Source organism: Phaenicophaeus curvirostris, chromosome 2 (assembly GCF_032191515.1).
Source record: "Phaenicophaeus curvirostris isolate KB17595 chromosome 2, BPBGC_Pcur_1.0, whole genome shotgun sequence".
NCBI classification, from domain to species: Eukaryota; Metazoa; Chordata; class Aves; order Cuculiformes; family Cuculidae; genus Phaenicophaeus; species Phaenicophaeus curvirostris.
Genome location: NC_091393.1, coordinates 47,331,056 through 47,402,601, shown reverse-complemented (window position 1 = coordinate 47,402,601; position 71,546 = coordinate 47,331,056). Strand labels below are relative to the sequence as shown.

Here is a 71,546-nt window from a genome sequence, read left to right as displayed (position 1 = left end):
AAACATGCTGTCATTAGTGAGTGGGGCCTTCCTTCTCAACTCCTTGTTCCCAAGAGGCTGTACCTTGCACTTCTGTCTGCTTAGGAGGAGAGAGCCACCCCTAGCCAGTCACCCCAGGCAACACTGAACTGAACGGGGGCCCAAGAAGTGGCCCATCCTGAAGGTGCGTGAAAGTTGAGCTCCAGCCCCAGCCTGTGACATAGAGTTTCTACCTGATGCTAAGGGAGTCACTTAAACCAGACTTTCCATGATAGTTTGTTCATTTGCAGATACGTGGGAGGCCAAAACTAGCAACCAGCTGGGTGGGGAGCTGCGGGCACACCGAAGGGTGGAAAACTAACAAAATAGCATAGTGAGTTGAAAAAAAAATGTGGGAAATAATTCAATAGGGTATGTAGACCACAAAGCTCTACATTTAAATATAAGCAATTACAAAACGGGACCTGGTGGAGTGCATAGTAGTTCTGCAGAAAAGGAACTGGGGTTGTAGCATATCTCAGGTTATTCATGATCAATAACATTGATACTGCTGTGAAGAAATGTGAGGATCACATCTGGAACATCTAAGCAGAGAAGTAACATATAAAAGGCACTTTCTATCTTACTCAGCACCACTGAGGCCTCTGCTGGTGTTTCGTGTCCCATTCTGAGCAGCATTCCCCAAAGAAAGGTATGAAACTGTGAGAGCTCTGGGAACCAGCAGCAGATATTCAAAGAACAAACAAATACAGTCCTTGATGTCTCCTTGTGGACAAAGCAAGGAAAGATGGACTAGCTGTAGTACAAAGGGTTTAATCTAAATGCTGGCCTAATAATGACCATCATTAGACACTGCAAGAGAGCTGCCTCAGAAGACAGTGAAATCTCTGTTTCTAGGGAGAACACAGTAGACAGGAAGAACTTAGCAGTAAAGACAGCCAAGGAAGGCTGTGATAGCCGACCTTCCCTTAGTACTGGAAGATGGACTAGACGGTCCACAGAGAATGCTGTCAGACTTATTTTTTCTCTTTGTAAGATCTGTTTTATTTTCAGCTGTGCTCAAGACTCTCAAGAGTGAACAAAGTCAATGGTAACTGCCTATATATACTAAGAATTATTTAAAACTAAATGACAGGGACAGTCCTTAAGTTTCTCAGGCTGGGTATCCAAATTTAAGGGGTGTTTTTGAATTTAAAATTATACATCCCAGTTCCTCAACCACAATGCAGAGATAATACTATCCACCCATCTTATTGGCATGTTGTGAAGACGGATTAATTCAGGCTTATAAAATTTTAATATATTACAATACATTCTATCATTTCATGGGGAAACGGTTAACTGTATCTCCATGATGGATTATCTCCATTTCCAAGGTTAAGACCATAGACTGGAACAAATCAAACAAAATCAAAATACTGACTAGCACTGCAGGTTATAAGAGCAGCAGCAATAGCTGTGGTTTTTCAGCCGGAACTCTGATGCAACACAGACCTCTAAATGACTATTGACTAAATATTATCTGCTCTGTGTACTGAGCAAGGTGAGGGTGTGTGAAAGAAACTGTATGTGGCAAATATATTAAACAATATAATGTGCATATGGACATAGAAGCTGAGTTACAGAGGCATGAGTACTCTATTTCTGGCATTTCTCAATTTCCGCCTAGCTGCCTTTTGTAATAGTGTTTCTAGGTGCCCTTGTCTAGGAAATAGACCTATGTGGTACTCAAACACGAAGAGCACACATATAAAATTAATGTAGACAAACTTGTCTTATCATGAGGTCATTCAGTCTGAACAGTAGAAGCTGTTTGCTTCATTTCCCTGCTCAATTAAGGGGGCTGAAGGGAGCTAGGCGTAACACAAGCTGTTGCTGAGACGGCTATGAGTTGCGCCCCACCTTCCTCTTTCCAAGTGTGGTGCAGCCCATGCAGGAACCATGTCTGCAGGGACTCAGGGTGGCCCCTGGCCTTGTGGGCTGCCCAGAGGTTTCTCCTTATCACAGCGACCTACCGCAATCAAACCTCAATTTGATCCACCAATCACTTGCAAACAAAGCCTGAGGGATGGAATGATACAAGAGGTCTCTGAAAGCAGCCGTGTCAAATCTGAGAGCAAATCACTACCGTACTGCTGCGATTGCAGCATATGCATCTCTCACAGGCTGCTGAGCCTGTGCTGGGTGCAAGACCATGAGTTGTACCTGGCCAGCTGCAGTTACCATGCAGAGCAACATAGCATAGTGTAGCTCCTCTACATTTTCTCCAAGAACTTCCTTCTAAAACTCACTTGCTTCATGCCACCCATTGGCTGGGAGGAAGGAGGATCTGGCAAAGAAAAAGGGAACGCTGTGTTGCACATCTGTTACTACTCTTGCTTCCCATTGGTACGGGTGTTACTTGCCAGGGAGGATTTCAGGTCAATGAAGTGGTTTAAGGTTGTGTTCAGGCCCTCCCTTCTCCCTGGCAAACTGAAAACCTGACTTTCAGGGGTATGTTGCAAGGCTGCTGCACATCTGAGCAGTGTCCTTGAGGTATGTGCCCACCGCTGCCCCATCCATGTCAATGGTGCAAGGGCTGGACTGTTCCAACTATGCTGCGGTCATAATCTTGAAGGAGTGAATCACTTCTATACATAAAATAGCTTCTCCTCCTCAATTTTAATGTCATATATTTCCAAGCTGATGATAAAATGATAAACACTTCATATAACTTCCAGAAAATTAAATTCAAAAGACTGTCTTAGAAAACATGTTTTAATATAAAGAAATACTCTTACCTATATTCATTTTCTCACTTGAGTTTCTGTGGATAAAGCTCAGCAAACTCAGGCTTTCAAGTTTTTACAACCGAGAGGGTGGCTTGTATAGGTGTGATAATCATATGACTCCAGGAATTAGGAGCTTTAACATATTGCCTCTGATTTCAGTGGTTCATGTCCAAGAGTTTGACAGCTAGCTCACATGTATTCGCTTTTAGAATTTGCAGGGGAGCCAAACCCTGTAACAATAAATATGGATATTCACGTCTAAATATGTGTTAGTCACAAAACCCCCTAAACCACAAGTCAGATGTCTTGCAGTGAACTGGGAGTTTTCTTCAGAAGGGAGCAGAATATCTGAGTTTCTCTCCTTGCTTCTGTAGCTGCTCTGCTTCCTTGGGTGGGCTGAGGGAGGGGAGAAGCCAGTCGGAGCTAAGAAAGAGTGTGTGCGTGTGTGTGTGTCTGGCCTCGTGGTCTTTCACCTTTCCAGGGATGCCAGGAGGAGACTAACACGTTCCTTCATGCCCATAAAAGTAGTTGCAACTAAGCAGCCACCCTAGTGCTGCTCTGGAGTTTTTGATTACTTTTTCTGGTATGAAAATAACTTTCAGCCAAGATAGCGACTCCTGCCTATTGACTACACATGCATGAAAAGATTTCTTATTTGCTATGTCTACAGTAGGAAAGTTCATACCAAAAGTTAATCTTTCTGAGAGCTAACTACAAAACCATGCTTTGCTCACACTTCTTTGGACAGATGTGCTGGAGTTACAAGTTGTATTGGAAGGCTAAGGTATTGTGTGCACCCTATCTACTGCGAACCCAATCTCAGATATCCTTTCCTTGGGGAAATTCCTGCTCAGAGGCAGCAAAGTGTCACTGACAGCCCCTCAGTCTTTGCCAATACCTCCTTTTACAATGCGAATTAAAAAAACTTAATGCTATGGTGACTGGTCTGAAACAGAGAGGTTTAAGAGAAACTGAGCAAAATGGAACCTGAAGGAGCAGTGAGGGAGAAGCGTGTCTACTGTGAATAGAGTTGCTCATAGCCTGGCAGTCCTTGCCATGGAGAAGACACGCACCAGGACTTCTGTGATCTTCAGAGAGGTCCACGTCCTGATGCTAATGTCTCTTGTTTCACAGAAGTACCTCAGCCAAGCAGCTGTGATGGGATGGCAGGGGTCTTGGTGACAGGCAACAGCTGCCGTCTCGCAAGGCTGTGTCCATCTGTGCCAGCAGTGAGGAGGGGGGTGTCATGAATCCTCTCTGAAGCCACAGTCCCATTGAGGGTTTCCTCCCTGAGGAGGTCCTCAGATTCCCATGGGTGAATACCCAACAGTTCTCTGTCAGATAACAAAGTGGTTACTTACCCACACAGGCATAGCCAGCCTTTGGGAGCTATATCAGGCAGTGTGAGGGGCCAGAGACTTGGCAGCCAAATGGCCTGCCCCCTCATAATGACAGAACGAAAACATATATATATATATATTTTCTTTTTTTTTAAGTGGGAAGCAAACAGTTTCCTCCCTGGCCTCTATACCAGCAAAGCGCCTACCTGACTCATGGGACTGGCATAGTGAGAAAAAGAAACTGACACCTCCTGAAACTGAAAAACCTCACTGACACCTCCCTGCTGAAGCACTGTAAGTGTAGTATTTCCCCTACTCGTATTTCAGAAGATAGGATTCTGGAGGGAAGTAGGGAAGGATTCTGGGGCAGAAATCCATTGCTTCCTTTTAACAGCCTCTCCTATGTTTTCCTGGGCAGTATCGGACCCATCATTTACCTGCTGAGCTTTCAGTGTCACCTGCTGAGCTTTCAGTGTCTCCTGCTGTGAAGAGGAATGATGTTCCCAAATCAAATTTCCCCTGTACTTGTGCATTGGAGAGTGGTTTCATTTCCTGCTTGCCTGGAAGATTTGAAAATTTTACTAGACTTTGGAAAGCTTTACCCAGACATTTGGTATTAATGAATGCATGTAAAACTCCTCTAAGGCTGCCAGCTGTGGTCAAAAACCAGCAAGAAGTCGAAGCACAGCATTAATGACATTTAGTTGTTTATTTTTGCAACAACAAGATTTTCAGGAGAAAATAAAACACTTTCTTAGTGGAAATGATCAAAACCATGAAAATGACTGCATTTCCTGTGTGGCTGACATATTCCATGTGGGAGAAAATGTTTCCCAGCAACAACAAAAAATACATTTAGGCAGCTCACATTTTTCTTAGGAATGTACATCCCTTTCCTTAATTAGAACAGGCAAAGGGAACTTCAGCTTACAGATTTTTAACAATTCATCATATGAGGAAAGAGTGAACCCTTCTTCCACTGTGCAGTGATCTAAAGGGCTGTTCCCTCCCCCTCCGTCTTTCTGAGATGTTTCATCTGAGTTCAGGCTCAAGTTAAGCCTCTGCCAGTGCAGTGGCTGGTTGAAGGGACTCGGAGCAAACAAAGCAGTGTCCTGGATACTAATAAAGACATTTGAAATGTAGCTCTGATACACTTCCTACTGGTTCATACTGGGTTTTCTCCTCTGATTCCAGAAAGTTACATCAAAAGCAGGTCAAAATGAGATTAGGCTCATAAAAATTTTTGAGTAGAGAAACTGGTTTGCCATTTCCCCCAAGATAATTAACTGGATAAATTTTGTACAGGCATTCTTACTAAAATTTCTGGCTTTCATTTATCCCTGCTTCACAATTTTATTTCAGATGGACACCTTTCTTTCAAATGCATAGGCCTGCTGTTTCTATGTTTAAAAAGGTATGTGTGAAATATGTGAAGCAAACAGGAAAGAACTGTGTGTGATGACAAACCATAGACATGCTATTCACTGTTACAAGTGGCCCTTCAGGTTACCAAGAAGGCAGAAGACCTTTCCTCTTATTTGGTGGACAGACTACTTCGCCATGTAAGAAGAATCTGGAAGTAGAATTGGGTATTAATCTTATTTAATCAGCTCAATTTTTTTTGTATTGTACTTTCCACCCTCCAGTTCTTACCATCAGTTTGATTTTAAGTTTTTGTGAAACCAAAACTCTTAAAGTTGCTGACCCTGGCCAGACTGCATTTTTAAAGATGATAGTAACAGAAGAACAGCAGGAATAAATAGTTGTGCAGTGAGTCAGCAGGTGTTTTTCAGACCCAGGAAGGAGTTGTGAAGTGTGATGAGCTCTGGACTCTATCTTTTATTTATTCTATCAAAAGAGGTCAAGAACTTTTATAAAGACTTTTTAAAAGCTAGATAAAAATACAGTAGTATAAATCAGTGCCTTTCAAAGAGTAAGAACAAAACACAAAGAAAATGACTTAGCAAGAAACCACAGAACTCAGAATGAAGAAACTTGTGTTCTCAGTTCTGTCATGAATTTGCTATATGACAGACTATATAATTTACTTACTTAGTATTATCCATTTACTGATGCATTTAGAGTTTATTCCTTTGCAAAATGACACAAATGGCATAGCTTAAATACTGTGTTTATGAAATTTGTCTTACATCTATAAAAAACATCTTTGCAAAGCTGACTACCAAATTACAATTCGTTTGCTGCACAACAGAAATAGCAATTCTGTTCTCTATGTTCACACTTCCTCAAGGATGGACAATTTCACTTTCTTGAGATAGCTTTCTGTCTTTTTCATCTACTTTTCATTGCTCTGTGACTGGAATTTTGGCACATTTTCTTCCTTGTGCATGTGTGTCAATGCAACAACAATAATGGTAAAGGCAACTTGCGCTTTTCTAGATTGGTAGGTTTTTTCTCATATAAATAGTGCATTTTCCTTGGAGTTTTTGCTCCATTTCTTTCTTTGCTCTCCATGTCTCTTTCCTTCTCTTGTTCTCCAAGCCTCCCTCCTGTTGTCCTATGCTGGCTATCTTACAATCCCCTTCTGCAAACAGTGAAGTCTTAATTCTGAAAGCAAAGCTCAATGATCACAGATGCAAGCAACATAACTTCAGCTGATATGTCAAGAAAATCCTCTCCATAGTTTTACTGAAAAGCTTTATTTCTGTATCTTAGAATAAATTAATTGGAAGAGTTTTACTGTCTTCTTTCTAAGGGTCATAAAATCTACAGGGAACAGAGTTTATTCAAACTCTGATAAAAATGGCATAAAAAAAACTGATTCAGAAAGCCCTTCAGCTTTTGATTCATTCCTATTGGTCTAATGCCAACTTTCCTGTCTCTCCACAGTCCCAAAGTTGAGTTAGTAAATCACTGAAAATGCAGACAAATACAAATCATGACCAGAGATTTTAGAAGAAACACCCACCTCAAACTCACAGATTTTCCAGGAAGATTATTCAGCAAATTAATGTTAATATTGTACCGTCTTTTTCCAGCCTAATCAAGCCTCTAATTATAAACTGTTCAGTCAGTTTGGAAAGCAAGAAATTGAGAAAATAACAGAAAAGATGATTTCTAGCCAACTGCACGTAGAGAAAACTGACCAGAAAATCTCATGATAATGTTACACTCATACGCCTGGCTTGTCTCCTGTCCCTTTCCTGTTTTTGGTTTGTTTTTTTTTTATCTTTTCCATTATTCTTTCTCCTGAAGTGCATGATCTTCTGCCCAGCCTCAAACAGCACAGTTGTGGACCTTGTATAGGGCTTGTACTCATCAGAGTGTCCTTAAGTTTGCCTGTCCTGACACTTGGGATTTTTAGCCTTCTGGAACACTTCTCCCCACCGACCCAGGCACCAGGACTCCCAACCCAGGCAGCAGTGAGTGGGGCAAAGCAGGTGCAACCCTTTCCCACCTTGCAAACCCTCCGGCAGCACCCCTGCTCTGACTGACACCTCTTGCTCTTGGGCACACAATGTGAGCCAAGTGGTTGTTTTAACAGCAGACATAGGCAAGGCAGTTAACAGGAAAAGAAGAGAGAACTGAAAAGTAGTAAAGCACACTTCTTTTTCTTCCTCCTTATCCCGTTCATGTCTGCTGTACTGGAGTTTTGCTTGCTGGCTTGCCTGTTTATTTCTGCTGGGAAACAGAGTGGGTACAGGGCCGTGGGACCAAGACCCTGTGGCCACCAGTAACGGTTTCACAGTCACTGTGTTTCGTGAGTTCCCTTTGTGGTCACCTTGGCCACACAACCAACAAAGGCTCTTTGCTTTCCTCCCCTCTGTTTGCTTTCATTGTCTGGAACAGGCTTTTTTCCAGTTTCTTCCTTTTCTGGGATGCCAGTTAACACTCGTAACATTGATGCCTCAACTTTTCGGCCAGAACTGTGAAAATAGATTCTTGCACCTGCTGAGCTGTGGCTTTTCACTGTCTATCAGCCAGCTACCGATGATGCTGCAAAACCTCCCTCATACCCATGCCATGCTGTGCCAAGCAGCATATTTCAGGATAAAATATTTAAGGTCTAAGAATTTTTGTCACAAGGTGTAACTTCGGGACAAGGGAATAGGTCAAAGCCCAGGAAACTCAGCTCAGCACAACAAGGCTGCATTGCCCTCTGGGAAGCCCAAATGCAAGCCCTCAGAATAACAATGCCTTTCTTAATTTTTTCTCTGGCCATTATTATTTGTGCTGTGTACTGGCTGCTTTACCATCTGTGAAAGCCAGTTACCTCCACAGGTTACAACAGGGGGCAAAGTTAAGCCATCGCTGTGTTGCAGATGGCATAGATACCATGAAATAAAGGCAGAGCTGGGGAGGAAAGTGGGTTATTTGCCCTTTATTTTCAAGAGAAAAATTAGTCAGATGGATTTCTGAGTAAACAAGTCAGTAAACATTTAAAAATCAGTCTAGGCTCTGGCTTCTGCAGTTAATGTAGGTAGCCTGAACTCCATGTTTAAACACAATTAAAAGGAATCCCACTGTTTGTCTAAAATAGCTTAGTGTTTGGTTGTTAAAAAGAAAAAGAATGGAGTTCACAGGTATACTTTCTTAACATTCATCACCTAACTCCTAGGGGTAATATGCTGCATGTTCAGGGAAGGGTGCAGATCCTGACATGCTTTTGTGTTATCCTAAAGCACATATACATAATCAGTATATTCAGTTGAAGGACTACAGTTAGTTGGAGAAGTAGCATTGAACAGAAAGAGCTATATTTGTATTATACCACTCACTTCTGTCAAAATTAGTGATACCCTGTAGTTGATGAGTCTGGTTCTTCTCATAGCTGAAGAAGGACATTCTACAGGTGTAACAAATATGGAGATGCCCATCCAGGCTGCCTTTATAGAGATTTGCAGAATCAGGTTTGAGTGGAACTGGGGGAATGAGGGGACAAAGACAGAAGTTCTTCACAAATGGCAAAAGGAGCGACAGATGCTTCAAGTCCCACCAGTGCTGTGCTGCAAGTTTGTCTTGATAATTTCGCACAGCAGTCCCTATTTCAGCAAAGCAGCCTCCTGCCAGCTGGATGGCAAAAGCTAATAGTGAACTTAAGTAGTCAATTCTTGTGTACCTGATTACCTAAGGATAGGGCAGATTTTCTGTGTGAAACATTCTGTAACTTCACATGTACAAACTTAAAAACTGAAGATATCTGAACAACCCTGGTGCAAAAAGAGCATGGTATGGGGGAAGCTCACCATCTGTTCAGGGTCTTCGGGATGCCTCATTTCCCACTGGGCATTCTCCCTTAGAAACATCCCCTGTCTCTGCCAGACCTTGCCTGGAGCCCCAGGGAGCTTCTCATCAATTCTCTGTGAAGCTGAACCTGCCATTCAACTGAAGATTGGACTGAACTCACTTTTTCTCTCAGCTCCTCAGCAGGCAGTGCAATCACTGCCTCTGGGTCAGCCCTCCTCAGGCAGCAGCTGTGAGCAGGAGGAGTGAACCCCAGCTCATCCTCCAGCACCACACCTCTGGGAGCACAGCTTTGCTCCCCAGCAATCTGCTGCAGGCATCTCAGCAGTTCTCTGATTTCTTGAGGACCAGTACATACAAAGGCATTTGGGAGAAAGGAACAAGTGTGTAGCTATGGAGTTGACTGAGTTCCCAGGAAGTAGGAGCTTGAGCAGAGCTGTGGGTTATATGAGGTGTGGGCTGTTAAGAAGGTCAGTTACACACCACAGTACAACAGGGGGAACTTGTCACAGATTAGTTTAATCTCTGAAAAGACTTCCTTTCCTTCCCCAGCCTAAACAGGTTCCCATTTTCTTCAAAAATCATCAGAATAACTTCTTTAAAAGTTGGCATTACTTTTTGCATATACTTTTTGCATATTGTGGCAAGAAATTGTTAACAGCCTTGATAGGTACCACCTGATAGGTGGACATTTTACATGGAAAATATGTTACACATGAGTGCAGAGCTAGACTGACTCATTTAAATCCACAAAAAAGGCACAGCCAAAAGCAAAGTACCCACTGGAACCAGAGCCCCTGTGGCATCCCTGGCACTCCACCTCAAGCTGACAGTGAGGCAGCTGCCAGACAGGGCAGCTACAGTGTCTTTTGTCAAATTTTCCTGTTAGACAAACACTGATAAAGGATGACTCATGCCTGCCTTACTTAAGGAAAAAATGTTTAGGAATTCTCCTTCCTGGAAATATTGCAAAAGCTACCAACTTGCTATCCCTGCCTTCCCTCCCACACTATCTGCAGGCAGTAGAGTATTAAAAAAAAACCAACCAAACAACACAGAACAGCAAGTAATGAAAAAGAGCACAAACCAGAACCCTGCAGCATTGCCAAATTATACAACAGCGATTCCCACTGGGGATAGCTTGGACAACTTGCCTCATGGGTATGATAAGAGGACTTGGAAGCTTCCGCATCAGGACCAAGACCAGGACCAGAACCAGAATGGGTCAAGCAGCCACTGTAAGCAGCTTTCCTGTGCTATCTGTACTTTTCCCTACAGCTGCTGTCTGGCCTCTGGACACTGCTTCCTCTGAAGCCAGTAGGAGAGGGGCAGCTCCTAGCAGCTCTCAAAATCAAAACTTTGACTTAATATAACTGAGACAGTCTCACAAATATTTGTCATGGGAGAGAGGGTAGCTTGCCTTGCTTGTAAAATAACACAGGCATCTGTGCCATGGAAAATCCTGAGTCCTACCATTGCAGACTGCAAAGGGGTGCCATGGCTTTTTTTCCTCTCCACTATTTCTCACCACAATTTGCTCCATTTCCAAGAATGAAGCGACGCCTCATGTGTGTGCTTGGTGCCCTAACTTCAGCTGATACAGTAAACGCTTCAAATCTTCCCTTTTAGTGTGCCTTCTCTTAAAAACCCGCGTGTATGAACACCAGAGAGAGGAGGAAAAGAGAGAGAGGGAGAGAGAGAGACCCTTTAAGCTCATGGGTAAGGAATGTGCATCGAGCTGTGCGTGGATGTCTGATGTCTCCAACTATTTGTTAAAAGGCAAAAGCAATACTTCCGACAGACGGCCCTCCCCTCGCCTGCAATAGGCTCCCAAGAATAGCAACTGCCTGTGTCACTGCAAAGGGCAAAACCTTCTGAAATAGCAACAAAGTTGTTCACAAACCACTTTGTGGTTTGCAGTTGGTTTCTGTCAGCTTCAGCGACTTGTTGCCATGAGGAAAATAACCTGTGCTTTCCTCGGCGGCCAGCAAAGGACTTCTGCCCTGTGAAGTGCCCCTGCCCCAAGGTGCAAAGCGGGTGGCAATGGTACCGGGGCAGAGCTCAGAGGACCTTAACCAGCAGAGCCAGACGATGAAAGCAGGGGAGGATGATGAGAGCAGCCGGGACAGCCACCACAGCAACTGCCACCACCTCTGCAAGCTCCCGGCTGCACCAGGTATAGTGGCAGGGTCTGAATGCCAGCTGTTAGTCGGCAAGCAGCGTGCATGCGTAGCTAATGCTCGGGACTCAGCGTAAACAGCCCCGCAAAGCCAAGAACTCTCAGGGCACGCTGTCTCAATTTCTGAAAGTATGAGAGGGGAAATTGTGAGTAAGGAAGGGGAATGCTGGCTTGAATTTTGAATGAATGTTTATGTGATACTTTTCCCAAAAGGCCTCGATCCTATTGTCCATGCATGTGTTGTCTATCCTGTAAATCCCTTTTGGTTTTGAAGATCAGACAGATGAAAAATCAGAGAACCCGCTGCCATCTCAGATAACAATTGGTGCTCTGGTCTCTGCACACTCAGGAGAAATCCAGCACTTCTCAGTGAAGTGGAGAGAGGCCAGGCAAGCATTGCACCTGCTCATGCAGGGGAAAAGTACAGGGTGGAGGGACTGGGACTCTGTCCTGTCTTTTCTCTCCTAGCTTTTTAGGAAAAGCGGGATTTCTATGCTGATGCCCTGAAAGATCAGTTGTAGAATTTATTCTGCAAATGATTTTTGAGTCCTGAAGCTGAATTTTATAGTTCTTCACTTCTGCTTTCCTACCCAGACAGTTTTCTGAAGTTAGAGCATGGTTTTGCTTATTGGGTCTCTTTCACTGATGATAAGATCAAGAGGAAAATGATCCACAATTGAGATATATTTCACCCCCAAAACAGGTGTACCCAAACAGGAAAACACATTGTAACCCAGAAAATACTGTGTCACAAGCAGTTTTTTTCACTTAAGAATGAATGAACTGACTAACCCATGAATGTTCAGATACCACAGGCACTATTGCTTTGTTGGAGTGTAACAATGATCAGTCCAGCAACATCTGCTGATAAACTGGAAGCAGGATAATCGAGAACAGAAATCCAGTCAGCGTGCAGACATATTTAACATTACCTTAGGTATGGGGGGAGCAATACAGATGGTTATAGGATAGCGTTATCAAAGGGAAGCACAGCAGTTACTATAAACAGACTGCAAAGTTACTACAGCACAAGGGCTATGGTTAGAAGAGTACACGCAAACTACACACTTGGCCTTTCTATCAGAAACTGAAGCAGTAACCAGAGGAATTTATAATTAACTAGCTAAGAATTACAAGAAATTGTTGATTCTTATTGGAAAATAACAAACCAAAACCCAAATCCCATTTAATGTAATGAAAGGTCAGGCTGCCTTTTGAAATAATGAAAATACATGGCAGAGCACTAAGAGAGATGGAAAGATGGTCTAGACAGTTCAGTCCAGAACCTGCATTCCCTGACTTTCCATCAGTGTCAGGGGGATTTTATTAATGAAATTTGAATATTACTCATACAATACATTAATCAGGCTTTATGATGTATAAAGTATACAGTGCTTCCCACCATTGCAGGAAATTAGGTGTGTGAAAAATGTGTGATACAGTTAAGCTTCCTTCTGCCTTCTTTTTTTATTCAATTTACAAAATATTAATTTTGGTGTTGCCTTTTGCACTTGGGTGGGAGGAGCCACATTTGGCAAATGGTCATGATCCTACATGGTTCTGACACTATTTTTTCATAAATCTTATACTTTCTGAGATTTTCCATCTCTGTTTGCAACTAACTTTGTCCCAAAGCCACCATGTGTTTCATCCCATAGTGTCTTGCTGGGTAACTATTTTAGATGCCATGCCAGGCTTCTAGATGGACAGTTAGATCTCATGTATCCTAGCTAATAAGAGAAATACACCTATTGAGCAGCTACTAGATCTGAAGAAATCTTAAGCATTAGAATAGATCTACACGATAACGTCTATCTCTCTACACCAGACAACTGGATGAGACAGAGAAGATGACTGTGATGGTGCAGCAAGGATAACAATGGCATGAAAATGGGATAATCACCTTTTACAAGAAACAAAACCATGTTTTAATTATGCAGCAATTCCCTACACATACCTTTAAATATTTATACTACAAAACCATGTGCTCCTCTAAAGATAGTTTGGAGTTTTAAACAATACTTCCCTCTAAAGGCAAACTTTTTTTGTGTCAGACAGCACTCAGATAGAGAAGAAATATGTTGTTAAAGATGGCTTGAAATCTTCAGATACATATGCTGTAGTTTTAAGATTTATCATGAATAAAAGTAGATGCCTTGTTCTATTGAAAAAGGGAGATTCCATGCTGTGAATTAATATAAAGGCAATGCACTCAACTCACCATGATTTTCTAACCTGTGCTTATTAACCAGGAGTTGACAAGGCTTGATTTCACCTTCTGTATGTCTAAACAGAAAAGGATCCCCAAAGATTTAAAGAACGTACTTCCAGGAAAATATTTTCCTTTCCGTCCAGAATGAGACTTTTCTCACTATAGATTAAATCATGGAATCATAGAATAATCAAAATCAACTGAAGAAAGCAACATTTTGGGAGAGACTGTTTAGTGTCCATGTGTAATAATAGATGTATTTGCCCAGGCCACATAAAGAAGTCTTTTCCCTTCTCTCCCCTAGTTCTTTGTACACACCTCACATGTTGTCTTGGGAGAAAGGAAAGAGAAAACACTTCACAGAAATCCTAGTGGCTGGACTAATCTGGAGCATGGGACTGCCAACGTGAACTAGAAGAGGCTCCCAGGCACCTCTCCCACAGCTCTCCTGCCCATGAAGTGGGGGAAGAGTGTTGTCTACCAGCTTGAACTAGTTGTAGATCTTCCCTGGCACAGATAATTTATCCATAATGCCAATAAAATATGTGCACAGACCAAATATATTGCCTTTGGAAGGACTTTATTTTCCCAAATATGTGCTTGAAAATAAGTAAAAGGGCACAGTGGCAAGTACTGACTTGGCCCCATCCATTTTAATCATCAGTACACCATACTATACTACAACTACACTTGGTTTCCTTTTCAGGAACCAAATATAAACGCTGCCAGCAAAGTAGCACCAAGTAGTGCTGCTTTTGACCTGAGCAACAGTTGTGAGATACCATTTTGTTTACATGGGGAAACTAGAGAATATACTTTCCAATCACTTGTCACGTACCAGTCAGACACTCATTAGCTAAGGTGTTTGCTGCAGGCAGAATAACTTTCTCTGGGAGCCATCATTAAAATATTTATTCCCCTGGGCTGCATATTGCCATGTATTTTGCAGGCATCTCATAAAAATTAGAGGAATATACATTTTAAGATGATTTTTTTTTTTTTTAAAAAAAAGGAATGCTTGAGAACTGCAGGCAGCGTCTTAAAAAGTGACACTTAAAAGGATTGTGAGTACAACTACTGCAACATGCTTTATCTGGAAATGTTAAAGTAAAACATATGCTGAATTCAGAGGGAATTTTGTCTGGAAGAAGACCATGGAGGAAAACCAAGCAGAGATCTCAGGGTTCAACTCAGCAGGCAGTTCTGAGCAGGAAAGTCACATGTACACCAGTTACAAGAAAACTCCATAGTGATACAAAGATATTTCTCAGCAGAAGAGTGCCTGTGAGGGGCAAGTGACACTGAGTTAACCGCTGAGTATGCTGCTATTAATGCGGAAAGACAATGTGTCTCCCTCTGCATCAGATCAGAATCTGCTTTTCATTCAGGGATATGCTTTAGCTACAGTCCACTGCTGTTTCTATAAGACTGTGGGTGTGTGTCACTGATAGATGAACAAGAACAATTGACCTAGTGAAAACAAACCAAAGAAACATTAAGACATTGGTCAAGCTGCTGTACTTGGGCAAGCAAGAAATATATGTGCTTGAGTGCTTCCCTAGCAACTTCCCAGGTGTCCAAGCTCCACACCCAGCCTGTACAGCCTCTCATGTTTAAAGTAAATAATCACTTCCATAGCTCCGAGGAAAGCAAGAACAGTGCTGCTGACAGATTTCTTCAAGATATTTGACTTGGCATTGTCATTTTAAATTAGAAACTGGAACAAAACTGAGTCAAATGTTTAAAGAATAAAAAGCCATGCAGTATTAAAAGTAACAATATTAGACACTGCCCACACTGTTGTGTTTATCCTGGAGAGCTTTAAATGCAGGTTTTGTTCTTCTGTTACTTTTATTTTTTTCTAAGTTGCCTGGAAGGAGATAGTCATGGATTGTTTGTGGGTGATAAAGGTGATAGGTGAATAATCAATGGGATGTGTCACTGTCTGAACACAATTTGAATGGCTTGGCTTGCTGACTGCAAGTAAATGTGCTGTCTGGGGTTCCTCTCTGCTGACTTTAGACATCTGCATCTGAGTAAGCCACACAGATTCCTTATATAGGCAATGGAAAGAAATAGGCCTCTGACCTATTTCAGATATCTAGAAGTGCCTATTTTTCACACATGTTTATAAAGGAAATCTAGAGATGCTGTACATCTCTCTCAGTTGGGTAAGTTAAACCCATCCTATGTGTTTTAATACAACAAAAACTGATTTTCATTCCTAGTTAGTATGCAAGAAGGCAGCCCATGTTTAAAGGATAGGCAGTGCCTTGGAATCATAGAATCATAGAATAACCAGGTTAAAGAGACCCACCAGATCATCGAGTCCAACCATTCCTATCAAACACTAAACCATGCCCCTTAGCACCTCGTCCACCCATCCCTTAAACACCTCCAGAGAAGGTCAACCACCTCCCTGGGCAGCTTCTGCCTGTGCCCGATGACCCTTTCTGTGAAAATTTTTTCCTAATGTCCAGCCTAAATCTCCCCTGGCGGAGCTTGAGGCCATTCCCTCTTGTCCTGTCCCCTGTCATTTGGGAGAAGAGGCCAGCACCCTCCTCTCCACAACCTCCTTTCAGGTAGTTATAGAGAGCAATGAGGTCTCCCCTCAGCCTCCTCTTCTCCAGGCTAAACAACCCCAGCTCTCTTAGCCGCTCCTCATAAGGCCTGTTCTCCAGCCCCTTCACCAGCTTTGTCGCTCTTCTCTGGACTCATTCCAGAGCCTCAACATCCTTCTTGTGGTGAGGGGCCCAGAAATGAACACAGGATTCGAGGAGCGGTCTCACCAGTGCTGAGTACAGAGGGAGAATAACCTCCCTGGACCTGCTGGTTACGCTGTTTCTGATACAAGCCAAGATGCCATTGGCGTTCTTGGCCACCTGGGCACACTGCTGGCTCATGTTCAGTCGCTGTCAACCAACACCCCCAGGTCCCTCTCCTCCAGGCAGCTTTCTAGCCAGACTTCTCCTAGTCTGTAGCACTGCACAGGGTTGTTGTGCCCCAAGTGCAGGACCCGGCATTTGGCCTTGTTAAACCTCATCCCATTGGACTCAATTGGAAAGAACAGTCAAGAAAAGAGGATGGTTATCCTGGAGAATAATGACAAGAAGATAAACTCACATACATTGTTGTGACAATCCTCAGATGAATAGAGGGGGAAATGTCCACCAGGGGCAGGACAATTATGTCAACTTCCTGGCACTGTGCAAACACTGCAGGAGTGCTGGGTCCAGCCCACAATTTATTGAAGAAATTGATGATCTGAGGAAAGTTAGAGAACCTAGCTTTATATACTTAAAGAACTGGTAAACTTGTAAAGCTCCACAGGCTAAAAGTATCTTATTGAGGAGAGGTCTGCAGGACGACTCAGTGACAGGCTATGATTTTGTACTTAGTGAACATAGCTAAGTGCAGGCAAATGGAGACTGGGATCTGATGAGTGGAAGCCTAAGTTACAGAAATTAAGTCTAGAAATAATTTATGAATAATTTACAGTCAAAGCAATTAACCATTGGGACAACTTATGAAAGTAATTGTCTTCCAAACACTAGCAATTTTTAAGTCAAAGCTGAATACTTAAATTGCCTAGTTCAAATGAAATTTCATTGAAATATATCTGAAGGGTTATGTTTTGTTATTCATGAAAGTCAGACTGGATGGCCACAATGGTCCCTTTTGGCTTCATAATATATAAATGAAAGAAAATTCTTAGGTTCAATCTACATCACCCAGTGATGTAAAATACAGAGTTATCCAAGAAAGTACAAGTATCAGCACCGAGCAGTAGTTTGGGAAGAACACTGCGAACAAATTAACAGTGTAGCTTCTGATACCCAAGCTCATTCATTCACTGTGTTATTATTAGCCCTTATTTGCAGGCAGGATTCATTGGAAGAACATATTTTCCAGATCTCGTAATATACAGCGAGCAGAGAAGTAAAATATATAAAGGGAGAGAGAAACTGGGTTTTGCAATGATAAAATATATATTATGTGCATGCATTGGAGGATGGAGCACAATCATCCTCCACAAATGAGCTTAACTGGAGTCAGTAGTACTTCCATTCAGTGTGTGGTTGAATGCTCTAACCTGTTGACCAACCTCCGAAATAAAAGCAACTATCTTGGATACTGCAGACATAAAGAAAAACCTTTAGACATAATACAGGCATGGACAATCACAATATGAAAAAAGATTGCTCCATCACCAGACAATTTTGAAAATGTTTCTGACATTTTCTTTAAGCTGTCCCACCTCCATCACAATAAATCTACCATCCAGGCTCACCTTCTGAAATACTTCTCACAATACTCCCATTTCCATTGTGCCCTTACAGCCCATCATAATAAAACCGTGTAGTCTTTGCCCATCTTTTGTCTGTCTCTGGTTTGACAGCCACCCAAGCCCAGAGTCAGAGTGCTCCTCAGGGCTGCTGCCACTTGTGTTCTGCTTGGCTCAAATGGAGAACACTGAAAGCCAGGTAGCAGAGCTAACAGACAATACTTCTCTTTATAGACTTAACAGGCTTATGCATCTTCCCTGATTATGGAGGCACAGCTTTTATTCACACAGCTATACTCTGTTACCCTCCAAAATAAACCAACCTCCTCTGGAGTGGCTGTAGGGTGCGATGATGAGTGAGTCAAATTACCTCTGGGAATCTTTGGAAGAGTCCAAGGTGGCATGGGACACACCCATGCCAGGGACCGTGCCAGCAATTTAGTGGGATACATGGCCATGTGCCAGGGTTCAGGCCTTGGCTCTGGCACTGTTTGTTTTAGTAGTGCAGACATACAGCTAGGGCTACCCTCCTCCCCACTCTTTTCATGATTTGCTTTAGAAATGTAATATCCTCTGTCAAATGGGACAGAACATCACCAGCATGCTCAAAAGCTGTTGGCAAGGCACTCCAGGCAGTCAACATGATCAAAGAGCCTTAATGACATGGAAAAATAAGCTAAAAATAAATGAAGTCTACGTATCATTTTCAATTAGACCATATAATACTTCCCAGCCAAGTGGCTTGTTCCAGGAAAATTAACTGAAATACAGACTCTGTTATGCTGCAAAAGCTACTTCTCCTCAGACACGTTCTATCTCTCCAACTAACCAGAAAATCAGAAGTCAATTTACTCTTTTCCTAGTTGTGTGGCAGCCAACATCATGATGAGAGGAAAATCATGCTGGGAGAAAGAACAAGATCAACAATAACAAACTGATGTATTCCTCGAGGTTTAGAGTGCAAAAGGCTTCGCATTTAGTAGAATACGATCAGTCAAATCTATCTTGAAACAATAAACAATGAATCGCGGTTGTATAAAAGGTGTTTGTTTTAAAGTGGACATTCAAAGGCATATAATCTCCATTTGGTTTATGTTTTCACCATCTGTTTTTTATTCCTGACCTTTTGTGGCTGTCATAAACTATGCAAAATATTTGATCCTTCTATTCCAAACGATCTCAGGTTAGTAATGAGCACAGCCCAGAAAATTCATGAATTTGTACCTTAAAGATTGATTACCTTAGAATATCCCAGCTATCTGGTTCAGCCTGGTACTCAGTGGATAAATTTCCATTTGACAAAATAAAAACACTGGTACCAGCAGCCTTCATGGCATCCTCAGGTGAAGCAAAGGAATAAGTAAATGGGAAGAAAAAACTTATTTTTTATTTATTCAGGTCAAGATTAAAGCAATTTGGCTGAGAAATTACTGTTTTTCTTGCTCATGGTACATGAGTTGGGTGGATGAGGCTTCCTGAGTTCAGTACAAGAAAAACACTGGGAATGTCTCAAGGCATGAATTGCTTTCTCACCAAGGCTTGTATTGTCAGTGTTACCTTTTGCCATGGTATTCTGAGGCAGCGGGTTTAATTATTTAGGGCCTGATTAAAGCCTTATTGACTTTGGATGAGGAAGATAAGGAATGCAAGAGCATTAAAATGAAAGTGGAGTTTATATGATTTTTTTAAAAATTTAAAAAATAGCCTTTTATGACAGCACTCTTGCTGGTGTGCACCTAACTGCTTTGCCTAAAAGTTACAAAAAGGTTTTTTGGACTGATATATCAAAAAAAGTTATGATTAGTTGTCAGAATGTTGCAGAAGTCACACTTTCAAGTTTTTATGTTTTTTTCTCTTATTTCAGGCTGTGGAACATTTACTTTTCTATCGTCTGCCATTGCTGCTGTAAGTGGGCTTCTGATGGGTTATGAGTTGGGACTTATCTCTGGAGCTCTTCTTCAGATGAGCAGCGTATTAGCACTCTCTTGCAAAGAGCAGGAAATCATTGTAAGCTCCCTGCTTTTTGGGGCCTTATTTGCATCCCTTACTGGTGGATTCCTGATAGACCATTTTGGAAGGAGACTTGCTATTATTGTTGCATCTTCTTTACTTGTGTTGGGGAGTCTAATTTTACTGCCCTATGAATCGTATGGAATACTTATCGTGGGACGAATTGCCATAGGTATTTCCATATCACTATCGTCAATTGCAACATGTGTATATATTGCTGAAATTGCCCCACAGCACAGAAGAGGCCTCCTCGTATCATTAAATGAACTCATGATAGTGATAGGCATTCTCTTTGCCTATATTTCAAACTATGTATTTTCCAGTGTATCTCATGGCTGGAAGTACATGTTTGGCCTTGTGATTCCAGTAGGTGCTCTGCAGGCTATTGCCATGTATTTTCTTCCTCCAAGTCCTCGGTTTCTTGTCATGAAAAATAATGATGAAGCTGCAAGAAAAGTACTGGAGAGGCTACGGCAAACAGCAGATGCTACTGAAGAACTTACCATGATCAAGTCTTCCCTGAAAGATGAACATCAGTATAGTTTCTTGGACCTGTTTAGTTCAAAAAACAACATGAGGGCCCGAATGTTGGTAGGACTCACCCTAGTCTTTTTTGTGCAAACGACTGGGCAACCTAACATTTTATTTTACGCATCGACTGTTTTGAAGTCAGTTGGGTTCCAGAGCAATGAAGCCGCCAGCTTGGCTTCTACTGGAGTTGGAGTGGTTAAAGTGGTCAGCACAGTCCCAGCCACAGTTTTTGTGGATAAAGTTGGAAGTAAAACTTTTCTGTGCATTGGCTCTTCTGTTATGGCAGTCTCATTAGTCACTATGGGCTTAGTCAACCGTAACATACATGTGAATTTCACCAAAGTTTGTAGAAGCCAATCTCCAGAGGATTTCTTTCTTCAGAGACCAGAAAACCTCACCGGTGTCACCAATGGGAGTCTCAAGGACCTCTTTGCTAGCATGGCTTCACCAGAAAGATTGTCATTTGATGCACAAAGCCCACATGTTGCCAGGACAGAAGAACTCAACAGGACTGCCCTGTCAGGAGGCAAAGACATGACAGGGTCTCACACGGAACGTGAGGAGGTTCCTGTTGTCCTGAAATGGCTCTCTCTGGCCAGTCTGCTTGTTTATGTTGCCGCATTTTCCATAGGTCTTGGACCAAGTAAGTGTTTCATTTTTCAAACTCTTTGTAATGATTTATTTACAAGTGGATTAAGTGGTGGGAGGACATGCTTGGCTCAGCATCATGCAATTCCCAAGCTGGGCATAGCAGTGTTTGTTTGCGCTGATATCATCACAGATGGTCTTTGTGGGCCTGAGTTGTACCTTTAGGAAGAAGTCTTGCCCATTAAGGTCAAGAGTCTAATCTCTCTTCAATTCAGTGAAATTAACTGCTCCTCTTCAATGAAGTTAAGAACTGCTCTGAGCTTTGTACAGCAGAATTATGGGCCCCCTGGCTATCTTTCTACTTCCTAGTCTATTGTATATTTACATTGGGAAGGTTAAGATGTAGGCATTTGCTGCTGCTAAGTCATAAACACAAAATAATGATAAGCTCTAGACCTTCAAATCTATGAAATGCCAGTATGCCTGAGTGCCGCTGGGGATCTGCTGCCTTGACTATATAATAGCTTTCAGATATAAGAAAGACATTCAAGGTATGTCATAAGCAAACCGTAGTGTCTTCACCACTACCTGGGCAGAACGGTACAAGTGGAAGAACATAAAGGTATGTCACTGTACAACCGAGATACTGCTGCTGATGCCAGCACACTTGCATGGTTCCCACTCTCTCCAGAAGAGAAATGGATGCTATTTCCAGGCACTAAAAATTAAATCTCTTCATTTTGTTTTGGTGGTTTTTTTTGTTGTTGTTTTTTTTTTTTCCAAGAGCACTTACAACTCTTGCATATTATTGTTCTTTAGCCACATTGCAAAAACCACATTCATAGAGTCCATTATTTATTAACAGACTTAAAGTTCTTTTGTGCTCTGGCTGAAACTTGCCTTGCAAACACGCTGTACTCCTGTTGGGCTGTTATGATAAAAAGATTGCAACAAAAATACAACACAACAATTGCACTAACAGAAACTCCCCTGCAGTATTTATTTATTTTAAACATTACTCACTGGAAGAGCAGCATGAGATAAGCATTCATTGCCAGGGCAGTAAGCCTAACTGTATTTTCACAGCTTTATTCCCTCCCTTGCAGACCATCTTGTGGCTGGATTCTGTTTTTGGTGACAGAGGTTCAAAAGCAGGGGTGCAGCCCAGAGAAGAAAATGTCACTTGAGCTTTTACCTGGATGTTGCAAACACACATTTAATGACCCCCAAGGCAGTGACATGCATTCAGGCTTGGACTCCTGTTGAAAACTGCTTTTCTGTTGACCTGGCTGTAAGTGTGTTCCTGGTTCCATTTGTGTTGGCCTGATGTGACATTAATGATAACAACACCAACTTCCTTGAGGGTTACAGAAACTGAGGTATGTCTGCATCTAAGAAGTCTTTGAGGCCCCCTCTTGTTTTCCGCCCTCTTTCTTGACTAAGAGCACAAATGCTGCCAAACAAATGGGAAAGAAGAGACACCTTTTCAGCTCCAGCAAGTTAAAGCCACATATGATAAAGCCACAGTGAGGCAATTTAAGCCAACATATGTGTTTGCATGGCAAGTGAAACTCAGATCCAGGAGAGAGAAAGGTATTTCAAAATACAGATAAGTACTTTCAAGACACTTCTATGCCCCTAAAAATACATTTTTCAGTTAAAATTGATAATATATAGAAAATGCAAGGGTCAGAGAATCAAGAGATTGTTGGAATCTGCAAAGGATCTATTGTAGTTAAACAGTCTGGGGTGGGTCATGAGGTTATGATTTGTGTCTCATATGCAGCCTTCAACATCCACTGCTTGGAGTTCACATCCATGAAACTTATCTCTTAAAAGCCTAGCTTTCTTATTCTCCATATGCCCGTCTTGTATCTTAAAAGCCTAGCTTTCTTATCCTCCGTATGCCTTTTGTAGTGTAAAGAAAAAAACTGAGCCCCTCTGCTTATATAAAGTAAACATCTTTAACAAGTTTGTATTATTCATCTCTAAATCTGGTTTGTGGTCTGGACCATACTGTTAGCCATTGCCTACTCTGCAACAGGAGGGAGGTACTGAGGCTGCACTCATGGGCTTCTGCAGCCAGGAGAGCATGAGGACAGAAGCAGTGTAACCCCCACGCCTCTATAATTTCAATGCAAATTAGCATACTCCACACAAGGTCTGCCCCTCATGCTGGTTAAGGTGAAGGCAGTGCTGGGGTGTATCTGTTGGTAAATTACAGATTGAATCAGCCTCTTTTGGACACAAAACAGAAAGGATATTGCTCATTTCCCTCCACCCCATGAGGCCATTTCTGGAACAAATTCACTCACTTTATTCAGAGTCCATGATGCATTATGTTCTGCAGGGATAAAGGAGCAGCATTAGGAAAATGGCACACACTTCATAGGGCAGATCACACATCCTCAGCTCTCTCATCTTTTTTTTAATGACTTTTTCCTTTTTTCCCCCCTTCCTTTATTGGAGATTGTGGTCAAAGAGCTAATTACAGTCCAGAATTTACACAGCAGATATTTAGAAATGTAGTATTTTGCCATGATTTCTCTTTTGTCTCAAAATTACATGATGTAGACTGATTTTTTAATTAACTAAACATATGTTAAATATATTTATTGCCATTTATCAAAGCACCCAGGCAGCAGAGTGATGAGCACTCAGAAACAGTGAGAGATAAAAGCCATTTTTGCATTATAAAAGAACTCACAGACTAGCAAGCATCTGCTTAGTCAATTTTTTTTTATTTTGGTGTGCTCTGTATTTATATCATCAACACTTAGACAAGATAAAAGGAGTATTTCTGCTACTCTGTTTCAGATTAATTATGTTTGATTAGCTGCAATTCCACTATATGTTCACATTCAAATTCACACAATTGAGAGGACATTTTGTAGGAGCAACAAATCATTGTTGCATCACATCATAGAACAGCACATGCTGTTTCTCCAGGGGTGTTTGCCAAGGTGTTTCAAGGCATTTATTAGCTAAGGGGATTTACTTGACACCCATCTTTGTCTCGAGTTACCCTTGTCTGTAAATCAGAAAGGTCAGACAAGGATCAACCGTTCTCACCAGGGAAAGATGCCCACACACTCCAAGAGAAACTTCTCTTTGGCTACCACATGAAGGGTGAGGAGTGTGAAAGGCTTTTTAATTGTTTTCAGTGCATGTTTACAAGGAGAGGAAGTTGAACCTGCTGCATGTGAAAGGGGTGGACAGGAGAAATCTGAGCCTTGCAGAAATGCTGCTACACCTTGCACAGGGAGCAATGAGTGCAGGCTAATAACATGAGTGTAGTGTGCAGGTAGATCATCAATCTGTCACCCAGGCTAGAAGTTCAGTGTAACCCTGGAAATTATTTTAACACAAAAAACCCCACAGAAATTCTAGTCGGAGCATGACCATACATGACCACTTACTAAATGTGGGTTTAACACAGGGTTAACTGAAATAGTTGTAGAGCATCCTATTTGCCAGGTGCTCTGTTCAAGCCACTTGAAGGGCAAAAAAAAGAGTGGCACTCTCTTATAAAAAGGTGATATCTCCTTCACTCGTCACTCATCAATATGTGTGGTGCATGTTTAGATGCAAGAAAGAGGAAGGCCAAACTTATGGACTATCAGACTTATTTTCCAAAATAAGGCTGTAAAAATGGGACTCTTGGGGTTGGCTGGATGGAACATGTTCAACTGTAGGGCAGTTCTCCTCTTTCTGAAACAGAGTGGGTACCCCGAGCCCTGCTGCTTTCCTCATGAACCTGTGACAGACAAAATTCAGATTCAGGTGTCAGATGGCACCTGTTACCAAAGATCTGCTTCTCCACCCTGATCATCTCCTTTTGCACCATTTATTATCAAAAACTGAACAGCAACAACTTCCCTCCATATTTTCAGATATATTCCAGAGTGAGGAGGTCTCACTGGATGAATTCACCAATAAGCAGATGAAACAGAAAGAGTAGCATCAGGCACATTAATATAGGGGTGCACTGTGATCTGGAGGAAATCCTCTCTATCAAACAAAAATCAGAGGGACTCCAACAAGTAGTGCAAACTCAGTCTGGACCCAATGGGTCATCTGTTTTCCCAGTTAGAATATTTTCTAGCAAATAAAAAGCAAGTGAGCAAAACAGGACTTTGGACCATACCTCCTTACACATATTGTGGGAGTGCTGCATGCAGCCCCAGGGGCTCAATGTACATCCCAGGGAATTTTTGGGGTGGAGTGGGGAACATGTTAATTGAGAAGGAGATGTTGAATACATACATTTGGACTGCTTGTATGACATTAGTGTCTTGCTCAACAGAGCAAGAAAACTCAAGTGTTCACAAGAAAAGTAAAATCCATAGATATGAGGAAAGAAATAAGTCCCTCTTTCAATCCATCACTGTCCTTCTTATGCAATCTTATGTGTTCTGTGGCAGTCTTTCTTTCTGTTTTTTATTGGATTAAGTAAGCCAGAATCCAAAGCTGGAACATTCCCCTAAATCTCAGAGAATTATACTAGAGAAAAGATTTGGCCCCCTTGACTTTGCTTCTGTGATTCTTAATTAACTGGCTACCTGATGTGAAGTGTGGCTCGCTCATTAGCATGGTTAAATGCAAAATCTTTTCTGTGTCTTTCATCTCAGTCACTAAATGCATATGTAACAAAACCCAGAGTGTCTGGTTTCATACGTGATTCTGAAGAGCCCAGGGACTCATTCACAGAGGTCATATCTCTTGCCACCCTTATATCCCAGATGGCATAGGACTGCCTTTTCTCTGCCATAAGAAGCTCTTGGACTTTATCTTGGCCACCAAATGCCCTACCAGAAAATGGAAAATCTTGTGGGAAATAGAACTGTTAATTTGGAAATTCTGAATCTCTGTGGATTTAGTTGGTTGTTCCTGTGTTTTGAAATATTTTAAGCTGTATGGCCTTGCACTAACTTGAAAACACTGGCAAAAGATAGCAGTGTCTAGAATTCACATCAATATCTTTGCTGTTAGAGCAATATTTCAGGCTTTTACAAAATGTATGTCTATTGCATTAATTTATAGTGCACATTAATTTGATGTTAATATGTATTCATGCCTAACATTTCCTTTGATGGCAGTTTTTTGCAATGCTGTATTTTGTAGCTTCTGCATTTTGCAGAGCAGCTGTAGCGTGGCCTTAAATTTCACAGAAATGATCAGCATCAGTTTTACATTTTTTTTGTAGTTTACTCTGGAAAAGGAGATAGTAGTGGGGCTTAAATCAAGTGCTTAAAGATAAGCAAGGACTTAAATGCTTTGTTGGATCTAAACCAGGATAATAAATCTTGGAAATATGCGTGCTTCACTGAGGATCAGTACAGAAAGTCCTGTTCTAGTTAATTAAAAAATTATCTTGGATTCTTTATTTTATTACAAGATTCCTAGTACTGATAATTTGTACTGAATCATCTTTTAATGCATGCATCCATGTGGTTCGAATATGACACTCCTAGTATTTATCTAGTACATTATTCCTATGATATTCAAATGGTGCATCATGTGGCCTTTATTTTGTACTGTGTTTGTGCTACCAAGCTGCAGAACAAAGACAAGGCATGCAAAATTAAAAATAAAGTAAGGACTATGAACTGCCTGCTTCTCCTGGTTTCCTCGCCCCAGAGAAGATTTATTTGAAACCTCTTGTTAACACATCTTTTAACTCAGGAACTGGTTTGCCTTCATATGGGATGATTGGTAGTGATATGCAAGCCAATTTAAGATATTTTTGGATAGTTGGCTGCTGAATTACAGGATTTCAAATTGCAGGATGTGTTCTCTAAAATACCAGCCAAATAGGTTAATTAGTGGTAGCTTCTCCTTAATCATTTTAGGACTCCATTTTGCAAAGAGTAGAATAGCCTTGTTCAGTCCTGAGATGAAACTTAAACTATATACTGAGAGGCACACCTGAAATCTGGGACATTATTTTCACTGACACCTGTGTTTCTGTTGATCAATTTGCTTTTAAGTATGTGAATGAGGGAAGATCTTAGCAGATCAGGCCAAGGGCTTTGCCTGCTGAAAGACAGAGCCCTTGGTAGGGAGTGACACGATGCTCCAGCCAATATTCCTGTGCCTCTGCAACGATGGTAGTTCAACCTGCTGCTGCTGAGCACAAAATTTGTCTGTCTAAGAACTACCTAGAGAAGGTAGGGGCTACCTGTGGTTTGACACACTATGCTCCACTTAACAGTGACTTGTGTCAATATTCTGATCTTGGTGCTCCAACTTACATAAATACCTCTCTGCTAATAGTTGTATGTTAATAAACCTACCAACACAAAGGCTCTGCTTCAGAGGAAGGCTCCTGTGCTTAAAATTAGACATAGTTTTAAAGTTCAGCTCTGATTAGTTAGCAGCTACTGGCCAAAATGAAGTATTTTACCTCCAGACCCATTTAATAAAAAATCTAGAGAATTAATTTTGCTTTTATTCTAACTAGTAATTGGGCCTAGCAATCCTCTTTTGTTCCATAGGGACATTATCTTCTCTAAAGTGCAATGTCAAGTGAGTCTAGCACACCATTTTGTATGAGCTTTCGTAACGATAATGAAAGCTGCCTATCATTAGCCAAATTTGCCCTTCTTACTTTGTAGGTCAAGTATTGCATTTAAGAATTCAGTAAATAACAGTAGCCCTTGGAAATCTTATAAAAGATAATGAAAAATATTTACATTCATTCTCCTTGACCATGTTCTCATAGAGAAGATCATCATGACACTGAACTCCTTGAAAAATTTTATAGGGCATATGGCGAGCTTCATTTAATCTAGTTTCCTTTGGGAGAGAGGACTGAGGAATTTTTTTAGAGGCAAGCTGATCTTGGTGCAACTTTGTGCAAAACCTAGAACTGTCAGCAGGACTTCAAGTGCAAAGAAAGTATTTTATTTCAATCATAAAGATCATAAAGCTAAAAGGTATATTGTAAAGTATGAGAAAACTGTTATGCCAGAAAGGTAAAAATGTGCAGTCATGAAATTTACTGGCATTGCTGAGGAAGGCGTAGACTGGCAGTGAAAGTGCCTTACCCATGGCATCTGAGTTTGTGTCACTCTCAGCTCTGTGGGGAAAGGCAGGAAGATTTTCTTAAAGGGAAAGGGGACATAGGAGGGCACCCAGCTTCTGTTGCCTTTGAAAATAAACCCTAAGTGCAGAAAACGGTTTTGAATGAAGGCGAACTAAAAAATAATTTGTGGTGGTTGGACCCAGAGCCTTCACACCTTCCTCCTCATTGCCTCGTTTTAGCAACACCAAAGCAAAACAAATAATGAACAACAGTGACTCGTGAGGGATTTAAAAATGGATCACTGCAGGCCTCTCACTGAATAAATTAGTGTTGCAAAAGGTTGCTTATCCTTTCCACTGGGAATTTTCTAAAGCATATGCACAAGTCTCTGTTTTCCAAGAGCAAAGTCTAAAATTGTCCCCAGCTGCTGTGTCTCAACAGCTCTTTTCCGTTGTGCACCTCCTTAAGGACCCTTATTGTCCCTTGGATACTGGAAAAACAGGTTCATTTACTCAACACAGCTGGTTAATTTCTCCTCTCCACACTTTTTAGAAGTTAAATATGTGATAATCAGAACTAATCCATGCACAACTTCCTCATGAATTAGAGCCTCTGGCTTCTGCAATCATTCCTCTGCAAATGCCTCAGGGAATTATCCTGGATTCAATATTCTGAACAAATAAACACCTACAAACAGGAATACATATTTCATATTTTAATTAAAAGGCCTTTTTTTTTTTGATGATAGTATGTGATTTATCATAATAAACACATTCTCCCTTAAAAGCTTGTTTTCATTTTTTCTTTTTTTTCTCTTTTTTTTCCTTTCTGCTTGCCTTACAAGTTGTTCTGTCTTGCTGGGACAGTATAAGTGTCTATATAACAAAGGATGAGAGACAGAGACAGTAGTTGCAAAATTCAGTTGCAAACAGAATTGTCATCTCATACATCAGTTCAAATCAACTCTATTAGGGGACGCAAAACGAGATGCAGGCTATTATATGCCTGCCTAAAGTAAAGCTACAATGCACCCTACTGCCCTACTGATATATTTGCTGCTGAGCACTGTTATTGGGCAACATGGGCAACGGATCACATTAAGTAAGACAATTCTACAATTCCTAGATTCTTACACATGTAACACTTTTTGTCCAGAAATCTTGCAGATAGGAATCACTGTCTATAAGAAAGCTCTTCTTGTTTGTGACTGTTCTTTCAAGCTGAAAATGGATGGCAACTGAAGGTCACTGAAAATAGATTTAAGAATATATTGAACAGCTTGCCTGAAACAGGAAACTCCATACAGGGCATTACATTTTTTTCAAGTTCACGGAGATGGAAATCATAATAATAATTTTTAAAAAGGCATCAAAATGCAGGCTCGCAGTGGTGAGAAGGTTCAGGGAGGAATAATGGCTGTGGAAAATCAGAGGTGAAGTACATCTCACTGCCCTACTTCTCAAATGGCCCAGAAAACAGAGGAAGAAGGTAATGTGTTGGTCTCACAGTCTCTTCCCCACAAAAGCTCCTGCTGCTCTAATGCATACTGGAGGAGGTGTGAGTGAAGAGTGATTTCCATGTTTCACTGCAAGGTTCCTTACAAAAGCACACGAGTGTTCAGCCTGTCTATTAGACAGTGATGCAAATAGTGCAAACACTGGATAACAATTTTTATGTACTCTGATACAGCCTCAGAGATAAAAGGATTAAATTCCACTTGTCCTAACATGCGTTACTTGAAGGAGTCAGCCTGAAGGATTAAATATTAGAAAGAGAAATGCAGTGTACCAGAAGAAAAGAGAAAAAAAATTAAGGTTTGCCACACCACATCAGCTCCTTCTGGGTCATCAGTGGTATCAGGTATCTTGCTACCTGCAGTGATAAATGTGCCTCCTCAGAAGCCATAGGAGGAGGCAAATACTGCCTTCACCTGCAGAGATCAGGATGCAGCTAAGGGTGTGAAATTAGCCAAGGCTTACCCTTAGTCTCTTATCTCTCAGAAACAGAGCAATTCCACATCTTGTAATATGCATATGCAGAGTTTGATTTGACTCTTGGCAGGCTGGTACTCCGCTGGCAGCTTACATGCTTTACAAAGTAATACAGCCACTCATTTGCTCCACATTTGCAGTTATTAATTTTGAGCAGTCACTTCAGTCTTATATTGTGAGGCAGAGCCAGAGATACAAATGTTTCTCAATAAGTAGAATTATTGATTTTTAATACTAGTCACAATTGCCTTGCAAAAAACAAAGGCAGAGTTTCAGTCCACTTTTAATGCATCACATCTCTTCTACCTGCTTTGCAAAAGGACAAACTCTTTCTCATCCTCCCTTCTTTCCAGTATAAGCATCCTTTGCTTTTGCGAGTCCCCCGGACCTCCTTCACTGGAGCTGCTGCAAAAGCCTTTGTAGCAGTTGCATTATGTGGGTCCTGGGAGCAGTGGCAGGATAGTGCCAGAAGGTCTCCCCTGCCCCAAATCCCATCTCTGCCCCTGTGCTGTGCAACTGCACAGCTACACACCTCATCACTAAGCACATTGCAAAGTCTTGTGCCATCCCCTGCAATGTGTCCTTTGAAATTGTTTGATAGGAACGGTTGGACTCTATGATCCGGTGGGTCTTTTCCAACCTGGTTATTCTATGATTCTATGAAATCAAGGCAAATCAGCACTGAAGCTGACCTTTTGTGAGAAGTAGTTGGCCATCTAGTTATTTGTGTGGTGTAGAGCCAGAAACCAGGTAAGTGAAAAACCTGTGGGGTTTCATAAGCCTGGAAGTAAATCTGGACTTGGCAAAGCCAGTCGTTACCCATGATCTTTGACTTCCTTCCTCTTGTGGCAGCCTTGCAGTGGCTTGCTTGCATCCTTCCCCAACACTGATCATTTGTTACATTTTCTTAGATGGTCTGCCTGCGCTACTGGTGGGATAATCCCTTCCTTTTCTTCCGTTGGACCTCTTGTGGTTAATAACCTAGTCCTTCCTTTCAAAGTCTTGCATACTTCTGCCTACTTCCCTCCTAAGCTATAAATCTACCTAATCTCTTTCCAGAGTTTATAACTCAGAAGTTTAAATCCTTTTAAGTATTGTAACATCCGCTTTCTAAATCTCACCATAAAGGACTTGATCTTGCACAATACAGGTATAGGAAAGTAAAAAATGCTAAGCATCAAATGAATACCAATGGAATCTAATATTTCATTAATGAGAGCTGCTGAACTACTGAGCAGCTTCCAATTTGCTTTTGCCACCTTGCAGGAATAAAGTAAGAACAGGGATATTTTTCATTCATGTACCTCACTTGAATGATGAGTACCCTCACGTTCTTTATGATTCTTCTTTATTTTTACCACCTCAAGTACTGTTGTACCATCAGTAAGTTTTTCAAGTGTATTCACCTCCCTTTCCTGAGAAATATACTAAGCAGACCTAGTAATCTCCTTCCACTGTGAAAACTGGCCTTGTCCTTCGTTTCCTATTATAAAGAGTTATTAATCTATATGAATATCTTCTCTTCTATCCCAGGACACTTCACCAAAACTTTTTGAAGCTGAAAAGCACAGCAGCTCATTCATTTTGATCCCCATGTTCCTTAACTTTTTCAAAGAGACATGGCTTTCCTGAGCAAAACTGAGCTGCTCTTCCTCAAGACACTGTACATCTCCTCCTTTTCTTCTTGCTGCTGATATTACTTCGCTTTATCCTAGCTCCAGGCAGCAGCTTGGTACAGTAGTCTACCAGGGTGATCCCTACAGAACATTTTCCTCAGTGCTGGCATGTGTCACCTTCTCCATTCCTGGCTTCTCAGGCTCTCAGCCAGCAGACTCTCAAAGTACTTGGCTGCCTGATGATGGTATTGCAAATAACTTTTCAGCAATTATACTGTGTTTTCTTTGTTTGGACACAGCATGAACCTTCATGGAAAGCATATTTCTATTTCCAACAGCTTTCTTCATTCAATTGTCTCTCTGTGTTGAGCTATTTCTTTTTATTTTATTTGGCTGTATGTGTATTTTAAGCCTCTAATCAGGTACTTTAAATGTTCTCCATCACACCACTGAAGCATTTACCCTGACTATCCTTTTAATTTCTTATAGAAAGTGTGCTTATTCTAATATTGTTCTTTTGAAACAAAATGTGGCAGGCTCATGGCTCTTCCATTACAACAAGAATGTTGAATTTGAAATGTTATAACCAATATAACAGAGCATCTTCATGACTGTTACATCTTGAACTACCACTGCTCAGCACTGAAGTAAGATTTTTTTCCTCTAAAGTAAAAGAAACCATGACCTATGGTGCCTAAAATGTAGTCTCGGCACTATGCTCCATTATGCGATTTATTCTCCCTTAATGGGAGTAGTTAAAATCTTCCGTTATTACTCTGTTTTCTGCTTTTACAGCCCCAGTGACTTTGTTTAGAAGTGAAAATCACCATCGTGGTAAATGATTAGTTTGTATACGTGAATACTCTGCACTTCCTTCTTGGGCAAGGAATATCAGGGCATCAAGTTTCTGTGATATTTAATGAAAGAGTTAAGATTTCTGACCCATTGCAGTATTTTCTTCTGCATTTGCAGTGGGTGTTCTTTCCCTTAGATTATACCATAATAAAAGACCATTCAAGTGTACAGTCCTTTATAAGTTCTGTCAACATAGAATGCATTGCAGATCAGCAAAGGTGAGTTATTACCTGCAGCCACTGCATGAATAAATCCTGCAGTTGTTGAATCTAGCACAGAGACTCATGCTGAGACCCTAGCCTCATCTCTTACTCACATCTGGCCTGCAGAGTATCAGCTCTTTTTCCTGTCTATTCTATGAACAACAGCCAAGGGTGACCAGAACAGACACTCACAAACACTAGTTACTGGCTCCCCAAGAGAAAACCACATCTCTGCCATGCCTACAGCAGCTGGTGCTTTTTGGCAAATGTACAAATAGTAAAAACAATCTCAGAGAGGTGCTAAAAGCAGAGAGTCAATCATTATCACTGCCTCAGCTTGGAGAAAGGAATAAACAGAATGTAGTAAGTCTCAGATTTCTACAACCGCTCTTTCTCTGTGGGAAGTAAGCCTATCCACTCCTCAACAGCTAAGTGGAGGTCAGAGCCATGCCAGAAGACGTAGTTACCATTACCAGACATGAAGAACAGATCTTGTATGTTGGTGGGATCTGTCTGAACTAAATAATTGGTTGAAACAAGAGTAGCTAAGCACTACTGCGGCTGATGCAGATGCTTAAGTATTTTGGTTTCTTAACAGGAAAATGATTTGTTTCAAACCTCCAGACAAATTGTAGTTAGCCTGAAAGGACCAGTCTGTCCTTGGAAAAATGCATGGTATTGGAGCTGGCACAATGCCACACATTTCAGCTGTGGCATGAGCCGTCTGCCAGTGTCTGTAACGCTGCTGACAATCATCACGCTCAGATCTGGAGAGGCTACTGTGTCAGTGCGCAGGATGTGATCCTCTCTGAGCAGCCCCTGCAGGTTGCTTGCAAGAAGATTCTAGAACAAGCAAATATAGAACCAAGTACTGGGAGAAAAAGTTTATTCCTAACCCTGACATCTGGAGGTTGGTTTATGCCTGGCAGAAAGCAGGTTTGAATTCTTTCAGACTTTATTCTTGTCTAATGTGACTGTGAATATCCTCTTTGCCAGTCTTAGCGTAGAACCATCTTCCCAGCTGAGTTTGGCTGCTGGCTGCCAGGCGCTCCTATGGAGACAAACTCCACGGGCTGCATACGGACTGCTGAGAAGGGCTTCTTTGCATCTCACTTGCTGCTTTGCAGTTTAATTAGCACTCCCTGTCATAACGTGCTGTGTTGGCTGTGACTAACAGTGTGCATTTCAACAGCCCCGATGCTGAAGGAGGGCAAAATACAATAAAGAGATTCCCATGCATTGCCAGGGCCTGGTTTTGCTCAGGTGCAGGGCTTGTTGGCCTAGCAAGGAAAGTTACCTGCTTGAGAAGTCAGTTCTCTTCTTCTTTGCCCTTTCTTGTGTCTAGAGACCTCACAGAACATGCACAAGGCATTTCTTTAGAGCAATATTCGTCTCGTCAGCAGCTAGTGTATTAAACTTTACTGTCATCAAAGTCAGGAAAAAAGAGACATGGTGGCTGTGTTACGACTGTGTGCCGCTTGACTATGTGCAGCAGTGTTAGGATATTATGCAGTGTGGTCTTCACTCTTATTCTCCAGAATAAAATCACCACTCTGCCAGATCACTCCCACCGTGGGAGTGAAGCTCTTTATTTTTTTGTGTAAAAAAAATAAATCTAGGCCAGCTCCAGAGAACATTACTGAATTCAAACCTGTGGTACAAAGAAATGTAGAGTTTGCTTGAATCTGCTCAGTTGACTCAAGTGTCAGGTTTTTTTCCCCCCCCAGTTTAGCTGATCCTTCACAGTCTCCTTCCATGTCTTTTTTTTTTCCTACCTTTACCATTACCCTCACACAGGAATCCCACAGGCACCCAAAGGGATATTCCAGCATGATGCACCCTCAGACATGCAGGGTGCTATTTTTAAAATGTAACTTTAAGATTGCCCAGTGCAAGTGTTCAGAGGAAACTCCTATCTGCTATTTTGCAGAAATAACATCACACAGGGCCAATTTATCATGGCTATGTCCAAGGGTCTGAAGATACAGTTCATCCACACATATCTCTCTACTCTTGTGCTGTGGTCACCTGATAACCCACAACCCCTCCGCACATCAATCTCTTGCTGATGCATCTTGCTTATGAACAAAAGGAGGGTGTTCTTTTTTTTTTTTTTTTATTTTAGTCTTTGGTTTTTAAATAACCAGGAATAGTGCAGAAATATGGTGTCTCCTTTTTATTTTTTTCTTCTTTTTTTTTCCTCTTGCTATCAAGGTGGTTACACAACCAGATCTTCAAGGCTGAATTTGGTTTTGTGGGCTAGTAACACCAGATTTAAATCACATGTGTTGTAGTGTGATATGTAGGACCTAAAGTCCTGGCCCCCTCTCTTCATTTATACCTCAGCAATATCTTTTATATGCAGTGGACAGCTGGAATAGCAAACCTACTTCAGTGTGGCAGGTTGATCTATAAGGTGGCATAAACACACAGCGCTGCTCCAAGGCTGAAGGTTACTTTGGTTTGCTGCCCCACTTCCATTAGTGTTATGTCACCTGATAGTTATTTAGTCAGAGCTCCCTTTCAAACACAGATGTGCAGTCAAATCTCACTTTCCCAAGGCCTTCCACATTTCCTCATGTGGCTGGCTCACAAGGCACCAGGCAGGGATAGTGCCCTGGAGTGATGCTGACTGCTGCCCCTGCTGCTTGCAGAGCATGAGTGGTCCTCAGGGGCTTGGGCCAACGCAAACATAATGTCCGTGAAAATTAGCTTATTCTTTCAGGTGTCCTCATCTAAATTCATAGACTTTCTGAATTTACAGCAAGGAAAGTTATCCTTTCAAAGACAACATATATATTTTCTCTTCTTCCATTTCAGTGTCCTGGCTGGTCCTGAGTGAAATTTTTCCTGGTGGGATCAGAGGACGCGCCATGGCTTTGACATCTAGCATGAACTGGGGTATCAATCTCCTCATCTCCTTGACATTTTTGACTGTAACTGGTAAGATTTCTCTGTGTCCTCCCAAGCTGATATTCTCCTGGTGGGCAATACGAATGTTTCCTATATAAATAAGATTGCAAAAATTGCAGTCATGATGCCCTAGGAGCCAAATTTAGATCTTTGCCTAGGTGCTGTGATGTCACCAACCTCATCACATGTTTCTAAGTTTATGTTAGTAATTACAGCCTCACAGTGTTGGCTATTAGAGCAACGTGCAAATTGACTCTACAGGCTGTGAACCCCGCCTCTTAAAAACTTCATTTCCTTAGTAGGTTGAAAATATGTAATAGTTAGGATTTAGACCTGTGCCTTCTGAAGTCAATGGAAATTCTGCTCTAGATCAGATTGCAGTTTTCTGATCAAGTAGTTTTAAAGACAATCCCATTGAAATAATTCCTTCTCACAGGAATGTCCTGGCTTTGAGAAAATTTCCTTTTAAAAAGTTGTCTTTGTAAGATAAAAATGTTTCATGTTTTAATGCAAGAAAGCAGAGAGAGTAACTTATTATGTGATGATGAACAAGGGAAAATGCTGATGTTAAAATCCACTGATTGGAAATTATTTTTTTCAAATTTTATTTCAAAAGAAGCTTTGCAAATTTTAGTTTTCAGTCTTACTATGAGGAAAAGATGTGGTGAAAATAAAAACATATAAAGGAACAGAAATTCAGATTCCCTTTAACTCTACATTACTCTCCACCAGAGGCAAAATAAGCAACGTGCAAAAAGTCGAGGTGGTTCTCAGTGTGCTAGATACATTTTGAGATGGATTTGAAAATCAGTATGTTCTGTGACTAAAATGGATTTCATATTGATGTTTTCATTTCTTAAAAAAAAAGAAAGATAAAAGTTCCTGAGTACTATCTTGATTAAACTAGGAAAAATATGCCACGTCAAACTTATCATGTATACACTAGCACTTTAGTTAGATCAAGGATCCTCTTCAGAAGTAAATCGTCCAGTTGCCCCCACTCATTGCACTGCGGTTTGCATTGCAGAACTGCACTCCTGAACTGCACAAGCTTTTGGAAAAAACTAAACCAAAATATATGCAGGGAATACACTCCAGCTGCTGATACTTATTCAATTCTTGGGCCAGACCAGAGCTACTCCTAAGCAAATGTCCCTCAAAACAGATAGTGCAGACCTCAAGTCCTCAGCATCAACTGTATCACCTGAAGGTCCCCTCCTATCATGTAGCATTACTTGTTAATGCACACCTAGCCATTATTCTGGTCTCGCTTTCAATTAATGTAAAGCCGCGGTAACTCTGTTAGCTTAGCTGGGTCTAATCTGGATTTGTGAAAGTGTAAGTACAAGCAAATATGTGTTCCTAGTCTATGGCAGAAACGCAGAATTGGAAATTCTGTCTTCGAATGAATATGTGTGGAGGTCACAGTGACCAACAGAACCTGTATTTTATCTGACGCAGAAAATACTGTCTGGATTAACAGCCTTAGCTACGAGTTTTAGCTCATGACACAAGTGACAAATGTGTCACCTATCAGGCTTAGTTTTATGAGGGGAGGAGGCTAAGGGGGCTGCAGCAGCCTGTTTGGTTTGTACACACTACTTTCCAGGGGCTGCAGAGTGCATTGCTCAGCCTGAGGATCTACCTGTCCCTGGACTGTAGGCTCAGAAAACCACTAACTCTTGGCAGGTCCCATTAATTCATTCTTTGATCCCTTTCTGGCATGGGACCCACGACTTGCAGCGGAAATGCTGGGAGCCAACATGTGGGAGCATTAGCTGGAGACAACTGCAACAGCATGAAAAAAGCTTGGTTTTGCTGCATGAAAGAATGTGCAACAAAACCAGACATGGGTGAAAATTCGAGGTGGTTGTGACTCCTGGTGCTTTTGCACAAGCCAGTAACAGCAACTACTCAGTGTTGGCATCCAGAGTGATCACAGGCAAAATAAATCAATAGTTTCATGCTAAATAGGTAGGTACAGGGTCATCAATTTTCTTTCATATGGAGTATTAGAAAAAGCAAACCCACTCTTCTTTTTCAAATTGTGGCCAGGTGCAAACAAGTGAGTGAAGAATAGCAGCCTAGCTGATTTCTAACTTCTCCTGGGCATTAGGAACTTATCCTATAAAAAATATGGCAACAGAAAAAAAAATATAACATTTGAAGAGTTGAAAATATTTGTTTTCTTCCTTTGTAGAGCTCATTGGCTTGTCCTGGGTGTGCTTCCTTTACACAATAATGAGCCTAGCATCCCTGGCTTTCATCATTGTGTTTATACCAGAGACAAAAGGGTGCTCTTTGGAGCAAATATCCATGGAACTAGCTAAACAGTAAGTATTGAGCATGTGACTGCATCCCACAGGTGCCAGAGGGACAAATCCTTCCAATGCTGCATGCTAAAAGACAGGAAACTGCTGTTTTTTTCTAGAAAAAAAAAAAGATTGTCTGAAGTCTTGAGCTTGTACTGTTGATCTCAGTGACCAAGCAAACGTTTTGTTGGTGGTGAAGGACAGCCCCTGAAAGGATGGTGGTTTTCAGCATCCCTGTGAGGAACACCTGCAACCAGGCCTAGTTCTTCAGCTCTTTTGCTGACTGGTGTTCTCAGAGAGGAGGTTAACTGTATTCTCATATTTTCTGCATGCAAATGTCTTGGCTTGCATGCAGAAAAATGGATGAAGAGAGGCCCTATCTCAAATACTTCAAGGCTCCATGTGAGTTTTGATGGCTCTTCTAGATAGGTATTTTTTATACGTTTACTGATTCCTGGTGCCTCTGTAGATTCTACGAGCTCATACTCAAAAAAGTTTCTTCCAACATGAGTATTCTGTCCCCACCTCACCACATAAAAAGTGTAGAATAGCAGTGAAATGGAGAGAGGTTGTTGGTGATGTGAATGTCATGTGCCTGCTGCTTTAATATGACCCATTCTGACTGGTTTTGTGTCTTTTGACTCTACCCTTCTTCCCTCATTCCTTGGAAGTAGAGTGTCCTTTGGAATTATGCACATTCAGTAAAAGGAGAACATCAATTTGGAAAACAGAATTAAATGGTCTGCTGATACAGGCACTGTTTACTTACAACCTCCAAATGCAGGTGCCACTGACCACAAATTACTGGCAATTTTTACTATCAATCCACTACTGCCCCCATTCGTTTCAGTTGGTTTTGGCCATAAAAAAATTATAGAACAACCTAAGCAGCCCGTCTATTAAAAATGCAGCACTCTCCTCGGATCTGTTCCAAGAGCTGTGTTACAGCAGCTATTTGGGTTTTTTTTAAAACTCATCTCAGAAGTTATCAGCACAGTGAATGAATATAAGGATAAAGAAATGATAGAGAAAACAATTTAGTGGCCAGAATCTTTGCAGGGCTGATTGATATCAGGGGAGGTTTAGGCTAGACGTTAGGAAAAAATTCTTTACAGAAAGGGTCATTGGGCACTGGAACAGGCTGCCCAGGGAGGTGGTTGAGTCACCTTCCCTGGAGGTGTTTAAGGCACGGGTGGACGAGGTGCTGAGGGATATGGTTTAGTGTTTGGTAGGAACGGTTGGACTCAGTGATCCGGTGGGTCTCTTCCAACCTGGTTATTCTGTGATTCTGTGATTCTGTGATTCTGTGATTCTGTGATATCTTGGGGTGAGAGTCAGGCCTCAGCACAGCTGGTGGCATGCAGCTACAGGTGAGACAGCATCCCCTGGTTGGTCCACACACTTGGGCTCGATGAGGTGATGCAGCATCCCTCACTCCCAACCTGTTCACAGCCTGCCTGAGGGCTGCTGCCTGTCACTGAGACAAATGACACACAGAGAAAGAGGCTTGAGGGTACGCGAGGAAATATTCATATTGAAAATAGGACACAAAATTTTTGACAGTGGAAGTATTTAACGTGTGAACAGCCTGCTCTGATGGATCATCCTGTGTTAGGGTTTTTAGAGTACCAGAGAATATTTTTGCTAATAGGTTTGCTGCAACTCAGCCAGGCTCAAAGAATTTCTTTTATGGGCTAGGAAAGAGTAACTATCCCAGTGCAGAATGCCCTGAGCTAATTGTTTTGCTGCAGCCCCCGTGCTCTCCCTTGCCGCGATTTTCATGGACTGAGAAATTGATGTTTCTGGTCCAGTCTGCTCTGCCTCCCCCACGTGCCTTCTCCTCCCTCCTCTTTAAAGAAAGACATAAATCCACGGGAAGCCGGAGGTGGGGAGCCTAAACCGGAGCCTGGGGAGCCGGGGCCACAATCAGGGGCAGGGGAGCCAGCAGTGCCCCCGGGATGCGCCTGAGTCAGTGCCACTAGGGATGCAGGTGCCGAGGCACTGCCGGGTACCAGGAACCTCCATCCTGGGCAGCACAGCCCTGCCCTGAGCGTGTGTAGCAGAGAGCGGTTGTCCTGGGTTGGGATTGATGTCTTTTTGTTGTTGGTTTGGGTTTTTTTTTTCCATCTCTAGGAAATATGTGAAGACCCCCTTATGCTGGATGAGCCAGCGCAGAGAGAAACTGGTACCAGTGGAACTTACCAAGAGAGAGAAAGAGCAGCTCTACTAGACCCGGGGCGATCAAAGCAGCCTTGGCCAAAAGTCTGACTGATTAAGAAAAAACCCTTTGACATGCTCACACTCTTGATGGGACACATGGTATCTTTACTATACACAAGATTTTCTCCCTTTCATTTCTTTGTAGAGCTTCTTTCAGTGGCGGTTTACAGCCAACATTAAAGATTGTTGTAGTTTATAACTTACTAGAAACCTTTGCCTGTTTCAAACCACCATCCCCCACCTCCCCTGAGGTTACTCAGCACTTACATACTAGAGGTGAATGAAAACTGGAGTATTGTGCACAATTCTAATTATCTATATTCAACAGGAGTTCAGCCTGGAAGAGGTGGGAAGGACACCTGAGCTGCCCAGGAGGATGAGTTTCATAGGAGGAGCCCAGCACAGACAGGTCTGATCAGGCTAGCAGGAAAGAGGCTGAAAGAGGTGAACAATTCTCAGTCAGTACATTAGGGAAGACAACACTACGGAGCAAAAATGGACAACTATGGAGCATAAAGGATGATATTAGTCCAAATCAAATGGGTATACACTGTTTATGAATGAGTTTGGGCTTCATCTTAATGAGATTTAAAAACGGATCTTGTTCATGAGAACTTAATAATTTATAACACAGAGCATGGTCAGTTTATAGAAGGAAATTTACATACATTTACATTACAATCCTGGGAGGGCCAGGACTTAGTGATCTGGGAAATACTCCTCTGAAAACATAGTCAAATTGTTTAATAGGGGGACACTTGCATAATCAATTACTCTAGACTGAGGGTGTTCTAACAGAAGAAGAGATTGGATGTCTTTGACTTTCCAGTTCCAGGAAAGTTGGAAGCTGGAGGTACCAGAGTTGATGCCAAAATCATTTTATTGCTCAACGCAGGGCACACTACACTTTGAAATTTGGATTCAGAAAGCAAGAATTGTGTGGTACAGGGCAGTACAAAGGGAGTTCAGAAACTGTAGTCACTGCAAATGATAAATTACATCAAATTATTGGTTATTGCTAAGCAAGTGTATCCTGAAGTACTCAACAAGCCTCTACAAAGGGTTATCTATATGGCTTGCATAAAAGAACCTAGTTTGTTTTTTCTTAGAAGGTTGTTAGATTCTGTTAAAGCAATCAGTAGATAAATATTTATTAGCAGAGAAATAAATGGGGTTTTGTTTAAAGAAAAAAGCATCCTTTAAAAGTATGCCGGCTGTCCTAACAGCTACACAGCAGCATTTCTTTCAGCATGTAATTGAGGAAGAAAGACTGACACCGTCAGCTGGACTGCAGATGCTACTTTGAACTAAGCACATGATTCCACTTCATTGGCTGTCTCATAGCATTGAAACTGCCTGACGGTGTCCTGCGCTGAAGAAGCAGTAACTTACTGATCTAGGTAAAGTTTTACTTCTGAGCAAAGAGGATCAGTTCAGATCAGATTCTCATATGGTCACACTTCTAGATTCTGACATCATAAATTTATAGGAGCATGTCTATTCAGACAGCGAGAATGTGTTCAAAACCAGAAATGAGACTATTGAAGCCAAGGACCTGATTTGCTAGAAGTCACTGGAAATTTAGCCATCTCAGGGTGGGAACCTGCTGGCTCAGGCTGTACCACAACTTTCCTGCAACATAGGCTTTAAGGGAATCTTGTTGGACTTCTGGTACAAAGGTCAGGTAAGTAGGACCACAAGAGGCTAGCAGAAGAGGTCTCATTGCCACTGGCTGGGGAGCCCCATAGCAGGGTCTCTTTGTGCTTCCCTGACCCCTGCAGTAAGTTTACTTGGTGTTGCAGCAGCAGGAATTGACAAAGGTAAGTGAATTCCTGTAACTTCTACAAATAGTCAGAAAAATGATGTAAAACGCATTAGAGGTCAGCCATGTAAAAGTTTCATAGCAGTGTGAAACAAGTAGAGCTGGGTTTGAAACAGTAGAAGAGAAGCCACACACGGGGAGGTCAGAGATTGACTATGGCAGTGGGGGGAAAGAGGCAGCTGAACATTTTAATCATAGATGTTTCATGCATAGAAGGGTGAATTTTCACCTTAAATTTTCACATTTGGAGGTGTGAGGAATTCCAGAACAAAAACATGTCCAAAACTGTTTTGATTTGGGTTTTTTTAAGTTTTATTATTAACATTATTTGGAATGCATAGTTCAAATCATCCTGATTTTTACACTTTTGAGATTGGCTCATGTTCTGATACACAGCTGGAATTTGGGGTTTTTTTGGTTTGTTTTTTTTTACCCATAGTATGCTCAAGCAAAGAATACATTTGAAAAATATCGATGCCTTTCTGCAAAAGAAAACATCACATTCAGTTACTGAAATGGAAAGAATAATAAAATATGGGATATGTGGTCAGTGCCATGTGTTGCCTAATGAGTATGTATCAAGTCTGAAGTCTGGCAAGCATTTGATGAAGAAAAGATCTAGAGACCTTCACCACTGCCAGCAAAGGGCTGCAGGCTGGACTTGCTAGTGCTGCAAAGCTTTTTCCTTAGATCAACAGTAATATTTTATTTTCTATAAAACCTACAAATTCCAGTATCAGTTCTGAACACTTAAAATAATGTTAACAAATAACAGAGTCTGAACCCACCATTTTCTGGGTTTGTCGTATTAGTAACTTCCTCAGCTTTTAGTATTAATGTCTACTGAAATCTCTCCACCTGCCTCAGGTTTAGGCTGGAAAAATGGTTATCAGTATCATGCATTCTACTAAATCAGCTTCAGAACAAAATATATTGAGGTGACTCTAGGTAGTCTTCCAAAATATGCTGTTAGTTTATTATTGTACCAACAAGCGCCTGAGAGTAAATTAAGCAATATAATGTATTTTTAGCAAGATTAAATTGCAGGAAATTAATCCATTTACTGATCAGTGTCTTTACCAGGTAGTGGATTACTTTTATTTCCAATAGCATCCCTATTTGCTCTCATTGGTAGTGTTTTTTGATTGTTGCTTGTAGATAGTGTCCCTTTGCACATGCAATCCAAACCCATAAAGGCTTTGAAATCATGAAAGGGATGTCCACAAATTCTTTCTCAGCATTACAGCTTCTCGAACAAACCTCTGCTGTAATAAATATTTGAGTGTTCTTAAAAAGATAAATTTAACTCAGAAAATATCATAAAAATTGTCTCCCCACCTTACAGGTCTGAGGTTCATTTTGAGCTCTTCTCAGCATTCCCCATGCACACCTATTTAGTGTAGAAACAGAGAAGTAAAAATACCATCTTTCTAAAGAAGGCTTAGTTCCAACACTGGTTTAACTGCAGAGATCCTAATAGCTTCAGATAGCTCCAAAGGGTGATGATGCTACAGTCAAGGGCTCTTTAAACCATTTTAGCTAGAGTCTTAACTGTAGTACCACAGACTTAGCCCTGTACTATATAAATGTAGTCCTAATTGTATTGATCTTCTATAACAATGCCTGAACACCTAATGACACAGAGCTGGTAGTCACAATCTCATCAACTATGAAAATACAAGGGAAAAAGGGATACTTCATACAAATCACATCCCTGGATCTCTGAAACACTCCACAAAAAAGATTGGGCCAGATCTAAATTTATTCAATATCTCCATTAATGGACTGGATTACAAAATAGAATACACATTATATTTGCATGCAATACTAAACTGGGAGAAACTGTGTTGGAATTCAGAGCTTTTCAAAGCCATAACAAGGGTCTGAAAAAGCAGGTTACAATTCTGAAAGCGTAAGTTTCTCTGGTAACCTAATTGTAAGTCAAGAGAATCATGAAACGGAGCTAGAAACTGCATGAAAAGATTTAGTGGCTATGACAAGTCACAAGCTAGCAATGAGTCAGAGTTATGATTCTACTGCGAAGAGGAGCCCTTAGTAGGTTGTATAAATAGAACCAATCCTTCTCTCAAAGGAATGTGAAATAAACTCTTTATGGTGCTGCTAGTGCCACAGCTGAGCACTATGTGCTGTTTCGCATGGGACCCACCTGCAGAATCCAGCAGCAGATGAACAATGCTCTAGAAAACATGGCCATTGAGGAAGAGCTGATTGTTTGACAGGTAAATTTAACCCAAAGCTATGCCCCAGAGGTAGCTGGGGTATACTATGTGGCCAAGGGTCCACATTGTGGCTCCGAGTCAATAGAAAGAGCCTAGGTGGAGGCAGGACTGCAAAGCTAAGACTGACGCATGAAGACAGGGAATAGGGGTGTGTGTCTTTGCATGCATGCAGAAATAAGCAGCAGCAGCAGGGCTTATTCCAGACTGAGATGGAGACCTAGTGATTTAGAGCAGTGATGGGAGTGATATCCCTGAGTGTAAGTGTACACTGTCAAATGCCCTTCATCATGAGATTTTAAAGCGTATTTGTCACAAACAGATTGATGCTGCCTTGGAGCTAGAAGGATAGGCGAGCACATATTTCAAAGAATCTTTTATTTGCCATTATTCTCTTTCTCAGTGCTATCCCACAAGCATAGTAGTGTGTTTTCAGCTCCCTTATGGATGTTACAAAGGCCTGAAACTGCTAGCACAGACCTAAGCAGCCCTTCAAAAGAAGCAGTTCCTATTTTAATGCACTGCAGCTTATTATCACCTTTCATTTTTGTTCTAACAGGCAGAGTTCATATGATGTGACAGCGCTAACAGAAAAGTAAAACATTCCTCTTTCTCTACAGATAAATTTAGGAGAGAGACATGCTTGATAAAAGCTCCAGAATTTCACCAGTAGCACTCCAGTGCTTTGTAATTTGATCCAAAAGAGAAGCAAGCCTAATCTAAAACAGATATTGCAGTTGTAATAGCCAAATCCTCATTCATCAGTTTAAGACTAAGCTTTGTTCCCGGAAAATCCATTAGAATTTTGTTCACTGTTCAAATTCCTTCTGCTTTTTCTTGGTTTTTTACATTGCAGTAATAATAGTGATTTGTTCATGGTGCTCTGATTTTGCACAAAACCTTGGTTAGTGTCAGGAGTGCTGAGGTCCATCTTATCTTCTATAGAAAGTGGAAAGCTTGCATGTAGCAAGCATTCCTTTTCCTGCTCTTTATCATTAATTCCATGATCATTCATAGATTCATAGAATGCTTTGGGTTGGAAGGGACCTTAAAGTTCCAACCCCACCTGCCATGGGCAAGGACACCTCCCACTAGACCAGGCTGCTCAAGGCCCCATCCAACCTGGCCTTGAACACTTCCAAGGAGGTGGCATCCACAACTTCCCTGGGCAACCTGTTCCAGTGCTTCACCACCCTCACTGTAAAGAATTTCTTCCTTATGTCTAGGAATGTCGAATTCAATTTAGTAAATTCATGCTTACAAGTCCTCTCTTTCCTACCTATACTGAGCTTAAAACAGTTTTCATGAATGTATCACTCAAGACTTGTGGGAAATCGTTGCTTCTTTCTTTTTGTTCTGAAAGGTTGAGCATTTCCCGAACTGTTCCTCTCTTTCCATAATTTTTACATAAAATTACTACAGACAGCCCCAACTTCTATATCACCCCTTCAGATAGATTAAATACATTATGCAAGGGATTTGCTTCTTCAGGATGTTGTTCCACTTTTCTTTCACAGCTGAGACTTCTGGTACCAAATCAGCTCATGGCTTATATTTTTACCACCCACTAAGACTGTACGTTACCTGCAGCACACAATAGTGGTGCTACATTTCTCCTCAATGAGACAGGGAAAAGACGACATACATACATTTATACATATTTATTGTATCTTTTTAAAAGTAGCAATTGCAGTTACTTTTAAGCATTCACCTCTCTTCTGCTTCAAATGTGCACTTATTGAGAGAAACATCTACTGGCTTTCAAGTCCAAGATTAATATCAATAATAATACATGCCAGAATCAAGCTTTGTTGCTTGTTGGCAGCTCCTGTCATGAAAATACTATACAGTAAGAAGAGCAGTAAGAAGAGCGTAGAAAAGGTCTGTGTTAATATTTCATTAACAGGCAGGGGCTGGATTAGTGTGAACATACCATCTTCTTGAGTTGAAGTACAACACTTTCCAAAAAACTGAAGCTCGCATAGTAACTTTTTTCTTTTTTTTCATCAGCAGGTGGACAAGGCAGTTGTTTTTTCTCCAGTATCTTCTTTAGTTGATAAGATTTCCTCTTATAGGAAAACACTTACTGTAGACCTTTATATTTAGAAATGTCTTCTCTTCGTGTAACAGCAAGAAAATACTTGAAATCTGGCATGTAGTTAAGAGAACAGCGAGCAAACCAAATTTCACCCTCAGATAAACATACTTAACTATTATAGATTTCAATCTAACCCACACACAAAGTTTTACAAATACTACAAATCGAAACAGAAGGTATCAGCAAAAGACTATTCTTACACTGTTTCAAATTAATTTGCAACTATACAATTTTAACTGTAATATAAAAAGGGAAAGGAATATAACAGAACAGGTATGGAGAAATATTTCCAAACTTTTATTTGTGCACATTCATCAGGTGAAAAAGATAACTTTTACAGCTTCTTTGGTGCCCAATATTCAGCTTACAAAAATGTAAAAGACTATTCACAAATAAAACACAAGCTCAAACTAAAAAAAAAAGAAGTTTTAAAGGTAGTGCACATCGTGACAGCTTTGCTTATGAATACACAGAAATTACTGCAAAAATAAATAGAATGTCTTTTCAAAAGCAGCAATTTCGTATCTTGTAAACTTCCGTTCATTACAATACAGCACTGTTAAGAGTAAAATCCAAAAGAACTGGAGTTTATACTGTGGCCATGAGCAAGTAAGAGAGTCTGTATTCCTTTGCTATGGTTGGTCCAGTTTTCCTTTTTGCTTTTAGTCCAATGTGCAGCAGTCTTTAAAGGTGCTTGGTTAGGCAACCTAACCATCAAGTGGTGAATTATAAAATTTATTTCCTGCTTTCAAACACAAACGGGTAAATCTGTTCCACAGCACTTGCAACAGCCTTTACGTTTGGCCCTGAGACATATTTAAAAAAAAAATAGCAGTAAGAACAGAAAAATCAAGGAATCAGAAGTTAAAACAACAATATCTCTAAAATATCCTTAATACTTTCAGCTACCACAACTTTATACTGCAGACAAAAATAAATTCTCCCCCATTTCTCCTAACTTAAGGTGTTCTCTGAGCACTTTTACTTACACGAAAAGACTCTCATATGAAATCTGCAAGATGCTCTACACTGATCAATGGCTAGGCTATAAATAAATAATAACACAATTTAAGTTCATAACAATTCGGGTGCTTTTCCATTTACTGGCTTAAACAGTCAGCCCAGAACAGGCGGAAGCGACTGAGCGGCAGGAGTAAAAAATTACTTCAACTTATGCTACTCTTCTAGAAATTTGTATTACTCAAAGTCTACCCACTTTTGTTTCTTCTTTTTAAAATCTACCAACAAAACTACTGCTAAATAAAGCTGGATATAACACAAATATGTTTCAAGCAATGTTATTTTATTTTGAAAATTACAGACCATTACTTTCTAGTCTGGATTTTGCAAACACCACCCCACCACTGACATCAGGACAAAACCTCCGAGCCAGGGAATGTTTATTGTCTCAAGATGAAGCACATGAAGGTCATCTAGCATGACCTACAAGCATTTGAAGAAAAGGAAGCATGAACTAGCAATGCTTTCTAATGGTACTAAACATTTTACACAATGAACAATTAAGACTGCAAATAAGCAAGCAGTTAACATGCTAGAAGAAATTAATCCTGGATGGATGTTTGTTAATGCAAACAGATGAAACCAGCAATTTCTTACTTACATTTTTACCTTACTTTAGAGAGCTGTTCAAAATGGCTCCCAAAAATCACAAATAACTTAAGTTACTAATTATTTATTAAAGCAATTCTAGAAATATTGTTTTAATCTACACACTCAGAAAGAAAACTGAATGGAACAGGATTCTTCCTGTAGTTTCAAACTGGTCAAGTTGAGCTAAGCACTCCCCTAAAACAAGCCTGGTGAAAGATACCTCCCTTCTGAGCAGATACTGCACCTTCCTTAAATTTGTCTGCTATTTCAGAAATTCAAGTTCTAGAGAAAGCCTTCAGAAAGCAAGAGTTTAAGTGGGCAAACAACTCTTGTAAAATACGCCACTCCCTATAGGGTTGAAGAGATGTAAAAACTGGATCATCACTGCAGGGAGTATAATGGAAGAAAAAAAAACCAAACCAAACCCCTCATCACTCATTTTGGCACAAGAAAAGTTAATACTTCTCCATATTACATATCAGTTCTTTTTATTTTGTTTTCTCAAGGTAACTCTAAATCTTTTTATGCTTGTCCAGTTAAAATGAACCCACACCTTCCTTTTTTATTTTTTATTTCTAATTATGTGTCTCAAATAGAATTCTTTGAGCCAGTGACATGACAAGTACTGGTACCGCAGAAACATGAATGGCCAAAAGGAACCTCATCTGAGTCTCACTTGAGAAGGAGTACAATAAAGCTGAAAAGTAATTTAAAACATTTTTAGAACAAGACTGGACATTTTTTTTCCTCTAGAAGAAATGCCCAGGTAAAACAGAAGGCTTCAAAACTAATAGAAGTCTGAGATATTTCTAAGTCACAGTAACAAGTAAACTACAAGGAAGTAAAATGCTGATGTTTACCATATTTCCCTTCATACTTGAAAGGACAATTCTGGAAATAGGAAAGTGATCTGGTCCCATATGTGGAGTAATAAGAATCTTACAAAGAGGCTGAATCTCATTAGGAGGCTGTCAAGACATGCTGAGAGCCTTGCATTACTGATACTCAAGCTTCTTATTTATTATAAATTTAATTTCTAGTTTTGGCTAGACCAGTTGCTCTGTTCAGAACATACACTGCAACCTTGAAATACTTTTTAGCCCTATATTTTCAGATTACAAAATCTGATGGAACTTGTCTTCTTAAGAAAACACTTCTGATATCCTCTGAGAAATATTCCCTGTAATGCCTGGATATTTGTTAAGGAATTAAGATGTGAAAACAAAAAACCCTAACCAACTTCTGAACCAGTAGCTGAGTTCTAACAAATGGAAGACAGAATTCCCACTTAAGTGACAGAAAGTGATAGTTTTTGGTTCTGCACCAATTAACAGGTATTCTTTAACAAACCTGTGGTGGAAATCTCACAAGCAAACAAAGAATAGAGAATAAAAATTAGGAACAGAGGAAAAATCATGGCATGGCATCAAGACCCAAGACAACTGTGTCTTTGATTACATGTGGAAGTCACTGATGCCGACAATTCAGGTGGTGGTTCTCTGTCAGTTAAGTTTTAATGATACAGAGCACAAGTCTGAAGAACTGCAAGCACTGGTCAACTTCAGTTAGGACAAAACACTTGCCATCCTATATGTTTCCATAAATCTACAATTTTGAAACATTGTATTTATGAAAGGGATGTTAATGCTACATGTCCTTTAGTTTACAGCACTATGAAGATGAAAAAAAGGAACAGGATTAAAATATTTAAATAAACAATAAATACCTGCATTCTCAACTCCTCTCACTTTTGTATTTATAAAAAACAGACTATGTACATTCAAAGTAATTCTTAAGCCTACCAATAATAATAGCACACTATCTACAACTCTTCTGGCACTTTCACACAAAAACAAACTAGGTGCTAGCACTGGGAAACAAAATCCCTTCAACATATCTGTTGATCATTTAAAACATTTTCCTTTCCTAAATCTACTGGCCCTAAAGTTAAATGTTCCCAACAAGCTAAAATACTTTTTTTTTTTAATATATCAAAATACCTGTAACTGTGATGCTTCCTGTGGAAAAAATCTGTAAGGTAGCTCTGAGAGTTTTCATTCTGTAACACACAGCAGGATGAAGTTCTGGTTCATAACTGCAAAAAAGAAATAAAAAGTAAAATAGATCTAGAACCCAAAAAAAGAAAATCTTAAGAAGTACACCAAGCATATAGTACCTTTAAATCCTACCATACCTTGCATGAGGTCTGTTTTTCTTTGTAAATTCTGGCAATCTGATCTCAAACGGCATGTTGCACACTGCTAAAACATTCACAACTTTAAAATCTGTGAAAATTACCTTTTCAAAAAAGAGGGGAAAAAAAGACATTAGAAATTCAGTTTACAGCAAAGCAGACATATGGGTTGCAAAAAAAATAAATTGGAACACTAATAATTAGAGTATTTTTATGAGATTTCAGAATGAAACCCTTGTGATTGATGCATTTCTAATAGGAATTTAAACAGTACTTACTGGACTCAAATCACTTACTTTATGCTTCTATGGTGCAGTAACTACTGAACAAGATACTTCACAGTTGCATTATACTATTATAGTACAGTTTAAGAATAAGACACAGAAACAACTCATATTGCTGTACTAAATACATGCAAACTGAAAATAAACTAAATTAAATAGCACATGGGGCATCAAAATAAGCAGAGAAAAAGCTTAAGTTTCTTTGCTACAAGAATCTTATGCAATTTAAAAACTTCTTTAATGCCTTGTTGCTATACATCATTTTTATTAATGTTAAGAATCAGAAAAAAGGTGAAAATTGTTTTGTTTAACATCTCCAGCAGCCAGTACTGCAAGCTGCTTTTCTACTCTCTGAAATACAGCTCAAACCACTGGCTTGCAGTTATTCTTTACCATAGCCATTTTAGATGACAATAAAATGGCTAACAGACTATTCCTAAGTAAACAAATGCACTGCTGAGAAGCCAGAGTTGACAATTTCACTGAAGACAGTTCTGTTCAATTTCTGTGATTGCCTGAACTTTAAAATGACCATTCTTCAGTGAAAACTTTTTTGGAAGGATGCTACTAGTAGGAGCAACTTATCCTTACAAAGGGTCAACTATCAATTTAATCTTCAAAATATATTTCACTTAAACTGATTTAATGTTCCATTACGGCTTTTAGAGGACACAGGAAGAGTGTCTAACTTTTTCCTGGGTCTGACACAGCATTGCCGGGACAGCCTGTCACGACTGCCTTTACGAACTACAATCACAGGTTGCCTCTCCGTGCCAAAAGACAGACACTGTGTCTATTAAGTAGTCTGTCTGCAAACTGAAACCACAGGTAAATGGTACAATTGACTACTGGGAAGTTTTAGAGTACTAAAATGTGGCATTTTAAATTGCTTACGTTGCTATTTTTAAGCTCATACTATGAAATATAGTGGTGGTTTTTACTGGGAATATTAACCCAGGAAAAAGAGGGGTTTAATGTCCTAAGTATTTTATTTGGTTTATTTCCTGCTGTGCAATCTGACAGAACAGAAGCACTTCCTCCTCCACCTTTTAATTAAAGGGGCTCAAACTTGCCCTTAGCAAGAAAGACACATATCTGCTATTCCATCAGAAATGAGGGAAAATTATGTTGAAATGACAGTTAGGTTTATTCTCTTCAGCACTCCTTCCAAATAAATTTTCAAGATATTATAAAGTCTATCAGAGAAACATATGCAGGTGGTCCATTTACTAAACAAATTTTATTGTTCATTAGCCAGTGAAGAAGCACTACTCTGAGCTCCCAAATGAAACAGAAATCCACAAAATAAAACAGGTTCCCTTTAACCAGCATCTGAAAAATGTATGCCAACACAAAAGGGGCATCTGAGTGAAAATATGCTCACTGCTAAATTGTTATGCTCCCTCATTTTTTTTAATTTAAAAAAAAAAAGCAGACTACCAACATCGCTTGAGTCATACAAGTCTTTTCATTAGAATTACCTGAAAACCTAGTTTCTGTAGACTACGAGCTAACCGTCTGGCACCAAATTTAGCTTCTTCTTCACTATAAAGGAGATAGAAAATAATCCACTGTTAGCAGAAATAATGTATATACTGCATAGCACAATAGCTACTGAGACTACACAATGAACTGTTGCACAGGAACCATGATCACCCAGCCAGCCTTCATTTTATCCTACTCTACATATTATGTTTGAGCTATCTACATATTCAAATGGAATCCTTCATATCCTGTCTGAAGAATATATCCTGGCACTTGGCTCCAGCTGAAGTGGGAGACCTATTTTCATAAGTCACTCTAAATACTCTTTAAATACAAATATCATCACAAATAGTCTGTAGTTAACATCTTGAACTACCATCTTCAATTGAGACAAGAGATCATATACAAGAAGCATGCAAATTTAGTATTGTACCTTAACCCTACTTCACAATCCAGACATATCTTAAAGGAATTAATCTATTAAGAGTTCAGCAAGTCTCAGACATATATGACCTGAGAGTCTAATTTTGCTTCTTTTCCCAGTCCCGCAACACTGTAGAACTTGATGAAATTCATGTTTGTTTTCATGAAAGAATAAGAAATATCCCTCAAAGAGGGCCAGCCCTTCCCAGGTTTCAAGTTCTGGCTAAAAACACAGAATTCTTAAAGAGTTCTCAAATGAAACCTCTAGGATTTTCTTCACAAAGTAGTCTTCCCTGCTGTTCTCCCACAAGGCTCAACTGATGTTGCTTAAGAGTTCAAATCAGTCTCAGACAGACACTTCACATAGAAAACTTCCAGCCTGGCAACACAGCATGTGTGATCCAGTGTGAGCGAATCTTAACAGTGAGAAGTATTGCCTCTTGCTATCTTCTTCATTTATAACATTATATTTTAAATGACACAAGACTTTACAGCTAGAGAAAGAATCTTCAGGAACTCACCTTGTGGCTCCTGTGCAAATAACTTTTCCTGAGGACCAAATTGTGGCTGTAATCCTAGGTTTCCTAAGCTTCATTAATACTTTCTAAAAAGAAAAACGGAAGAGAAAGAACTGGGAATTAGTAGTAGTTCAATTTCATACTGGAAAAAAGTAATCAACTGTTAGACAAATCAACTGTTACACTAATAATATTTCCTTTATTTTTTTAATCGTCTTGAACTGTTCCTTCATCTCTTCCAGGAATTAAAAAAACCTAGCTCCCAAGAAGAGCAAAATAAGTGTGGAATATCTCAGCCAGTGATTCAGTGTTCACAAAACAGATTAAATGAAGGAAGTTTCTTCTGAATAAAAAGCTGAATGCCCAGAGCACTGCGCTAATTTTTTCTCATTACAGTGACTCCCACACTGCCGACTCCTGATCAGGACATATTTTCTTGACAAAACCATCAAATTTTGAGAGGAAAAAGAGACCCCAAGGTTTAAGAGGTCTCATCACACACCTTACGCTCAGTATTCACCTCACTAGTTGCAGTCTTCTAAGACTGTCTTTACTTACTTCCCTTACCACACATTTAGTGTATGACAGATTAAATGCTTAATACAGAAATCCAGAAATAAAACTATGCTTTTCTCTATCCGCCATGCACAATCTAAGACATGAGAATGTTTAGCTTAATGTTTAAGTTTCCAGCATTTGTAGAAACAGATACTTGAGGTATGTTGAATATCTTACCCCAACATCACGCTTGTATATAACATTCGCTCCCTCTAATGCGATCTTCCTCAAGTTTAAATGACATCTTGTTCTAAAAACACACACTACATTTGTGATTAAAATGTCCAATGCAACATCACTGTCTGCATCCATTGGGGTGATTTACAACTCAGTTTTCCCACCAGCTCACCATGAAGATCACATCCTGAGAAAAGAAAATCATAAAATTAGACCTACCAGTAGAAAATTGCCTATTAATGCCATTGTATACATCCGTCCATGAAAGAAGACAAGAAGCAGAAGTGACTGCATTGTGACTCATTTGAGTTAACTGTGTGTGGGGAGAGGAGGTGTCTGTACCCTGTAAGCTAGAGAACAGGAGGTTACTTGTTTAAAGACATGCTGCCAGACTTAACATAAATAAAGCGTGTATACATATGTATATAATATTTAAACTTGCCAGTTAAATATGTTACAACTCATAGCAACTATATCAGGATACAGTAAAGATTACTGAAACTTTGTCCATAGCTCCAGTAGATAATCTTTCCTCAGGTCATTTGAGGATGTCGTTAGACATCTCAGGAAAACACACTTCTTTGGCTGCTTGACGGATGAGCCTGCTGAATACCTTTGAACTAACATGGATTACACAAACTGCAGCCTATGGACAGCCTGTTGCCACAGCTTTTCCACCTTTATCCAGCACTCTTGGCCTCTGTCTCCCAATATAATAGCATCATGTGAACTATACAAAATGTCCTGGTGGCAGCAACAGCCTGGGCTGAGCCCCAGTGGCCTCTCACCCCCTTCTGCACTGTCCACAGGAACCGCATGGAATGCATGTATTGTACATGCAAAGTAGAATTAAGTGTTCCTGAGGAAAAGTGTGAGTAACTGTGAAGGCACAGGATGGAGGCCCAGTGCACGCCCAGCAAAACAAAGGCAGTGAGGAAGCATCCAGTCTGCCCACATACATTGGAGGTGATACTCCTAACACACACCTCAACCAGGGGAGAAGAAATGTAAGATAGGGAGTAGAGCTACTGTTCAGCCCAGCCTCAGACTTCCTGACATCTCTTCTGTACACATACCAAGTCCGAGACAGTGGCCATCTCAAATGTCAAAATCACAAAATCACAATAGGAGAGGAGGAAAAGGTCAAGAACACTGATATTTAGTGAAAAGGACTTATGTGAAAATACTGCAGTTCATTAAGGATTTTTTCTTTGTATAAGAATGTAAAAAAAATCTTAAGTTTCACTACAGGAGAAGTAACTTAAGTAGAGCATAGCCTAACAAACAGGGACAATATTATCTTGATCCAATCATTCAAAGTTTTAGTACTATTTCATCCAAAACAAACACAACAGAAAGCAATGAGCAAAATAAACAGTCAGAAATATGTAAAGCTTTACATGGTTGTTCCGATGGAAGAAGAAGACTATGCATCAAGAACAATATACATAACAGACTGCGGTGCACTCAGAAAACTAAATGTTTTTAAATATTCTCTATCAAAAATCTTCAGGATACTGATAATAATGTTAATTTTGTGGTCTTGTCTGACTACAACTTCCTAATCATCATGCCATCCTCCAATCGAGAACTCACTCAAGGTGCATCTTTGACTACAATTCACTGACAAAACAGAAGCAATAAACTAAAAGGTAGATGTGCATAATATACTGGGTCAGCTGCTGTGATGGTTACTGCTTCTACTGTGCAGCTTGTTAGAGGCTGAAAGAATTGGTCTGTAATTGTTGGCTTGTCCCATATAAGAAAAGGAAAGGTGGGCGATAATACAAAAGAGGTGAAGAAACAGCAACAGAGAATGAGAAAAATCATAGGCCGAGGGAGCTGAGGGTGGAAACAATCAAACAAGAGAACAAATAGTAATCGATTAGTACTGCCGTATCATTTTTTTTTTAAAAACCAAAAATTACATGAATCCTCAAAGTTAGAAATTATTTATCCCATCTGGTTTTGACAGACTACTACAGATTGGGTTAGCAATTTATGGCACCAGTTCCAAAGATAGCACATGTGCAGATTTTGAATGGCACGTAGGCAGGGCCAGCACAGAGCGAGGAGCTGGAACCCATGGCATCTTCAGAGAGGCATTTGTTTTCCACCCTGGCTCTGGCCGAACTCACTTACTGGAACCTAGGAATGACTGTCACACAAGAACACAAGATATCTCCAATCGTCAGCAGCTGCCAATTATCAGCAAGTTTCTACTGGCACCCTCAACATCTATGTTCTGAAAGAATAAATACGGTCATGCATAACATCCTTGAAAGATTGCTAACCTTCAAGCAAACCATAATACTGTACATTAATGTCTCCATAAAACTCTGATGCCTTGTCTTAAACGGATCTGGGGAGGAGTCACATGTTCATTCAGAACAAAGGAAAAAGTGGTTGAAAGTGAGGAAAATTACAATTTAAAATGGAAAGATCTATCATTAAAGTGGGATCTGGAGGAAAAAAAGAACAGTAATATTGTGGAGCTGTCAGTAAGGATGTTTTCAGCAATGATGGTGTATTTTGGTTAGAAGTACAATCTACTCGCATAGATTTTAATGGGAGGAAAACTACACAACATTACAGTAGCATGCCTCCTTTTTCATTAGCCATGTTCTGAAAGTTCAAGACAATAGATATTTCAGGAGAAGCTTTTTAATTTTAAATCCATTTTGAATTGTGTCTAATATTCCAGACTAGATTTTATCACATTCAGTTAAAAAGGGACATGAATTGTTATAGAAGCAATATCTAAATACAACATAAACATGTGAAAAAAAAACCCAAACTACCTCTTATTCTACTTCACTGTTACTTCGTCTAACAGAAGCATTTAATTGTTAAACTTCTCACTCAAGTATCAAACATTTCAAGTATTAATTACCAATTTGTTTCTCATTTGTATGGATGAAACCACTTTATTTGCTGCTGCTAAATGCAACCCATGCTTTCCAAGAACTTTAATCCAAGTGTCAGCAATTTTGAATATATCCATTCCCATTTAGTATACAAATACAATTAACCTCTTCCAAGGTATGGTTTAGATGCATTGGGTAAACCAAAATCTTTTTAGACTTGGGATACTTCTGTCCAAGCAGCGAGCAAGCATAACCTCTGCCTTGTCAGTCATTTCAATGTCTTACACTGTACTGACAACAAAGAGTAAAATCTAAAGAAAACATGTCCTACTGCCTTTTTCTGGGAAATCTCAAAGAAATCTGAATTCATAGGAACCATGTGAACAGAAGCAAGTTAAACATTTTTAAAAAATAACAAAACCTGCACTATATAAATAACAGTTTGAAGAACACATCCATAAAAAAGGTGCAACAATGTTCTCTAATAAGATATGGGAGGGGAGTTGAAAATAAAATTTAAAAAATAAATAGATCTCTGCAGAAGTTTGCATTATTTTATTAAGGAAATTTTTGAAGTTTATTCTTTCTTTTGAACATTGTTTTCAGGGACACATCAGGAATACTACCTTAAGAAGAAAAAATGAGGAAGGAAAAAAATAGTAGGTAGGTGAAGCATGATAATGAACATTAAAACAGCAAAAGCTAACTTAAGGATATTTGTCCCTGTAAAGTAATGTACTCTAAACAAAGTAGAGAAACCTCTCAGAACAAGAAATACTTTGGAGGAAGGAATGAGCACTCAAGTTCTTAAACAAAGCATTACCCATACCTGCCCAGTTACCACCACAACCATACTATTCTAGATACTATATGAACACACATTAAGACAAAAGCCCTGTGCTGATATATTACAAACTAAAAAAAAGCCAACGTTCTGTCTTCAAAAAGTTCCAAACCAACTACATCATCATCATCAAAGGGAGAGGAAAAGCACTTGGGATCGGGATCTATAAAAGAAGTATTATTTTAAGGTTTTGGCTACCTTTGATCAGAGAAACTCCAGGCTACAAAAGTAGAGCGGGAGGTATCTAACCATGGTTATATGTTAATGTCAGAACAGTTTAATAAACACCTTTTTCACCAGCAGCCTAAGTTCAAGCAACTTCTACTGGTTATTTTTCATGTTGCTCCAAAGCAGTTCACCAACTGACCCCACAAACAGTTCCAACAGCACAGCTGAAGGAATAGCTGTCACTACTGCACCATAGGCATTCATCAAACTAATGCTTGAAAAAGATTTTTGAAGAAGTTACCTGGAACCTCCATACAAGGTTTCCATAGAAGAACAGAGAATACACAAAATAAAGCCCATTGGGAATGAAGAGAGACAACTACATCCTCCCACTACCAAAGGTGCATTTCTAAAGGCTTGTGTTCAACCCCTCAGGAAACAGGTCCACAGGACAGACCTCTGAAATCTGCTTGAAATTTCAGATATGATTCAGACATGGTGGCAAGTGAATGAGTTGCCAGAACCAATAGCAACATAGCTACTACCTTCCATACAGAAAATCCTCTGGTCCAAAGAGCTTTTAGTTACAGCCACTAGCTACTTTTTGTTGTCTCTAGTGGCAAGGTAAACTGTCCCTAAAGCAGATGACCATCTTGTAGCTAATATTCTCACTTTCCAAGACTTGCACACTCAAGACTACTTCCTACAGAATGAAACAAATATATTTTGGAGAAGGAAAACATTTCCACATACACATAAAGCCAATGTCAAAGTAGGGTCCAATTAGATCAATGAACAGAATGATGATACCATTTATACCATAAACAGGCAGGAGACAAAAGCCCTGTCTTGCTGTCAAATCTCTTGGATAAGCTTATTGCACCCCCACAGACCTGGGGTCTTCCAACACAAATCCAGTTGCAGGAATGAAGACAAACTGTTTATAGAAAAACAACATAAAGCTTATTTTTAAGTAATTCATAACAGGCCATTTTCCTCAAATCTTTCTCATCATAAAGGTCCACTAATATTCAAAGCAAGATTCACTTGCATCAAATTTTGTGCCATCTTCCCCTTTTAACATGCAGTAATGGTCAAATAACGAGCATTAAGAACAGTCCTTTAGATCTTTTTGATATGTGGAAAATTGCCCAAAGTTTGAGAGAAGTTTTAACAGACAGGCTAGGTGGCCATTCCAACTTGATAAAACACTGTAAGAACCCCCAAAATCTTAATATTTTAACACAACAGGCAAGCCTCTAATCCCTCTCTCCCTCCACCATTTACCATTTGTGCATCTCGACTGAGGAACTGCGAGTACTTTTCCTATTTACCCAGTTGGGGATCTCACCCAAAGTCCTACACATCCCAGCGCCCTAACACTCAGGTGAGCAAACAACTGATGTTTTTCCCCTTCAATCCCAGCCGGAAACTTCTCTGGCGAGCCCGGCAGACACAAAGCACAGGCAGAAAGCGGCCTGACCACGCCGGCCTCCGCTGCCCGATCCCAGCCCTTCGCTACGTGGCTGCCGGGAACGCGGCTCGTACACCGGGGGCTGGGCACGTTCTTTCGGCGACCGGGACAGCCCTTGGATGAAGCCAACATCCTGGACAACATCCCGCACCCGTCTCCTCCCCTGGGGCCCCGGGGTTGGAAACGGCCCCGCGGCGGGAGGAGCCGGCAGGGCCCCGGGAGGGGAGGGCGCACCGCTACCCGCACCCAGCCGGGAAGGGAGCATAAGGAGAGCGGGAGATGGGGGCGAAGGGAGGAGGGGGAAAAGTTGCGGGGGGGGGGGCTGCGGGGGAGGTGTGTGAAAGAAGCGGGGGGGGGCGAGAGGAGGAGGGCTGCCATGGAGGGGGGGCCTGCGAAGTGGGGGCGAGGGAGCTGAAGAGGGGGTAGCGGGGGGAGAAGGAGGAGAGGTGGAGGGGGGGCGAAGGGGAGGTGAGAGGGACCGGGGTGGGCGGGAAGAGGAGGGGGCAAGGGAGAGCGAACTGCGATGGAGGGGCAGCGGGGGCGGGGGGGAGCGTGGGAAGGGGGGGCTGCGATGGAGGGGGCTGCCAAAGGGGGGCGAAGGAAGAGCGGGGGCGAGGGGAGCGGGGACGAAGGAAGGAGAGGGAAAGGTTAAGGGGGCGAGGGGAGCGGGAGAGGGGACGAAAGAAGGAGGGGGAAAGGTTGGGTGAGCGAGGGGAGCGGGAGGAGGTGCGAAGGGGAGGCTGCGATGGAGGAGGAAGCGGGGGAGGGGCACGGGGGGGTGGTGGAAAGGGGAAGGGGTGTGAGACCCGGGGTCCCAATGGCCGCCCCCGGCGCGGGTGGCGGGGCCGCGTCCCCCCGGAGCGGGCCGGCCCCGCCGAGGAGGAGGAGGAGGAGCCCGCAGCAGCCGTTACCGTGCGGGCGGGGCGGTCGGCGGCGGTCGGCGCGGGGTGCCGGTTGCTAGGCGCCCCGCCGCTGGCGCCCGGCGGCGTTGCGGGTGCTGGGCCGACTCTGCGCGACAATAAACATCCCCCGGCGCCGCGGGCATAGACGCGGGGCCGGCTAGAGCGGCCACCGGAAGTCACGGCGCGCGAGGCGGGGGAAACGGGGCGGAGGTGGGGGGGGCGCACGGGGGCCTCGCGAGTGCCGCACTTCCGGCTCCCTCCTGCGCCCCCTGCGGCGCGGCGGGCTGAGGGCGGCGCCGGGCCTGGAGCCGCGGGATCCGCCGCCCGCCCGGGGCTGCGGTAGCGTTAGAACCGTGGAATCGCGAGGTTGGGAAAGATCTATGAGATCACCGAGTCCCGCCGTGCCTGCCCGCTACTAAGCCGTATCCCCGAGCGCTGCATCCGCCCGTCTCTTCAGCGCCTCCAGGGGTGGGGACTCGGTCCCCGGCCTGGGCAGGTGCTCCAGGGCCCGATCCCAACGCGGGCCTGGCGAACCGAGGCTGCCCCGCGGGCGCTGGCAGGGGCCCCAGGGCAGGCGGGGGGCTTTTCTAGTGATTTTTTTCTTTTTCTTTTTTTTTTTTTTTTTCTGTCTGTGCCACCCTTGGGAGCTCTTGCCCACCTGCATGGTGCCAATGGGCCCCGCGGTACCCGGTTTCTGGCCGACTGGGAAAGCCTGGATCCCAGCCGCATGGCCCGAGGCAGCGCCTTCACCAGCAAAGCGGCAGGAGATCTGATCCAGTCCGGGGATCGGATGTTGTGAATGCTCATGGCACGTACCTGCTTTTCTGTGGGGCCACTCTGAGTTCTTATGTTTGCTGCACGCCTCTTGTTGGCTGGCACCGTTGCTCTGTGCACTCTTCTGAGGGAACTGAGAGGTCAGCAGTGCTCCTAACACGGTCACAGAATCGTTTAGGTTGGAAAAGACTTTTAAGATCATCAAGTCAAATTGTAAACCAAACACTGTCCTGCTTCCACTGCTTGTCCAGCCACCATCTGTTTGAACTGGCAGCAACAATGCACTGGCTGCATTGCTGTTACATACACGCATGCTGCACTGCAGCAGGATTCTTATCACTGCGTCTTGTCTTAGAAATACTTGAAAGATGTCGGTTTTGGTTGTTTTGGTTTTTTTTTTTATTGGTTGGTTTTGTTCTGGTGGGTTGGTTTTTTGGGTTTTTTTTGTTTGTTTGTTTGTTTGTTTTAAATTCAAAGTAGTGTTCTTTGGTACTGAGGGGTTAGTCCACAGCACTGAGAGTGAGCTCTCCTACTAATTGTTGGTGTGTGAACAGACTGCTGACCCCAAGTGAAACAAAGATGTGAGCAGATGGCTGAGAAGCCTCGAATATTCCCAAGTCCCCTGAGGACTCTGTGGCCAGCATTTTTTTTTCTGTGATTTTAACATTAAAATAACTAATGTAAGACTGCGGCTTTGTACTTTTCCAATATGCAGCTTGTTTAATCTTTGCAGAGTGGTCACACGGTGCTTGCTTTGAGGAGATGTGGGAGGGGACAAGGGGACACAGTGAAGATGGTTAGGATGGCACGGGTTCTCCATGTCCAGGACAGCCCTGGACTGTCCCACCTATGCTGTCTGTAGGGAGTACAGCCTGTGATGAACTGCCTTTCAGCTACACTTACATTTTCTCTTGGAAGAACTGTTTGTTTTGCTTCATTTGGGAACCCAGGAACAAATAAGCATGGCTGCAGTGTGGCCAATTAAAGGCCCAGCATCCGGACTAAAGAAGGACATAAAGCTGTCAGGTTGACTTTAGGTTTATACAGATACATCCGTCTTTATATGAAAAATATATATATTTATATGTGTGCAGTGCAGAGTATTCACTGAATTGACAGTTGTCTGAAATTGAGGTTCTGTAATTATGTACTTTCTATGTCTGAAGTGATGGCAGAATAGCTTTAATTAGGATAGGGGAAAACGTATGAAATTTAAATTTTGAAGAATTCCAGAGTTGAGATGTTTTCCTCTGCTAGCTTCAGTTTAATCGTTGAAGTGCATTACTAGGTTCACTTGTCAAGAATAATTATTTCAGATTCTTACTTCAAATCAGCTGCCGAGTAAATCAATGACGGTATTGCTTGTTAATGTGGTTTTGCTTTCCTGTTGGCAGTCTGACTTCACGGCGGTGTGCGGCAGCACTGCCACCCTGCGGCTTCTTACAGAAACGGATCTACAGCCCTTAGGTGAAGGAGGTCGAGAGAAGGGAGCAGGAATTCTGAATTTAGAGCAACTGTTAGCACAGTTCTGTAACTCTGCACGGGATCCCCAGCATTTTTATGGGGTGCCTTAAAACCGTTTTAATTCTTTATGGGCTTCAGCCTGAAGACTCTGTGAGTAATTGCAATTGACACTGCTAAGATAGTTACGATGTCTTCTCCCCGATGTTTTTTTCAAGGTTCTATGTAGCTGTATCAACAGATGCAATTTTTTTTTTTCTAAATAGCTGATTGCATCGGCAGGTTATGAAGATGAGCTTTAGAAACCTTAATTTTGCTGAATTTTGACCGAGCTTCTGTTTTTTTAGCATCCTCATAAAGGTCTAAATAAATTCAACAAAAAATGACCTCTAGCAAATACACATCCATTTCCTGTCTCCATGTGCTGGCTCTTTTAAAGATATAATTTTTTTCTAGCAGGTTTTCCACAGAAATGTGCAGTCATCACTGGGCATAAAGAAATTTTTTTTTTGTGATTAAGATGAACTCTTACCGTTTCAAAGTTTTGGCCGCTTTGTGAGCCTGAGCTTTTCCTGTTTAGACTAGGACATATTCTGAAGATTGGATCTTAAAAAATATATTTGCAAAATATGCAAACGTATGCAAGTAATTATGATCACATTAACATGGAATGCAAATAAGGTAGGACACCTACCTAATTTGACATTTAAGTTTAGCAGTTGTGTCTGCAGTTTTATTCCACCCCTATATAGTTACAAAACTGGTTATTCTGTTCTCATGTTTTCCTCTTCCTGGTCTCCATCCCTTCATGCAACTCTAACTTGGCTCTGTGGCTTCCTCTACTAGTACGACTAAGATACTAAGGATTTCCCACCTACAGGGACTGTGTCCTTGTCTGCCTCTTTCTACTGCACGTTCTCACTTCACAGATGCTGTAGTGACATTAAACAGGGAAGGCACAGAGGCCATTTCTGACGCCACTGCTTCATCACTATTTCATTTCCCTATGCCTTTATTTCCCAGTCCCTTGTTTGGAAAATAAGGAGGAGATGTGAGGAGGCTGTTTCCCGTGCTTGGACATCCTCTGTAGTGGAATCATGGGCTGGTTGCAACCATCAGTACTTGCACAGTGAAAATAAGAATAACCAAACTTTAGGACACCGCACATGGGTTTTTTTTCTCTGTAATTACAGCAGTGAGAGTGAAGCAAGATGCAATTTCATGATGTTGTTATTTAGATCTAACTGCAGGTTTCATCAAACTGAAGCAAATGTGTACTTATCTGGATTTTTGCGAGATTTATTTTCAGCCAGATAAGGTCTAGTGCAAGGTAGACTCTGGGAAAGGGTAGGGGAGAGAGAGGAAATATGGACAGCCCCTTGAGGCAGCCCACAATGAAGATTTTTATACAGCTATGTCTTAAGTGCTGTGGGCTCTGTGCAGAAGACTATATTGAAGTATTTGTGTTTGAAGAGGAGGTACCTAGGAGCAACCCATATCTCACACATTCCATAGAAATAACGTTTTGTGGAATGATCATCAGCGACATGCATATGATGCTGCAGGTTAATTATAAGATGCCTCCCAAGCTGGCAGCTTAACTCTGTCTGTCAGACAAATAAATATAGATACTATTAACGTGGAGCTGCTTGGCAATGGAGAGAAAGAGATACTCTGAGGGCATGTCAAATTTTGGCATCATGCAACTCTCAACTCTGGTAGAAAAGGTACTGCAGAGCTCAGTAGAGTTGGGCAACAAATGAACAGGGGTTTTCAATATCACAATTTAGGATATCATGTTGTTTAAATCTCATGTTATGTTTGTTCTTGAACCTGGCCTCTTGCTTCTAGTGACCTCTACCCTTTATATATTAATTATGAGATGCAAATAGCAAAGAGCGTTCACACTAAGAATTTTTGGTCCATAGAAGAAGGTAGCAGGTTGATCGAGAAAAACAAGCGAGAAGAGCACAAGGTTGGGGTGAGACAAAGGTATCAAGATCCTTTATCACTCTACCTTCTAGTGCTTCAGTAACACCAATAAGTAAAACATGGCCAAGGTTTATTTTTCAGAGTGCTTAGTTGTTGGTAGGTCCTTGGCATGCCTTTGGCCTATTCGACTAACTTGCATCCAGAAACTGTCCAAGCACTGTTTGGTAAAAATGTGCACCAGGGACTGTTCTTAGCATTTGGTGACAGTGGAATAAAATGTGTGGATGTAACCCCAGTCATGTACTAGCTGTTGGAGCCAGTGAGTGGTCATAAGCCTCATAAGTTTGTACACCAGAAGAGCTGGTGCCTAAGCCCATACCAAGCTTACATGTGAACCTTCAGCCAGTCAGTTGTCAGCTCTGCACCTCTGTCTCTTCCCATCTGTATAATGATAGTGACCTCCTATAGAAAAAAAAATTATCATAAGGTGATGGCAAATGCTCCAAGGTAACTGCCATCTTCTGTTTAATTTCTTCTTTGACTCTGAGGTGCTAGTAGTCTCAAAGTCCCTATACGAGAATAAAACACCATGTTACTGTTGAGGAAGAACTGTTCCCATTCTGGTCAGCCCTCAGAAGAAACAGGATGCTGAAGCAAGAGGCCTCCCTGACGCTTGAATTGTTTGTCACGCTTAACAGTCTTTGCTTCATCCCTGATGGGGGAGGGAAGTGCTGCCAGAGTCTGGGAAGCCATTCAGTAGGACAGTTATCTGCGTGAGCGCATCCCTGGGAATGCTTGCTGCCTATGCCCGCTCCACCTCCCCTGGTGCTGCTGCCCGGGATGTCCCAGATGTTCCTCCCAGAGAAGGCAGCTGTAGCTCTCAGCCCCACAGTTTCCATCTCCCTGGTGGTCCGGCTCCACCCAGCTGTGATGGAGCTGCTGATAGTTCCTCCCTTCCCGTCCTTTGACAAGGACTGAGCAGTAGTAATCAAAGGAAGAAGGACTGTTCTATGCCTTTCCCCCCACCTTCCTCTTATTTCCTGGCTGTGTATTTGTACTCATCTTTTTTCCCCTAGTGTGTCTGATCGCTGTTTCTTAAACAGCATGCAAACAACCTAGAGAAAACTTGAGTGTGTAGATAATCTGTATTTACAGTTGGATATGGTCTTATAGTTTACATAGCAGCCTGGGATGTAAATAAGGGTTGCTTTTTTCCTTGGCGCTTAAGGAAAATGGCCTTGTCTAATTAAAAGTGAAGAAAGAGTTTGCATTGGGTTTTATTCTCCTGCTTTTGTTATGATCTTTTTTTCCTTTGCAAGGAGGTTTGGATCTCTCCACTCCCCATGTGAGCACAGTGTAGCTATGTGCACGCATGCGCACTGGCTTGAAAACACATTTCATGTGTTTACAAATGTCAATTTAAGGGCAAAATCTTAAAGCAAGAAAATGCGTCATCTCAGGACAGTTGTGACCCTGGATATATCCACACCACAGCTGGGAAATGCGATGACTGCATGACTAGGCCTACTGGAAATTGTCTTTATACAGCTAGCTCAGATACACTAGTGTCTGAAGTGAACTAAAGAAAAAACAGTTACCAGTGGACCTTTGCTGGGCTTGGAGTGTGCCAGCAGCAGTCCTTGCGAAGGTTACATGTGTTTTTTTTCCCCATCATATCTTGTCAGGGCTGCAGAAACTCACCAAGTCATAACACACCAGTAGCTTTGCAGCATTAGGAACAAAAAAAGTCATTATTACTGGTTTTATCACTTCCCATCCATAAAGCAATGCTGTGCTGAAGAGCATGAAGCAATCCACGGCTGAATAGTGAGCACAAACTTGTGCCTACCCTGTGGATCATCATTTGGCAGCACAGACTTAGTAGAGGAATAATCACTGCTACGCTGACCAGCAATGAACAGAGACAATTTGAATCACTGGCTGTGAAGACAAATTCTGTATGGAGGTATTTCTAGGTGTTTATATGCATGGAAATAACAGAATGCTCTTGTTTTCTGTCACAAATTTCAATTTCATTGGAATTGAATTTAATTTCTACGTCACTGAAATGTCTTCTGAAAACCTGTCCCTTTTGGAAGTTATGATCTACAGCTGGATATCCAGACAGAAAGTAGAAGTACCCTGCACTTTTATCAGATTATACCCTCCTCTTGTATACTAGATATATGTGAATTCTGTTCTTTTTTAGACAGCTGGGCTTAGCTAATGTCTTTTGGATATTTTTTTTTTTTTTACTGCAAAAAATAATGACAATGACTGTAGGGTTTCAGGAAGGATTACCTTCTGAAAAATATATGCAATTAATTTACAGGGAAGCAGGGTTTTCCATGCAGACACAACCTGTGCTTGTGATCCTGGCATTACAGTCAGGATTCAAACCAGCTTCCCTACAGAGTTTCTATGCCTTTTAATTTCTGAGCTGAGCTGGGAATTTCAACCTACTACCCTGGGGACACTTTAAAGAGGAAGCTATCTAGTATATGTTCTTGTGCATCTTGCAGCCTGGGTGCACGACTGTCACTTTAGCCTTGCTGCCCTAGTTGGTGCTGAGGACTGAAAGGCGTTTTGGAGGTGTCTGCAAAGTGGCTTTCTTGCTATGCTGATGTTTCAGGCTGGCAGATTTCCATCCCAGTGAGAGGATAAGAAAAGCCTAAAATGTATTTTCTGTAAGGTATGGAAAAATGCTTGCTCCTGAAGACCTTACAGACTGTGAAAACAGCTGCTGGGCAGTACAACATGAGCACCAAACCCAGGTGCCAGAGCACTGAGTACAGCTCTGCAAATAAAGAACTTTTCTAGTCTCTAGCTGAACTGAAAAATGGTCTTGAAGTAGTTTGGTGGAACTGGGTTTCATTCCAAACAAACAAACAAAAAAGAATAATGGTATTAAAATCAGACGGGATTAAGCTAATTTTAGAGAGTTTTTATCTTAAAACCTATAGGTCCATAAGTAGCTTTTCTATGAACTTGTATCCTATGATTGAAGCAGCATTTGAAGCTTCATCTACAGGTAGCAGTTTGCTCTGTATGCTCTGGTAACTGATAAGGGCTGAGTTCATCTTGAAACCTTTCTTTTAGTTGCAGTATTTAAAGTGGTTTTTTTTTTCCTTCTCTCTACTTGCGTGTCTGTTTTCACAGAAAAAAAAAAAGTAGCAATTTAGTTATCTTTGAGACCTCTGTCAAATTCAATTGAAATCAGGCAATGAGTTCAAACATTATTAGGAGGGAATGTATACAGACACTCACGCAGCTGCATCTACATCCTTGTAGATACAGAAAGATAAGTCAAGTCAGCTATGTTTCCACATGGAGAAGGAGTGTATTTTGGCAAATATTAAAATGCATCAAACAGGAAACAAACAGAATATTTTCTTTAAAATCATTATTATCAATATTTAAACCTTTTCCCTTTTTGCCCTTAGCACATTTGTGAGTTCCTTTCAAAACCACCAATTGCTTCGGTCAGACTAAACGTACATTTTCTGTTTGCAAATATTTTTCTATAAAATTGTGCTTAGCAGTGGGGAATAATGATTTCAGTCATTATTCTCGTTGAGATACATGGTAGGACTCTTCATTCATCTAAGAAACTCGGGCTGTTGAAGCCAGTACCGTCCGGGTTCTCTCCTTACACAAGCAGTCAGTGGACCAAGGGTTCCCAGGCAAATAAATGCCTCTGTAAAATACGTTCCTTGTCATCAAAATGGAGATAAAGCCACTAAATGTTTTACAGTCACAGTAAAGCCGTTATTTACCCTTCTGTGTACTGCTGGTTTCTTTTATTTATTGTTTATTGCTTCTATGTCTTTTTGTTTGTTAGTGAACTGTTGCTCAGAGGCAAGGACTGAGGAAGGTGGAGGATGCTTGAGGGATAGTTTAGTTCCCAAGAAGCTTGCAACTAGACTGCTAAATCAAGTGAATAGCAGCGCAAGAAACAAGGGTATCTACAGCCTTCTCTTACCATTCTGCTTGCATTGTAGCTTTTGATACACGGTTACTGCTGTGTTCCTCACATTTCATGGGGGACTATCACATTTCTTCCTTCTCTTTCTCCAAGTTGCATTTCAGGTGGCAAATAAAAAGTGAACATGGCTAGCTCAAAAGGGTGGGAAGGATGCTGAGTGCAGCTAGTAAGCATTGCAAAGCAGGGTGGCAAAGAAGTGCACATAATAATATTCAGGAATTAATTTTATGCATATCCCAGGTTCCTATCAATTTCTGTTTTCTACAAGAAAAAAACAGGACCTTGCTGTCAGTCTTGAAGAGGCATTAGTTACTATGGATTTACGTCTAGATTTTGAGTGGTTAAATGCAATGATTAATTTAAATCAGTGGGTAAATTTAGTGGTTAAAATGGTATTTGTACATTTGCACTCATCTTAAGGTCAGAGGGTTCTATTCTCTTTCCCTTTACGAGAAGGGCAATTCTCATCGAATTTCCTGCTGTGTGGAATGAAGAGATCAGCCCTTTCAGCTGTGCTTACCAGAGTTGCGGATCTTTTCAGCAAGAGCCCTGATGGTACAAGGTGATGTGTTTGGTGGTCAAGTCCATCAAGCTCATGTGCGTAACCGCGCTTGTCAGCCAGCACAGCCCTGCTCACCGCAGTGAAGTTGCGTGTGGTTAGGGCAGGCGAGGACGTCTGCTCTTAATTGTGTGGGATGAAGATAAAGCTGTGAAAAAGTGAAATTAAACAGCTCTCCTCTTCTAAACTAGGATGATACAGCAGGCCCTGTTCTTGCCATATGGAGGGCCAAGATGTTTGCAGAGCCCTCGACTCGCAGCGAGCTGCTTTAATTAATCCTAGCCCACGCATGAACCCGACTGGTGAGTTTGGCTCGTCTGGCGGATGCGCTACCTCACCCAGTTATCTCGGGGGAAGGAGGACCTAGAAGAAACATAATCCAGCCCGCACGGCCACCCGGGGGGATCGCCGGCGGGTGATGCCCGCGGGAAGGCAGCTCCACGGCCCGACCGGGACTCAGGGCTTGGCCGGGGGGCGACCGCGATGCCCCCCGAGCCCCGGGGCGTCCCCGCAGCCCCCCAGCGTCTGCCCTGCTTTCCTCCAGAAAGTACCCAGGTATCGAACGGAACCGACGGACGGTATTGGAAGAGCAAGTGAAGCGGAAATTTAAAGCCCCTCTGCTAATAATAACAGTATAAATAACCGAAGACGTCTTGTAAACAGTGCGGTCATAACCCTGAAACATTAAACAGCGCGGTGGGATCTGGCGCATCAGCTGCCGGCGGCCGCTGCCGGTGCAGGGGGAGCGAGCCGCGCTCTTGTTTATCTCAGCTTCATCTCCCACGGGCGCCCCGATCGATGGAGCGACGATGTTTAAGTTAAAAATTCCCGGCACCGGGGCCATGAGGGGCATCCTCTGTCCGGCTGCGCTCCATCAATCGATAACCGCGGAGCGGCTCCCACGGCGCCCCGGGCGCCGGGCTGGGCTCCCGCGGCGAGGACACGGCCCGGCCCGGCCACCTCCTCCCCCGGGGCTTTGCTCCGTGTCTCCGGCTCCGGTGGCAAAGGCCCCGCGGGGCCAGGGCGGCGGCGCGATCCCGGAGTCGGGAAGCAACATCACACGGCGCCGTGGTCAGTGGAAAGGAAGGTTTATTCACAGCAATAGAGCAAAACCTGTTTGAAGAAAATATATCTATATATCTTTACGGTGAATAGAAATGACTGTCAAAGTCAGTTTGTTTTTTTTTTTCCTAGGCGTCTACATATTTCACAGGTCTCGGACAAAAGATACGCGCGTAGTAGTTTTTGTTTGAGCTCTGTCTTTTTTTCCTCTAGTAGCGCTTGAACCAGCAAGGCTGTCGTTGCGGGACGCTCGACTGTACACACATTTAATAAAGTTAAATAGAGTCGGGGTCTCTTGGGGTGGAGTCTTTGCTAGGGCACGCTCGGTCTCCTCTGCGGCGGGAGCGCGGCTGTCCCCGCGGCTCTGCCCGGGGCTCCGCTCCGCGTCCCCGTCCCCGGGGCTCAGGATGCCGTCGGGCCGCACAAGCGGTTCGTGCTCACCACTTCTTTCAGGTCACTCTCGGGCTTGCCGGCTACCATAAAAGGCCAAGTCTGTAGCCAGGAAAAGACACGCGTGGGAAGCGGGGTTACACAGGGAAAAGCGCACACCGACACGCTTATTTGGCACGCGGGTCCAGCTCGGGAGCGCTCCGGGGGACCGAGCCGCCCGTCCAGCGCATCGGCCGCTGCCGTCGGCGAGGACTCGTTCGCCTTTCGCCGGCTGCCGGTGCCGCTTCGCCTCGCAGCCGCGCCGGGAGAGGCGTCCCCGGGGCGGCGGGGCCCGTCTGCTCGGCCGCGGGAGGGAGGGAGGGAAGGAGCCCCGCGCACCCGTGTTGCCCGCGGCGCGGCCGCCGCCGCGCTGACCCCGCGGGAGCCGGGACCCTTCCCCGCGGGAGCCGCCTCCGCGCCCCGGGAGCAGCGTCCACCCTCCCGCCGCCCGTCCTGGCCGGTGCGTCCTTTGCTGTGCCTCTGTGAGGTTAGAAGGGAGCTATATTTGGCTTGGGTGTTGGTTTTGTTTTACTTTATTTTTTTTTTCCCTGCGTTATCGTGCCTTTAGCCGAAATAATACCTCCTAGGCCCTTACCGGGTGAAGCAGCGGGTAATGTACTTATCCTCTGAATCTAGAGCTCAAAAAAGGAGAGCCAGACCCCAGTGAAAAGACCCCAGATTCCTGCTGCCACCTCTTTATCTGGCAGGGTCTGTACGTGTGGTCAAAGCAAAGGCCATATATCTAAAACGAACTCAGGCAGATCTTGCCCACCCTGGGTTTGCATGAGTTGTGTGGATTTTTAGAGCTGGAAACTGCATGTTTCTGGTGGCCGGGTATGGCGGGGAGACCCTGGGCTGCTTAGTTAAACTTTTCTGTGGGTGATGGAAGCAGCAGGAAGGATATTGTGCTGCCCAGGGGGACTTTGTGGACTACGCCGGGGGTAGACACTCCTTGTGGGAGTCGTTTGCCATGCCTATTTATTTCTCCTTTGCCAGTTGATGTGGATAGGAGAAACATCATGGATCCAGCAAATTCGAGCGCCTGGGCGCAGAGCCCCAAGAGCTCCATCTTTAAAAAGCTAGGGATTTCTATGGCAGGAAACATTAGGATAGAGAGGAGGGATAAGAATAAATCCTGGGCCCTTGGCTTGCGCCCTTCCTGAATCATATCTTTTCTCTATCCAATTTCCTATACTCGCCCGCTTGTAGGCAGAAAGTTGCCATCGAGCTGCAGAGGTTTCTAAGGCATTTCTGGAGCAGTGAAGCCTGTCCCTGATTTTCTGTGGCCAGCGTGGCCCCCACCTCTCCACTAGGGGATTGCCAGGAGTAGCATGTGGGGTCTGGGATGCTCGGCTCTCAAGGCATAGGGCAGGGTGGCAGTGGGGAGCCTGTCCCCTCGCACAGTACCCCTTGCTGCCTCACTGGCATCAGACTCTCTGTGAGAA

The 71,546-nt window shown here is 41.9% G+C and overlaps 3 protein-coding genes across 5 annotated transcripts in view; 1 reads left to right on the top strand and 2 right to left on the bottom strand.

The window, feature by feature from the left end:
• Positions 1–11,140: 11,140 nt before the first annotated feature.
• SLC2A12 (solute carrier family 2 member 12) lies at positions 11,141–40,605 on the top strand. The gene is made up of 5 exons (XM_069850976.1): positions 11,141–11,471; positions 19,836–21,155; positions 35,613–35,735; positions 37,906–38,038; positions 40,151–40,605. The coding sequence occupies exons 1-5, from the start codon at positions 11,339–11,341 to the stop codon at positions 40,245–40,247; spliced, it is 1,806 nt and encodes a 601-aa protein (XP_069707077.1). The 5' UTR covers positions 11,141–11,338; the 3' UTR covers positions 40,248–40,605.
• A 5,333-nt stretch (positions 40,606–45,938) lies between these two features.
• TBPL1 (TATA-box binding protein like 1) lies at positions 45,939–60,037 on the bottom strand. Of its 2 annotated transcripts, none has more exons than XM_069851930.1 (7): positions 59,909–60,037; positions 53,645–53,831; positions 52,913–52,995; positions 51,965–52,028; positions 50,200–50,303; positions 50,006–50,100; positions 45,939–47,200 (listed from the first exon to the last, which is right to left on the bottom strand). In XM_069851930.1, exons 2-7 carry the CDS (start codon positions 53,777–53,779, stop codon positions 47,130–47,132), a joined length of 552 nt encoding a protein of 183 aa, XP_069708031.1. In that variant the 5' UTR covers positions 53,780–53,831; positions 59,909–60,037; the 3' UTR covers positions 45,939–47,129. The 2 variants fall into 2 exon arrangements, with proteins under 2 accessions (XP_069708031.1, XP_069708032.1); XM_069851931.1 differs by lacking the exon at positions 59,909–60,037 and adding an exon at positions 55,316–55,485.
• Positions 60,038–69,637: 9,600 nt separating this feature from the next.
• The window catches only part of TCF21 (transcription factor 21), a 3,162-nt gene continuing 1,253 nt past the window's right edge, over positions 69,638–71,546 (bottom strand). The window contains exon 3 of one of the 2 annotated variants that reach the window (XM_069851933.1): positions 69,638–70,164. In XM_069851933.1, the coding sequence (XP_069708034.1) occupies positions 70,075–70,164 (90 nt within the window). In that variant the 3' untranslated portion in view covers positions 69,638–70,074. The remainder of the gene's footprint in view (positions 70,165–71,546) is intronic. The other variant, XM_069851932.1, reaches the window with a different exon arrangement.

Bases quoted from the DNA above. Each gene is read 5' to 3' on its own strand.
- SLC2A12 (XM_069850976.1), top strand. From the start codon at position 11,339: ATGGTACCGGGGCAGAGCTCAGAGGACCTTAACCAGCAGAGCCAGACG. The intron at 21,156-35,612 runs GTAAGTGTTTCA...CTTCCATTTCAG, and splicing joins TTCCATAGGTCTTGGACCAA to TGTCCTGGCTGGTCCTGAGT. The intron at 35,736-37,905 runs GTAAGATTTCTC...CTTCCTTTGTAG, and splicing joins GACATTTTTGACTGTAACTG to AGCTCATTGGCTTGTCCTGG.
- TBPL1 (XM_069851930.1), bottom strand. From the start codon at position 53,779: ATGGATGCAGACAGTGATGTTGCATTGGACATTTTAATCACAAATGTA. The intron at 52,029-52,912 runs GTGAGTTCCTGA...TCTCCTTTATAG, and splicing joins ATTTGCACAGGAGCCACAAG to TGAAGAAGAAGCTAAATTTG. The intron at 50,101-50,199 runs GTATGGTAGGAT...TCTTTTTTGCAG, and splicing joins AAAAACAGACCTCATGCAAG to TTATGAACCAGAACTTCATC.